At 39.2% G+C, this 60,948-nt stretch overlaps 2 protein-coding genes across 2 annotated transcripts; one reads left to right on the forward strand and one right to left on the reverse strand.

The window, feature by feature from the left end:
- Positions 1–30,684: 30,684 nt before the first annotated feature.
- SLC25A4 (solute carrier family 25 member 4) lies at positions 30,685–33,252 on the forward strand. Its single transcript, XM_082281879.1, has 4 exons — positions 30,685–30,882; positions 31,131–31,617; positions 31,910–32,050; positions 32,422–33,252. The coding sequence occupies exons 1-4, from the start codon at positions 30,772–30,774 to the stop codon at positions 32,577–32,579; spliced, it is 897 nt and encodes a 298-aa protein (XP_082138005.1). The 5' UTR covers positions 30,685–30,771; the 3' UTR covers positions 32,580–33,252.
- A 126-nt stretch (positions 33,253–33,378) lies between these two features.
- CFAP97 (cilia and flagella associated protein 97) lies at positions 33,379–56,826 on the reverse strand (the record flags this gene model as incomplete). Its single annotated transcript, XM_082281880.1, has 5 exons — positions 33,379–37,279; positions 37,968–38,118; positions 46,826–47,088; positions 55,778–55,849; positions 55,938–56,826. 5 exons carry the CDS (start codon positions 56,824–56,826, stop codon positions 37,152–37,154), a joined length of 1,503 nt encoding a protein of 500 aa, XP_082138006.1. The 3' UTR covers positions 33,379–37,151.
- Between the last annotated feature and the right edge of the window lie 4,122 nt (positions 56,827–60,948).

Below are 60,948 nucleotides of genomic sequence, written 5' to 3' on the forward strand. Positions count from 1 at the left end.
AATCTCTGTATGGTTTATCTTTGATGGTGGACAAAAGTTCCCATATTATCCTTGCTGGATATATTCCTTCGGGCTCACAAACTGTCTTCTGCTTCCAGTCAATACAATTCTTTAAGTATCCTGGTTTAAGCCCAGCCAGCAAATAAGTACCATGCAGCTACTCGGTCACACACCCATGCACACCACAGTAGGAGGGGGAGGAGAATCAGAAAAAAAAGTAAAACCTATGAGTTGAGATAAGAAAACTTTAATAACTGAAATAAAATAAAACTAATCTAATAACAATAACAGTATAATTGCAATGATAAGGGAGAGAGCAGAAAGAGAGGGAGAGGAATAAGCCCCACATGCTGACCAATGCCCAGCCTGTCCCTGACCAGCCATCAGAAGCTCCCAGCCAACTTTCCCCCAGTTTATATCCTGAGCATGACATTCCGTGGTATAGAATATCCCTTTGGCCAGTTCAGGTCAGCTGTCCTGGCCATGCTCCCTCACAGCCTCTTGCGCACTTCCTCACCATCAGAGCCTGGGACACTGAGAAGTCCTTGACTTGGGGTAAGCACTGCTTAGCAACAACCAAACACCAGTGTGTTATCAACAGCATTCTCATACTGAATTAAAAACACAGCACTGCACCAGCTACTAGGAAACAAATTAACTCCATCCCAGCTGAAACCAGGACATTATGTTATCCTCCAGCTAGTATCTATGGGACTGGGAATGAACACACGATGCTGAGTCTCCTGTACTTTTGCGATCTGTCTCAGTCCTACCTGGCTGGATAATGCATGAGGGATGAGGGAGACAGATGACTGTGGAAAAGGGGAAACCATCACAAGCCAATGCAGAGCCATTTTCAGCTGGTTTAGACATACTAGAATACTCCTTTCCAACCAAAGTAACATCATATTTGAAGACATAGAATACATTAAATTTGTAGCTTAATGAAGTCATGATTAAAATGTTAATTCAGTAAATGAAACCTCTTCATTGCCATTCTAATAACAGATCATAGATTTTCCTAAATGCTTCTTTTAACTTCAATTTCTGTAGACATTATTTAAAGATGAACAGGTATAAAAAAAATGAACTAGCAAGATTTTTCCTTTCCTAAGAGAAAATGGGTGAGAAAGGTCCAGGAAAGTTACAAACACTCTGAATTTATGTCTGAACTGAGACACCTAGGAGCAGGTCCAGACTCCTGGCCTGGCTGTGTACTAAGGTTACATCATATGTCAATATCTCTGTCAATGCATCTCCTTCCTGCACCTGTGCTGTCAGCAGGAAGACCAGAAAGGAGCCACAACATATTACAGACTCATCCTTGATATGGAGAAGCTGGAACTGTGACTCATGCAAACTCTGTGATTTAGATGTGGCCTTAACTTACCCCAGTGGAGGTTCCTTGATTTCTCCCCAGGCAAACTAGATGCCAAAACTCAATTGAGAAGTAGCCCTCTCTCCATGTGTAGGCAGGCGCACTCACAAGAACAACTCTGCAGGACTGCATGGTGGCTGTCTCTGGTAAGGTCCTCTAAGCCCATTAAGCAACAGAGCTTCAGGACATAAACCAACTCAGCTACTGCAGACACAATCCTACCCTGCTGCCTTCCAGAACAGGCCTCCTCCACCCTGAAGGGGATAGCAGTCCATGCAAGGCCCATGACAGAACAGAAGAAAAGAGCAAGATGGAAGGAACAACAGAGAGAAAACACAACATCCTAAGCATAACCTCCTCCCCACTACACACTGCTCCAGTGGCTTCCTTGCTGAAGGGACTGAGTGTAGCTGGTGGTGGTAGCAAAGAGAGGAGTCTGGAGTGAAGGAGTGAAGTTGATCCTGGGAGAGGTGGGGGAGAGAGTTCTTTTTCCTGTGTATCTCAATGTTAGTCTTTTTTCTTCCTAAATTAGTAAATTTATATATATAGATATAAATTGGCAATAAATTACATTAAATTTTCCCAAGCCAAGCTTGTTTCACCCACAATAGAAACTGGTAAGTGATCTCCCTGTGTTTAGTTCAACCCACAGGCTTTCTCTTTCCTATTCCTCCTACTTTCTCCTGGCATCCCACTGAGTGAGTGGTTGGGTGAGTTTGGCTGCTGGCTGGGGCCAACCCATTACATACAGCCGGGAATCTGGGACAATGCCTGCAAGCAAGATTTGGTTTTATGGGAGGAAAGATGGGGGAGTGGCTGATGAAAGTGAAAATTTTATCTCAGTCGTACATCACATTCCCGGTTACACTCTAGTTTTGCACTAGACTAAACAAAATTACCCCATATTAATATACAAGTAATCCAAGAGAAGCATCTGGCCTCTGGTTCTCAGAATAAGGTAAATAAAGAGCTGTTACCTAAGCTATGCTATAAGGCCTATGGGCTCTCTCCCACTCAGCCTGTGAAAAAATAGTTGATATATACAGTGCTATATAATTATTTGATTGGATCACATTCAAGTACAGAATCATGCCACTGAAGGTCAAAAGATTCCTGTATAAACATTAATTACTTCTATACATCAGGTGTAAGCTTGATAATAGTCTTTGAAATTCCAAGATTTAGTGAATTCTGAAGGTTGACTTCAGCCAAAAAAAAATGGCTGCAGAGAAAACATTTCACCACGGAATGATCAGGTTCTATTCTTTCTATTGTGACAAAAGCCAGGCCGTAACTTTAGTTCCTAAAACCCCCTCCTCCCTTATTCTGTGTTTCTAATCTGACAGATTAATCTCTTTCTCCTGCAATGAAGACAGGGCACAGCTGAGTGCACAGCAAGAGGAAGAAGGTAGGGTCCAGTGTTGTGCATCTCTGTGTGTCTTATTTTTTATTCTTTTGGTTTCTCAAAGGTTGGTGAGCTTTGCTAGATGGCCTTTATCCTCTGTCTCTCCTCTTCACACCCTTACCATAGGACAATCAGAGAATACTCCTGGAGCTAAGACATGTCACAGAAATTCACACACAACTGAATCCATGATAACTGCAACCCAGTCAGAGGGCTATAAAGGAAAGAAATGGAGTGGAGGCCTTGCCATAAAAGCAGGTGAGGAACAAGAGCCCACCAAAATGCATTCAAGGGTTATTTGGGACACGTTTGGAGATTGCCTTGGAGATACCATTCAGAAGGTCACATATATCTCATTAATCCAGTGCCATATCCAACCGCCTTGTGTGCAAACGCATGGACAGATGAATTCAGCCCCAAAGCTTCCTGAAGCAGGAAGAAAAGAACAGGAAAAGAAAGAGTGAAAGATGATTGAATGGAATAGGAAGAAAGACACAATCCCATCAGGTCTGCAGTACTTAGTTGGTTTGCTAGCTGAAGATCAGGAAGGTACCCCACATGGTTTCTGTACAGGGAACTCAAGACTTCTACTTACCCTTCTTGTGTATATGCAAACTAGATATACCCTTGCCTGCTAAATAACTCAAAAGAAATAACTGAGCAGTCTAACTCTTATGTGCACATACAAATGTGTGGGAAAGTGCTGGAATTTACTTCTCTGGATTTCATGGGCAGAATGGCTTTCTCCAGTCACAGATTCCACAAGTCTTTCATTCATCTCAGTAATGACACTGGCTTCTGCTCTCCAACTGGTATGACAGTTTTGGGGATTGAGTTTTAATTTTTGGAAAAGAATAGAATATCTTTATCTAGTCCAGTGCTTTTTTCTTTTAATTAAACTAATTCACAGCTAGACATTGGAGGGTGCACAGAGCTTCTATTGACCACTATCAGCATCTCAGAAGTACTTCAGACTGTATATAGGGCCTATAAATGCATCAAGTTCTCAAAGATATACTGAGTACATTTATTACCATTTTCTGGAAATAATCAGCTTTTATTTAGAAGTCCAACATATTTCCCAGCCTTCATAAAGCACAAAGGTTTGTTATATAACTTTGAAGTCTTTCTTCTAAAATATGTAAATAGCATGTAAAGAGCAACTAAATTACAAACAGCACACACCCACGACACCAGCTAATTTTAAATGTAATCAGCACACTCTGTGCAAGAAATATGTCATAAAGGAGCACAGTTAAGAAATGAGATTCAGTCTGTGAGCCTTTTAGATTAAAAATAATTCTACTCACAAATGAGACATAAAATGCATATGTTGGCATACCAGGAATCAAACCTGAGCATGAACTCGGGGTATCTGACATTTCCATCTTCATCAAGGGGGATTCTGTCAAGTAGCAGCTCAAACTCTTCATCAGTAATCTCCACACCAAACCTGAAACAAACAGGAGTTAGCAGCACTTGCTTGCGGAGTTCACATTTGGGTCAACAGTACCCACAATACCCTGAGCATATGGCTGCCATTAACTCTTTGTTACTGCTTCGGCCCTCAAGATCAAGAGCACCACGTGAATATCAGAGGTTAATCAGGGTTTTGATCGCTTCAGCTTTCTCAAAGAAAGAAATTCTACCCTAGAATCCCGGCATTGGTGGGGCACAGAAATAGAAATACTAGCATATTGAACTGTGTGCAATTGTCTTCTATAAAAAGTTATTCATTACACTAAAACACTGGTATTGCTTTAACTAGTTAACTCTGAAAGGCTTTTCATTTGGACTGTTTAGCATGAAAGAAAATGTAGAGAAAAACTGTCTTTTTGGGAAACAGCTTCTTAGTGCTTTTGGAAAGCATTTCATAATGGCTTTAAAGATATTTTGCATACAAATATTTAAAAGTGGCAGTGTTTATTCATCAGCAAGAAAGTGTCTTCACCTCTTCAGAACAATCAAAACATAATCCTTGAAATACTGGCATAAACAGGAGTGACTTAAGCAATAATAAAGAACAAGGCATTCATTCATCATTTTGTAAAGCTGATAAACTCAGCTGACTTTTGGAGGGATATATTTTCTTTTTGATGCGGCAATTGAAATGTATACAAAATAAAGTATTTATTTGTTGTTTTGGTTTCATCATCATGCTTTCCCATTTTATGTAACTCAAGAAATCTTCAAGTTAGAGTGTAATTTGTCCTTAACTCCTTTTGGGGATTTCTGATTTAGAGGTTTGGCACATGGAGAACAGCTCATTCTGTAGAATCCTTTACTCCGCTTTGTTTCTGAGGAAGTCTGCTGAGGAGGGCACATACAACTGCTTTTGCATTTGCCCTCAGCTGACAGTATCTTATTTTACTAGCTTTCACCTTTATTTATCAACACTCACTTATTGTTTAGACACATGCATTTAGAGAAGCTTGAGTTCAGTCAACACGTATAAACCCACACAGAAATAATGCATGCCTGCAGCATTTTTTACCTGTTGAAGAACATAAAACATAACCTGGCCAGGGAGTGTGAGTGAGAACACTTTTCCAGGAATCCATAATTGTTTTGGAGTTACACACTATTGCACAGGTCATTTGAAGACTAGCTATTTGCACATGTGATCAATGGGCAAAATCTATTTGCTTACATGATCAGTTAAACAAAATCTCTGGATTGTTGCTATCTCCTAATCCTTTCCCCCATCACTTGCATCAAAGGGTATCATCCCAGAAAGGAGTTTAGGTTGTATATAAGGCATAAGCAGTGGGAATCTATGTTGAAAACCACAAAGTTAGGTAAATTGGCCAACTTCTAGCTCTGAAACTAGAACAGATAGACTGTTTAGTCATTATACTACTTCTCTGTGTGTAACCATACTCACAAAGAAAGCTAAAAAGGTTCCACCTAAAGTAACACATGAGATACAAGGAAGAAAAAGAATAGCACTTACTGCAACATTTAAAGAAAATATCTTTTCATATTCATCATTAGTGTCTTCAAATAGGAAGGGGAACCACAAAGCCACAAACAGTTCAAAAAGTAAAACTGAGCTCTTTGAACAGTGTTCTGGATTTAAAGACAAAGGATTGCTGTGATTTAAAAAATGGAAATAAGGAGAGGAACATAGGTTTATAAGATTTGAAGTTTGTCTTAATGTTTATTACCCAATTTGTAAGTAAGACTAAATAATTACTGAAGGGAGTCCCTACTTCTCTGACAATGTCACTTGCCTCAGAACAAGAATTTTTTTAAAGCCTAGAAGTAGACAGAAATTCACACACAGATGATTTAGCACCTTTAGTTGCAAAGAAACAATCTTTCAATTATTAATTAGGTCCAGCTGTCTCCAGGCTCTGGCTTATAATATTTTTTTCTCTCCATAGCAAAAGATAGTTCCTCTTATGTAAGTTCCAATATAAGTCTATGAAAAAAACACAGAAAAGGTGATTTTTTATTTTTTTTAAATCAGAAGAGATTTTTGATGCAAAATGACAGGGAAAAATCTTCACTTCTGGTAATGAAATGGAAAAAAAACCCCAAACAATGAAGTGCCTTAACAGGAAAATGAGTAAGGATTTTCTTGGTGTTGGACAAAATCTGACCATGATATGTTGCTGAGAATATTTCTTATTCTATAAGTTCAGTATAGTTCTGAAAAACTGCTCCTTTAATTTTACTTAAGGAGGCTGATAATTCATTATTAGCTGGTAGCCTGAGCTAGAGAGGCAGGTCTCTAACCTGGAGTGAACCAGGCCACGGAAGCAATCACAACAAGCGCTCCTGGTCAGACTGCTTTCATAAGAAGAATGTCTCAAACTGCTCTCCATATCCAGCTACATTAAGAGACCACAAAATAAGAGAAGGTTTGTCTATGTTTAATGTTCAAGGAAGTTAATGACCTGTAAACTGCCAATATGGATATATTTATACTCACATGGACAAGTTAACTATCTCTTTCCTGTAAATAATTTCCCATTCCCAGCATTAGCCTATAACTGTGATCTAGAATACCCAACCAGAACAGCTGATCTCTGAAACCTCAGACATATACTTGACAGTGTACAAATATATTTTATGAGGAAAATACCACAATCACTTTAAGAGGTAAATAAATAATGTCATTTCTATAAGGAGGGTGAGTCAGAATCATGTTTTCTTCCACACTTCGCTGTTCATCAGCCTTCAAACAGTTATAACTGAAGCATTGCTAGTGACACACAACCCATCCCTGAATGTGGCTGGGGAAAACAGCAGCCTGGAAAGAACCCAGTGATTTCTGGGTGCCACAGTCCCTCTTAAGAAATGTCAAAAGTAATTTCATTGTTGAAGGTCCCTAAGCTTCCCAAATGCATCCAGGAGACAGAAGCTGATCCTGAAGGTGTGATCTGAAAGTGTATACATAAGTGTCTGTATATATTTACTTTTTAGGGTGGTCAATCCTACTGATACAGGAGAGGAATCAATATAAGGTCCTTGAGGGTTTCCTCTCCCTGCCATATATTGTGTCTGCAAGGTCAGAAACTACATAGGCTGGCCTAAGGGAGTGAAGCTGGGGGAAGGGAGGAACAAGGCAGCACCAACTTCGCATACTGACATTTTCCCCATTATTAAAATTCCAAAGACCTATTTTAAATTACTGATCTCAGGATTTCTGGAAACATGCTGTGACTACATTACATCCATCGTGCTCACTGGTGTGGAAACAGAAAAAGCATTGAATGAAGAGAATGTATGGCCTATACCATTTGTTATCCCAAACACTGATATTATACCTCTCATTCTGAACTTCCCATCAAGCTTTACAAACATTTCCACAACGTACAAAAGCAGTAAACAGGAGGATCAAGTGTTCCAGCACACAAATGCAGCCACCTGAAACTAAGCAATGATTTAATCAAACAACAACAGCACACAACAGATGAATCACTGGGTTCTCCAGGGCACATTTTCAAAAGCAGGTGCAATAGGCAGGGCTTGAGAAAAAGATATCTATTAACTGGAGGGCTAAGCCTATTTAGACAGAAGCTGATGCAAAACACAAGGGACTGGTTAACAGTGAGGTTGAGAGAAAATGCTTTGGCAAGAAGCCCAGAACCCTGGCAAAGGGAACACCTGCAAAAAGTCACATGTGGTTTATCGTACCAATACCTACATTTGCACATGCAAACCATGAAATTGTTATTTGCATTTTATCCTATGTTTAATATCAGCAATATCCCCAATTATAAGTTCTTACCTCTCATATCTTACATTGAAGAGACAGAGAGGAAGTTAAGGTACATTTGGAAATTCAGCAACTCTTTCAGTCAGTTACTGAAGTGCTTTTTAATCACCTAAAAAGACATTACTCCTGGGTACTTATGCAACAGCATACATTTAAAAGGTCAGTAGTGGAAAAGAGAAGATGCACAAACACATCCTCTGCAAGAAAGCAATTGAGAAGAAGCACAGAAAGCAGAGGTGAAGAACTTAATAAGGTGTCAAGACTAGCATGCTACAGGAGCAGAGATGGCAAGGCAAATAAGACTGCAGACCATGTCAGTGGGATAAGCAGTCTAAAATTCTGATGGACATTTGAAGCAAGAATGAGGCATTTATACTGATCTGATTGTAAGAAGAAGTAAGTGGGAGGAATTTTCAAACAGGGCATGATATACCCAGAAAGATAAGCTAAGGGGATTATTCCAGCAATGTGACCTCAGATCTGTCCCAGCAACAAGGGCAAGGCAGAGATGCTTGCAGTTGTTGAGAAACAGCAGGCAGTTGTGGGGTGCACAACCCTACAGTTCCCATGTGCAAACACGTGCATAGAAACCATGGTTTTGCTGGCAGGCAGAGCATGAATTAACTACATGCTGCATTTGCTTACAAAAAACATGGCCTCTGTCAGCACCTCTTGTGCATTTTCTAAGGGATCACCAGGTATTTCGCCTGTGAAAGCAACATTAATGAATCAGTGTCACAAAGGAACCAGAAGCAATCTCTCTTTTCTGGCAGTTTTTAAGGAATCAGCAACAACAGTCTGGGCAAATACTTAAATATTTATGAAAAGTGATTTTAACAATGGCCTTCAAAAAATCTGAAATTATATTTTATTGGCAAAAATCACCAGTTCCACTTCCCTCTAGAAAACCTTCCTTTTTCCACCTCTCACAAAACAAACACTGTAAGTATTGGCGCATTCTTATCTGTGGTGTTGGATGTCTATTTGGCACTTCAATCCTCTCATAGGTCTCAAGGAAAACACCAAATGTATTTCACCAGTCTTCACCTCTCAGGCCACTTTGTTGAAGGGGAGACACCTAAAATATAAAAACTAGGCTTGGAAAGCTGAACCACTGCAATCTCTGTGTAAAATACTGCCTGGGAAAACTGACATGCAAGATTTAGAGGCAGGGAAAGGAAAATCAACCAGCTTGTTAGCAAATCTTTGCTTATATGCTGTTGCCCCTCTGGTTTGTAATGCTTCAAATAACCCACCTACTGCAATTCAACTCCAAGTCATCATTAGTTCAATATGTTGCAACAGTATCTTTTTTGCAGGATATTTTTCCAACTAATGCCCAACATTTAACACTAAGCAGGCCCCTCCATTCTTGGCATTTATATTTACATATTGGAACACTGTTTCAGAACATGCTTAATTTAAAAGCCAGACCCTTCAGTCACTTAGGCAAGCAGCAGTAAAACACAAATGTTTTCTGATTTCATCACAATTTCTCCATCAAAGCATCGGCCAGGATGATGCAGGCTTCAGCAGCAAAACAGGGCTTAAGCCAGTGCTCCAGGCAACATGGTTCTCCTACAGCCACAAATTCTTCCAGCTCTTAATTTTATCCTGCCATTCAGACCCTGCTAAAAGGCAAAAATCTGCCAGGGTTATTGGATCGCACCACAGGCTATTCAGAGCCTGATCTCCTCCTAGTTGGCGTGAGCTACTTAAATACGTTCCAAAATTTGGCCCAAATGTCTCTTGTTATTTAAATAGAATCAAAGCAACAAAAATTTGTTCCATGGGAGCACTGTGAAAAGGAAAGGTAGCACCAGGAGTGCCTGTTTCTATTTTGTTTCCTTATAAAAACTAAAGAGGTCTAACATTTCAGTAAGCACACAACAGCACCAGGGTGCTGAGGGGAGGGGACAGATTTTGGCAAGGGGGTTTGCCCAGACCCCATGTTCTAGGCTCTGGATCACTAATAAGCCGAGATCCCTACAGTCTCCCCATCACTGCAACTCTCTTATCCACCCTGTCAGTAACACCTCAAGGAAAAGGCTCTCATGTTGCTAATGTAAAAAACCAAGAAGCAAAGAGCAAATATTCCCCCTGTTATAATCCCCATATATATTGTGAGAAAGTATAAGCAAGTCCATGCAACGCCAAAATTACTAAGAGCGACCAATTCAGCATGTGGTATGAGGACAGTATTTTGTTGAATTGTCCAGTGTGCTCTGTGTCTTTCCCTCCCATATATTGGATTCTTCTACTCCTTATGTACACAAACCAGGTTGCTCAGCATGTCTAGATGACTTTCTGTCACCCCCAACACCTGTGCCTTCACAAATTGATGGATTTTATAGTTACTGACCTCTGCCTGCCATAGAAGGGACAAGGGATGCATTGTCCAGTGTCCCACAATGGTAGGAAATAAAACCAGATCTCATGAACTCTCATCCTATGCCTCTTAAACCACCCCTTAATGCAGCACCTTTCTACCCTTACCAAAGGAATCTCCCAGATCCCAGTTCTGTGTGGCTTTCCCTCAGGCAAAGCTATTTCAGTGATACCATATGTTTTTTGTGTTACTGTAAAACTCATGCTTAGAGGAGGCTTAAGCAAAGTTGTGGTTAAAAGGCTGCAAGCTGTCACCACCTGTCAATACCAGATCTGCCACAGCAGCATCTCCCTTGCCGCTGAGTTAGCAGTAGAAACAACAGGAACTGGGAGAAAATGAAAATGGAAAAAAGTAATTGTGCTAGACTACTAAATACCTTTCCACAGCAAAACAGAAATCTACAACCCCATTGTAAGGACCTGCTACTGCAAACATTTCTTATCAATTATGGGAAGTACAAGACCTTCACATCTCCTTACCACTGCTTCAACAGCAGGTAACAAGTGAAAAAGAGAGAGACCTCATGGGGGTTCTGCCAAAACATCTGATCAAGCATTATCAGAGTTATCTTTCTTTGGGTGCTCAGCTCAGAGATAGTGTCATAAGCAGGGACACCATACAGGACTATTGCTGTGTTCTCCACATACACTTTCAGGGCTGCCTTACACTGTGTCCAAGTCTAGCTTTAATTCCACTGTGGCCTGAGAACAGCTGTTATCCAAGAGTTTCCCAGCAGCCTCCCATCACCTATGTGAGATATATGAAGGAGGATGATGTAAACCCCAGCTTTTCTTCTGGACTGTTGACATTACATGCAATGGAGGGTGTGAACTGCTTTGTCTGATCCTCAGAGCAATGCCAACCTATAAAGCATGGGTGAAAAATCCAGGCTGGGTAACAGGCTACCAGACAAAATAAAGGATTATTTCTCACTGAAAAGGACTTCTTTCAGAAGCAGCTTCCTGATCCAAGAATGGCAGTGTTTGGTACCTGGGAGTGCAAAAGTTGCCATTTCCCAACTCTGAAGAACAGATGGAGATGTTAGAGCAGATTTCTGAAGTGAAATGTAGACACAGCTAAAGGAAGCCATTCTGATACTGCAGGCAACAAAAGAGAATTTTTATTATTAAAAACCAAACCAAACCAAATGAGTAATATTTAAAAGAAGAGCTTCTCACCCACACAGGATGTTTTCTCTGAAAAAGGACTTTGAAAATGTCCCAGAAAACTTGGAGGCATTTTTGCTACAGCAAGCCAGAAATCTTACATTATATGGAATAAATCAGTTGCTACTCCATTCATTTTAACTGAGGCTGGCTGGGCAATTCCACCAGGCACTTCTCAGCAAGAAGCAATGTACCAGCTGCAGCTTTGCCAGCACCGCCGGCTCTCCTCACAGCTGGGATCTGCACACTGCAGCTGCTCCTTCATGCCCACAAGGATGCTAAAAATATAGCACCTCCCACTGGAGCACAAGAGATACCTCATGTCTGATAGCCTGGAAAAACACATTCAACTCCAGCTTAGATGTGATTGGAAGCCAACCAGTTAGGTCACCCTGCTCTGAAATCTGCCCTTGCATGCAGATAAGACAGATAAAAAGGCTAAGTGCAAGCCTAGTAGTGTATGAATAGTGTATGTGCAATGCAGGCAGCCTCAAGAGAGAGATACTCTTGTGTAACAGACTAGGAATGCTGACCCCTTTTTTCCTGTGAAAGCAGATGTAGATCATTCCCAAACTGAACGTGGGCAAAACTTCGCAAAAAAAAGTCCTGTATTTCATTATAGCCAAAGGATCCAAGTCATGATTCAACAGGCTTAAGAAGGGTCATTTGTAACAAAGCTTAGCTAGTGGCAAGTACTACAAGTAAGTAACTTCTGAAAATTTAATTTAAAAATTGCACAATATATCACACCATACACCACTTGAAAATATCTTTCACACAAGCTGAACAGTGTCCTCTCTAAAACAGCCTATCACAAAATATTTGTTTCCCTGAACTTACACTTTTCATTGTCAACCACAATCCTTTTATAATTTAACTAATATAAAATATTTTTCAGTCTTTTTTAAAAATAAAATATAAAAAACTATTCCAGAAAAAGAAAAATTAATCAATTTCAAACACCACAAAATATAAACTTGAAAATGCAGTCATTTTTGTTAAATTATTTATTTAGTTTTGAGGAACTTTGTTAACAGGATCATCTACACTGATAAAGTCAAAGTTAACTTGTCATTATACTTATTAAATGAGTCAACTAATTTAAAAATTAGCTATTTACCCACTAAAAAGATAAAAGTTCAAAATTTTGAGAATTTCCCTGCAAGTTTTCTATATGTGTTAGTAAAGAAGTGCAATGCTACAAAAACCATGACAAAGCACCTGGTTTGGTACATCTTATACCTTTCCCCCTCATTAGCTCACAGACTCAGTGATGTGGACCTGATCTTAGTGTGGTCATTTCAACTCACCAATGTTTAATGCTGCATTTCAGAATAGAGGGGTGTTACACACACCTTCCCCTGATACAGATTTATATCTGGGATAGTATATGTGCGCAGATTCCTCATCTTAATATTCTGAATACTATAATAACTCCAGTCTAAACATAAGTATCCTTATGGTTTCTTAGCACCATTACACAAGTTTCATTCAGTTGAATTTATAAGATGAAGATCTAATCCAAGATGAAATTGATGTGAAATAATGAAAATTAAAGCCCTCAACTTTTCTAAATGCTAACTGGATCTTCCACCTGCAGCAATCTGTCAGTCTAACCTATTTAAAGCCAGATTCCAAGGTCACTTGGGCTAGTCTCCTCTTTTGAATTCATTTCAAGGACTGAGTACTTCAGAACTTGGCACAGCAAATACAGCACGTGCACAAGAGGCAAAAATTTCTCCAACACATTCACTAACATATGGTTTAATTGTGGTTAAAACACAGCTTTTCTTTATTATCTTATTGTGTCAAGCTCAGCGGAATTCAATTAATGTATCTGTTTTACCAGGGAAAATTTAAAAATGCACGTTAGTGCTGTGAAAGGGCCATAACATGAGTTCTCTCCAGAGCTAATGCCGCTCCTCACTCCAGGAAAACTCTCGATAATCTCACTAAGAGGTTTGGAGACTGATAGCAAATTAGGGTCGAACACAGCCTAGTGCTTCCTTTATCCAAAGGGCACCCTGACATCTAGTGGCCAGGACATTCCAAAAATATCACTCTGCTTTTTCAGCAGAGGAACTTCATACGGAAACCCTCCCACATCCCTTTCACATGTTTCAGGTTTAAAAAAAGAAAAGAAAAGAAAAGAAAAGAAAAGAAAAGAAAAGAAAAGAAAAGAAAAGAAAAGAAAAGAAAAGAAAAGAAAAGAAAAGAAAAGAAAAGAAAAGAAAAGAAAAGAAAAGAAAAGAAAAGAAAAGAAAAGAAAAGAAAAGAAAAGAAAAAAGAAAAAGTTGAAAATCATGGTAACACTGCGTATCTTTTCTAATTACCCGTGTTGAGAGCCCCTAAGAAAAAACACATGAAGTTAAACATTGATCTCCTCTATCTTACCTTGGCATACTGTCTTGGGGTGACTTTGTGTTGTATCCCATATCGCTGTTCTATGCCCAGAAATTAATTTTGTGCCTTTCTATGCCTTTAAACTGAGCCTGAGAGGGGGAAGAGAAAAAACCCAGCAAAACTCTTCAAAGCAGTTGTTTTTCAAGGACACAGAGATAGAGACTCCTCTCTGCATTCAGCAGCAGCGGCAGTGGGAGGAAGCAGCTTGCTTTTCAGCCAGCTTTCAGCTACTTTTTCTCCGGAGAGAGACAGAGAGTTGAACTTTTGTTTTCCTGGGACTTCGTTTTTTCCCTTCTTCTTTTTTGGACTGTTTCAACATCTGAACACATTGGGACTTTTCCCACCGAGGTGGAGGCCCTGGAGGAGGGGGCTCCACCCCATTCCAGCTCCGAGGAGGAGGAGAGAGACTACCTAAGGAAGGGCTTTGACATTTTCCCAGGTTTCTCTCAGCAGAGCAAGAGGTTTTATTATTTAGCATTATTATCCTTTTCCTGTGTGTTGTTAAATAAATAGTTTCTATCTCTTTCATTTTCCTAGAAGGAAAATGTATTTTTTCCCGAACCTGCTGGGGGAGGGATGTTTGTAACCTGCCTTCCCTCAGAGGATATATTTCCAAATTTTTCCAGACCAGCACAGCATACATAATGTATATGAGTGATTTTTATATCTAGTTCTATAGCATACATTAAATATTACGTTTCTTTTTCTAGGTAACTGTTAATGAGAGATCCATGCAACAGAGCTTCAGAGAACCAAGCCACTGGATCCTTTTTTGCTTCTGTAGTTTTCTCCAGCTAAATGCTCTAAAGCTGAAGTAGGAGCTACAGACCACATGGTGATAGCAAACATTTAGAAGGAGCAAAGTGGAGGTGGGGGAGATTAATTAGGGGTATATAAGAATGAAGAAGTACAACCACTGTATAACAACCACCCAGCTGGGTCACAAACTGTCACGTCTATTCCAGAAAGGTCACTTCTGTAATTTTTCCCAGCTCCCTGACTACGTAACAGCTTTGACTCACTATTGAGGACATGCTGAAGATTCTGTTTTTGTAAGACTATATGATTACTAGTGCTGACTTGAGAGGAGATGGGGAACATATGATGGGAAGGGAGAAAGAGTTGAGCTGTCACTGAGGCATCAGGATCCTTATGCCATCCATGAAACTATCCTGATCTACTATGACTTAGTGTAAAGAAGCTCTGTTCTACCAGGTCTGGCTGGAATTGAGTTAACTTCATGAAAGCCCATGTGTTGCTGTGTTTTGGTTTTGTGACTAAAACAGTGTTGTCGGTAACACACTAGTCTTTGGCTATTGCTAAACAGTGCTTGCACAGCACAGCATCAAGGCTTTCTCTTTTTCTCCCACTGATCCACTCTGGTGAGTAGGCTGGGGAGGGCAGGCACAAGAATCATAGAATGGTTTGGGTTGGAAGAAGCTTAAAGATCATCCACTTCCAACCTCCCTGGCATGGGCAGGGACACCTTCCACTACACCAGATTGTTTAAAGCCCCATCCAACTTGGCCTTGAACACTGCCAGGGATGGGGAATCCACAACTTCTCTGGGCAACCTCTGCCAGTGCCTCACCACCCTCACAGTAATGAATTTCTTCCCAATATCTAATCTAAACCTGCCTTCTTTCAATTAAAAGCTATTACCCCTTGTCCTTTCAAGAAGACGGGAGGGAACAGTGCCAGAACAGCTGACTCAAACTGGCCAAAGGATTATTCCATACCATATAATACCATGCTCAGCATTAAAAATTGGGTGTGGGGTTGTCTCCCAAGATAGCCATTGTAGCTGATGCTCGGAGACAGCTTGTGGAAGGTGGTGAATGATTAGCTTTGCATCCCTTTGCATTTTTTCTTTCACTTATTAAACATCCTTACTTCAACCCAAGTGTTTTATAACTTTTGCTCTTCCTGTTCTCTCCCCTGTCCTGTCTGGGAATGACTGGGTGAGTGGCTGTGTGTATATTTAGATGCTGGCCAGGGCCAACCCGTCACATCCATCCAAGTAGCTTATCATAGCAGATACCAGACAGACATTTCAGAACAGACAGTCCAATGCCACACTTTTGCTCCATTGATAATGCACTGAAAAGGCACCTCCAAGACAAGCAGGTCTTTAAGTATGCCCAAAGGAAAAGCAAGGTAGAAAGAAGCAATGAAGAATTATAGCTACTGGTGACAACCAAGACAGCTGTTATTTCCTTGCTGAAAGTGGACTGTAGGAGGTACAGCAGAGCCTCCTGTTCCCAGCCTGGAACAAGCAATGCAAAAAAAGGAATCTATTTGCAGAGGTGAGCACAAAAGAAAGCTCTCTGTGAGCACCAGTTTCTGAGCTATTTGACAGGACAGCTTCACATCCCCCACGATCTTGAAGAGACTTCAGTTACATCTGTGGTAGCAGGAAGTGCATCTCTTCCAATCATCATCTGTTACTTTCCACTCAGAGTGACTCCCCTCTGTTCAGGACAACACTTAGAAATGTCCACTAGTGAAATGGGTGAAATTACTAAAGAATCTCAGACACTTAGAGTGTGGAAAAAAACAGAAGATGGGTGCAGCTGGACTTCCTTTCAACTGAAAGAATTAAGAGCATCCTGATGTAAAAGTACCTGTTGCTGTGAAAACACTGACAGCAATAAAACCCTCCATATCTGAAATAAATCCAACTTACAGGGAAGTGCTGAAAAAGAAGAAAATTTGTGCTGAAGCAATATAAACTGGTGACTAATAACCACCATGAAGCTGATGCCTCCACACATTCAGACAGACTGCAATCAAAGCATAATCAGGAACTGTCAAACTCGTTCCTGCAGTGCTGAGATCTCCCTCTTAGAGACAGATGGCAGAAACTGCTCCCTGTACACAGAATGAAGTACAAATAAAACCTGGTAATGCAATATTCCCCTTAAAGATACAGGATATTTGAAGCTACAGCTATGACACCATCCTGAACAAAGGACAAGAATCTCCAATGTGACTGAACCAAGAATAATTAAAAGATCTTCAGATTTTTAGTCTTAAGGTCATCAGTATGTTGGGTACACTGAGGATGGTGAGGTAGCAGAGGACTGTCCAGTTGTGGCTTGAAAACGAAAAATCAACTGAAAAAATCCATTATTTTCCTGCCCCTTAAATAATCCAGTTACTTCACACAGTTTCCCTTATACAGAAACACAAATGCCCTGAATGCATTCAGCTGTAGGGACTACGAAAAAGGCTGCTTAAGGAAACACTCCTAAGAAGTTAAAATTCTATCTCCCCACAGAGAGATTGTTTTGGATAAAGAAAATCATTCTCACCAGAATTCAATTGCTTTCTGAAATTCCTGCTCATTAATCACCTTTCTCTTTAATTTGTCATTTATTCCTGAGAAAAATGTAAAAAAGACAAAACAATACTAAGAAAACATACTTTCATACACATTGAAAACAAATGAGGCCTAGGTTAGTGAAAAGATTGAACTACTTTAACCACATATTCCATCTTCCACTTGGAGAAAGGGTCCAATTCCATTTAAAGAAAGTTGCTCACCCTATATGGTAAGTGAAAAATTGTCTCCCTTCCCCCTCCCGGCATACAGGTTCAGCCCACACTGTTCAGGAATGGCATAGGACTTAATGAAGTTTACAAAAATACTGCCTTATATAAACAACATATCAGAGATCTCAAACAACCTACTGAGCACAGTAATTAATTATTTAGGACTCTTTGCTGGCATATTTAAAAGTAAACATTTACTTCTGAACTGGTCCTCTGTGACCAGTACCCCTCCAGAACACTACTGCACTGAGAAACACAAAAGTCCAGTTGAGAAGCATTAACAAACAACAAAAAAAATAATCTGAGAGCCACATACAGTTTTTGCCAATGCTGTCAAATACCAAGTGCAGGGTGGACACAGCATTCTGCAAATATGAGAGCAGGCATCATTCTGAGGTCCAGTGGCTGGCACTTCTGGTGACCAACAGGCAGAAGGAGGCAGTGAATGGAGAATGCCAGACACCCATCAGCTGACATCCAGATGCCAACATTTCTAAGCTACCATGTATTTTCTTCCACAAGGGATACTTCCACATGGTTATTTAAACCAGTTCCTTAAACCATTTATCCAGCAGCTTCAGGACAGCATTTCTCCGTTGGTCACAGCTTGTGGTTTGTCTGCCTCCGTAAGGGACTGAGAGCACACTGATGGAAGAGGCTCTGCACAGCTACTAAAAGTAACAAAAAGAAAAAAAAAGAAAGAGATCCACCCTAGTATCTGAATACCTGGGAACTATAAAAGCCACCTAATGATGACCTTTGCAAGTCTGGGCAAAAGACACAAAAATTCCTTCCTGAGAAGAACTTAGTGATGCTGCCACTTTCCAAACAATGGAGCCCATATATTCTCAGCAAATCTTTCACTGCAGGATTGGTGCAGGCTGGAATGCACCTGTCCCAATGAAGATATTCACAGAGCCTTTCTCTACATGTCAACTCACTAACTATAAAAACAAGGATACACACACATCTAATCCACGACTTCTTGACACATCTCAGAAGGTGCTCATATGGTAGCATCGAATTGTGGATCTCGCTCTTCTATCACAGGTGATTTTTCTGTGTTTCAAATTTCACAGACTTCTGTGGCTTATGCAACTTCTGCAGTTTACACTCACAAAGGGGTCACAAATTAAACAAGATAAATGTGACTGGACAGATGTTTATCAGAATGTGGCCAAGAGTGAAATAAAATTAGACTGAACCAAGTTTGCCAGCTTTGCTTCAACTGCAGTCACACCAGACACTGGACTGATTCTCCCATCTCCCATTTCCCTGTGAAATCTATGAAAGAAAAGACACAATCAGATTTTACCCGTTCCCACTTTTTTCAACCCATATCCTCGAGTCGGAGACTACAAGTGAAACTGATCTGGTTTTTATCTTCCATTAGAATTTTTTTCAGCTGTAAATGCAATGTGATGGAATCAAATACTAGCCAATGAAACACCTGGGCTCTGTAGAAAGCAATCTGATCACTTCTACTCAACCAGGTCCTCCTGCCAACTTGGCTGAGCTGTGAGTCTTGCTTGCACAAATCAGCATCCCAGCCAGACAACGGTATAGTCTCTCTCTTCTGCTATTGGGAGCCTGGGAAATGAAGCCAAATGATCCAACTGAAGAGTAAACCAAGTAGAAGGGAAGGTTAAACAGACACTTATACTGGTTCTCTGTCTTCCCCCAAACAGGCTCAGAGTTATGGCCTGATTATGCTTTACAATACAAGCAGAAAAGTTCTCACCTTTAAAGTTCAGTTTGAGGTTGCAGGCTTGAATGTTAGAAAAGAGTTTCTCTAACAGAATCCTTCCTCCTGAAGGCAGGGAAAGCCAATAAACAGCCTCACAGCTGCACTGTTACAGCCACTTCCCAAAGTGAAATCACACCTCTAAAAATCCTTAATTAACTCACATATTTTGAAAGAAGCTTTTATTTACTTTATTATTCATTAACTGCCTGCATAAACAAGTCACCACAAGCCTCTGCACACTGTACAACAATTTGTTGAGTTGATGAAAAGATTAATGACTACAGTTGTTTTTATTTATCACTGTACAACATTAGTTGAGTCACAGGGTTCTGATCAATTCTGCATTTATTTATATTTTATAGATTTTTTTATTAGTCAGAAAATTGGAAGTTTCTTTCCTTTGAAAGGGAGCCACAGGCACACTGATAGCTAAGTCAAAATCCCACGCATGTTTGGGACAAAGAAATTGAAGGCAAGTGCTTTAGTATCAAAAAGTGAAACATGCATATCACATTTAAAGATACAAGCATTAAGATGGCAATCAAGGCTTAACATTAAAACCTGTTTTGCGAAGCGAAGCAGTGAGTTTTCAGAACCATACACCACAAGTTCATTTACTTCATTAGGGCCATGAAATCAGCCCAGCTGCTTTGATCCAGAACAGAACCCTAAACACAGCTCTTACAGCTGCTGGGATATTTGCAGATGTGCAAGCATTCAGGGCTACACAGGCTCCAAATCTATCATGGGTGTACTGCATCATGGCCAGGAAATACCCCTTGATGGCAATTCCCTCTAGCTCTGATGAAATATCAGATTACTTCCGTTTTGCTTCCACACTGCCTCACGGATTAGCTATGGAAAAAAGGTCCTAGACACCTCCAGGTGTCATGTACTTAGACAAGATGGCTGTAGCTTTCTACACAACTTTGTATCAAACATGTGTAAGTAGGGAATTTAATAATTCTACATAGTAATCAAAAGTATAGAAAAGTTTTTGACATCTGAATTACTGATCGAAATTCCTTCCTCTGCATCTCCCCTGCACACTGAAACACAAACAAGCATGTCAAAAAGCATGATTTCTGTGTCACAAGTTGCTTTGCAGAGTCACAAGGGCCCTACCAGTGCTAAACCCCAAGAAAACTATTAGCTATGTTCTGTTGCTAGGATCAGAACTGCTAGTGAAGATATTAGGGCACATTTCAACTGGCTGAAGCACTGCCTGAAACGTGAAGCTGAAAGCACGAATTCACCTGCTACTGCTTTCCTAGTTACACTTCGTTATGGATTTGTGGGATTTCATCACTGACTTACTTTATTTCCCGAATCTAAACAGCAGAGGGCAGCACTACAGCCTGGTTCAGCCTGGCGTCAGCTTCTGGAAAAAGACTCCATACGGACTTTTCTGCTGTTTATCAGAAAGGTTATTCCAGGATACTTCTCTTGCACTGGGCATAGGCCCAGCAGCTAGAGACCCTGTCTACTTAGTAGGTATCTCTGCCTTCCTGAGTCACCCGAACTATGAAAGGCCATGTTTCCTGGCTCTGTTCCAGCCTGACCTATTCAGGGGAAAATTAATCCTGCTTCAGAAGGCCAATGCTAAAATAAACCCATGCTTGCTGGAGAGTGGAGAGGTGGCAGGGAAAAGGAGACTATGTAAATGCATGCTTCTCATCCCTTGCTATAATCAACCTCCTCCCATCCACATCACTGCTGCTTGAAACTGAGAACAACCTCCCCTGCTGAGCTGTGCCCAGTAGGAGAAAGTGCACAGCTGCCGGATAGCTTTCCCAAAACTACATCAATGGGGTCTCTTCTCTTGAACTGAGGATGTTTCAGAAGTGGAGGAATAAGGGGAAGAGAAGTGCTCTGCTTATGGTGGTTTGGGCTTTTTTAATCTTATTTCGCTGAGGTGACGGGCAGAACAAGAGGCAAAAGTATAGAATAAGCTGCAGGATACCTGGTACTGCTGTCTCACCATTTTCCACTCTTTTAGCTCTTTCTGTATGTGGATTATTACCAGTGAACAAAAAAGCCTGCAACTTCAAAAACGCCTCACAAAAATGAAGCATGGCATTGAGGAAAAACGTGGAAGCCAGAGAGATATTTTAAATTGCATAAAGATCTATTTTATTTGAACTGTTTCTTCTGACCTGACTCTCTCGTCTAGTTCTGTGTATAAAAAAGGGTGCCAACCTACAACATTGAAAAGCAAATCACAAACAAGCAGCAGACTCACACAGCTTGTGAGTGACTCCCCCCAGTCACTATGATCCTGGAAGTAACTTACAAGATCCAGATAATTTATCCCTGACTGACTATTTCAAGACTGTTTCATGTCTGGAATATTGTTACTAACACCTCAATTTTCCTCATTATATATACTCAGACCATCCCCTGTCTTTTATCCCTTTATAGCCGTCTGGAAAATAGAAAATATCTCAGTCTCAATTTCTTCCCTTACTGTATATTACTACAAAGGAAAAGAAATTAAATGGAGCAATAGGACAATTCCTTTTACAGTGTTGACCTGCAAGCCACTTTTACAGCATATATATTCGTTCATTCATACATACCTACCTATAATATAACTGTACATACATTTATGTCAATTTCAAACAGTACTGCAACATTTAAGAATGTACAGTATCTTCATTTATTTCTTATGATGCCATGAAGATTTTTTGCCTTTCCTTTTATACCCCTGTTATACCTTTTTACAACTTCTGTATTGTTAGTGCTTTTTGCCTACATTCTTGGACTTGGTTGTTCAGCTAGGAGACTAAACATTTTAAAGCTTCGTAGGTAGGGGTTAGTGTGCCCCAGACTCCAAGGTCCCCTCCAGAACACATTCTGTAAACCAAGATAGAACCATCCAGGGGAAGGGGGAGGGGAAGGTTCTTTGGGGAGGGGGGCTCATTCAAGCCTCTCATTGGGGAATTTTTGATAGATATGCTAATTAGTAAGACCTATAATGATATACCAGATCTTTTGGGGGTGGGCATTGTGCTGTGCGTTTCGGTGCATTTGACCTGGACATGTGCACCTCAGGATCCTTAAAATACATACCAAGGTAAAATCCCTTTTTCCCTTCTAACTGTGTTTGACTCTTGATTTAAGACCAGGAAAAGGCATCACTTAAGATTTATAAGAAAGTATTCAACTGAATTCCTATTGAATCAGAAACTGGCAGTCATTCTCTAGGAATGAATGAAATACAGATTGATGTTTTTCATCAAGCTGAGGTAACATACCACAGAATCTAATTGTTTCCTGGCTTCTGCTTCTGTCCCCATAATTTGTTCCCTTTCATATCCTGTGTATCAGCTGGGTTTAGCTGATAAATTCAAAGGAATTTTTGGACCTGGGACTCAAACTGGATTTTTTCCACAGTGAGTTCTGAAGCATTGAAACACCCCATGAAGGGACACGAGGCTCGATGCCATAAAACCCATAAACTCTGACATCTAAAGACTTTCTCACCCAGTTTTCTCACTCTTCAGCAGTGTAGTTATCATCTTCAACATCAGCATCCCACTTGCTGAGATTTTGGCTTTTCAGCAGACCTTTATTTTCTTCATGCACTTTAATAATGTGTGGCATGGAACTGACCTTAATTTGCCATTTTCTTGCAAAATGAAGATTAGTATTTGAATTTATTATAAAAAAATTTCTGGCATTATAATCAATACAATTTGAATTACAACCACAATGTAATTGCAGCCTATTCAACCAGCATGTAGGGTGACAAAAAATTGATGATTCATTCACTAAGTAATACAATTTATTCATTTCTCACTTACTTGAAAATAAGCTTGAAATTCTATTAAAACTGTTGTGCTAATAGCTATTGCAAGTTTGCATAAAAATTACATCTACATTTAATGCCTGAAATTGTTTCTGTTTTATAAAAATATGATTACCTTGTTTTGCTACTGCAGTGCAGTTATCTGACTGCATGAAGCTGTGATTCAGTTAAATACATACTGCTGTCAGAAATAATTTCAGTGTTTCCTACAATATAGGAAAATAAAATTATTGTCAGCAAGAAAACAATGAACTATTATGAACTATTTCACAGAAGAACGACTAGTCTAAAGTAAAATCACAGCATGAGAAACTCTATAAAATATCTGAAAACAGGAAGATGTAACAACTTGAGCGGGAGCTAACAATATTGACACTTTTATTTAAAAGAAAATTATTGTATTATAACCAGATGTATTGTCCAAAATAGCAGATGGAAAAAAAATAAATCACTTAAATAATTTAACAATTCAAATCTGTCTGCCTGAAACAATTGATTTTAAAAACACCTAGAACAGTAAAGTCACACACAGAAACAACTTAGAAAATGCAAACCAGAATATTAACAAAACAAACAGACAAACAAAAAGATCAATTTAAATAATTTTTGATACTCCAAATTACAGCAACACAAAGGATGATAAAAAGATGAATTGAAAAGAACAAAGGCCAACTTGAATTGAATAGACTTGCATTATCCCATTACGATTATATTAAGATAATATTTAGAAGAGTAAGCTTGAGCAAAATAGAAAATAAAACCCTACTTAAAATGCTACATGAGTATATGAGATTTCCTCATATACTCTAACTTGCACCAACATTGTATCAATGATTTTAAATGGTAATTACTGGTTTATGCAGACCTAAGAAGAAAGAATAAGTCCCTACAACTCTAAGAAGAGGCAGGCAATTGAAAACTAGGCAAGAGTCACCAGAGCTATGGAAAGCTGAACACGAGAGTCATCACACAGGGTATTGCACGAACAATGTAAAGAATGTTGCACTACGCAAAGAGGGCTGGGTGTCATACTGGACATTCTTCCAACCCAAAAGGTTTTCTGAAGAAGAGCATGTTGCAAACTTCAGGTCAGAGATGTCTACGTTAATACTTTCGCTTTTTAATAGCTTTGCTTTGCCAAGCTTTGAAAACAAATCAGGCCTGTTTTCTAGGTCATGGAACTTAGGCAGGTGCTTCTGAATTCTGCATTCACACAACCCAGTATTTCTCCAGTTTGGAAACAAACAAACATTAAAAAAAAACCCCACCAGGTAAGCAGGAGAACTTGGTGAACAACTTTATTTCCTGATGGGGACATAAAACACATTTGGAATGTTACTGCTAAGAAGTGTTACTCACTAGCAGCAAGAGAAAATTGCGTCTTGTGGAAAATACAGAGGGCTTCAGCCATAGCTTGGCTTTGCTGTGATCACACACCTGCCCAGGCATTGTTGATACTGTTTGCAACTGTCACACCTTCCAAGAGATCTCGTGAACACCATGAGAAGCATATATCTGGGAATGAACTGGAACATGCAGAAAAGCAAAGTACAATGTTAATTATCTCTTAGCACAACTTCTATCTCAGACAAAAGACAAAAAATCATAGAAAATATAATATTCCAAGGTAGTAAGTAGGAAAATGAAGCTTCAAGTACCTATCAAACATAACAATTAGGACCCTGGAAATGTAGACTTTTCTTGAGAGGCAAACCTTGCCCTGAAGGTTACAGTTTTTGCACAGAACACAACACTCTCCAGATCTCATTTCTTCCATGCAAAGTTAGTTCAAACTAGAAATTTTAAAAAATAATGAATATATAAACATCAGAGATCCTCTCAGTACATATTTTTTTCCTGGAAGCACAAAACCTGAAAATCACAGAATCAATAAGGGAAATAAGTTCCACCACATAATGAAACATGTTTGGAAATGACTAAAGGAATTATTTTCTGCAGAGATCTACACCAAAAGAAAAAGTACAACATTCCTTTCAGCTGCAAAGTAAGCTTTCAAATTTTGCTTTATGCTTGTTCTGAATAAGCTTTAATGGTTATTATTGAAATAAATATAATCTTGTCTCTTAATATTATTGCATATATATACAAATGGCATGTGCAAGAGAGATCTGGCAAAACTTGGAAACCTCTATTCATGCCTTGCTCTACCACACACTGACAAAATGACCTTGAGAAAGCCACCTCACTTTTCTTTGTCTTTTTTTCCAAAATGCCTTCTGAGGATAATGAGTTATGCTTTATATCAAAATATATTTACCACAGAAGAGCTAGTAAATAGTAAATTATTATGGAATCTAACAAGTCATTAATTTGCTTATATACACGGCTTGGAAACTGTCCACAATATCTCTGCTTTATGAGTTTACCAAAATCTGTGATGTGTACTGTTTGTTTGTGTCATGACTGCATTAATAATCAAACAATTAATAGATATTCTGGAGTACTGTAAATGTTTTTGACAGCCTGTAGAATCCATTAATTATTCACTGTAACACACATCTGTGACATAAAAGATTACTTTTGTTCTCAAGGCATGTTGACATCTATGAGGAAAAACCACTGATGTTCTAAATCTTAGCAACACTGTTATTCTGTCTATAGCATACCATGTATTTACTGTACAGTCCTATAGAGAAGTGAAATTAATTTCAGAGTAAAGACTGTGATTGCAATTCTTCAAACAACTACTGTAGCACAAATTAATGCTTGTCTGATTTGAGTACCAGATAGTTTCTGGTTTAGTTCTGTTGCACTAAGGATCTGAATTTGTGTGAAATAAACAAATCTCTGATGAGGAACCAAATCCTGCAGTATTGGTGCTTGATTTGTTTCCCTTCCCCCTGGTTCTTCATGCCCCACTCTTTTCCAGTAATCTTTGCCTTCTCCAGTACCTCAGAGTGGCCACTAATGAAGCCAATGAAGCACTGAAAATTGAAAAAAAAATATTAACCTTAAGTTAGTTGCCTTCACCAGAGCAATTTTTAATGTGGTAGAAGACATTCAGTCAACACATACACTTTCATTATTAGTTCAGTCAACAGGGAATGTCAAAAGTATAACATGCCTGGCCACACACATGCCACACACACACAAGAGGAAACCAGTCACTGCAGACTAGAGAGACTCTGTCTATCTTGGTTAACCTTGCTTGTGGGCTATTTCTCCACATCTCACACATGCTCTCTTGCTGCAACTTATCTCTGCACTCCTCTAGTTTTCCCTCCCCACCTAGCCTGGTTTCATCGTTTCCTTTTTATTCCTTCAGCTGCTGCTTCTTGTTTCTTAAACAATCTACCTGAGGCAATGAGCCCTACCTCTTACTCTGCCTCCTTGGTGCTATTTTCCACACCCACACTTCGGTATCCCCACTCTCAAGACTTTACCATTGCTCAACTGGCCCTTCTTGTATTCCTGTTCTGTCCTTCTGCCTGGTCCACTCCCCTTTCTTCTCTTCACTTGCTGCAGCTGGGAGATACACTTTAAATACTTCCCATAGGCCTATTACATCTCAGTGTCCACACATCCTGGATGCCCTTGCCTGACTCTCTGCAGATTCAGTCTCTTACAAAGACTTCCATTCTCTCCATCCCATCCCACCCCTTACTGAGGCTACCCTCACCATCCCCATCACATTTTGCCTGCTTTTAAGCAGTATCTCAGCTCTTCTCCCATCTGAAGAGGGAAAAGCCCACTTCCTCCTCCTTTATTTTCTTGCACAGATTGATTGTAGACTCTCTGTTTCTTACTCTCCACTCCTATCTCATGAATTATGAAGTATGATTGCCAAACACATACCTCAGTCTGCCTTCAGCTTCAACTTTCTGGCTGATCTGTGATCAGGTTTACTTCATCCACAACCATTTAATTGTGTCCCCTTCCAGTTGTCCAAATTTTCTTCCTACTTTTCCAAATTAAATGAAGACCTGCACTTTTCAAGTGCTCTCTTCCTGAACATCTTCTGCACAAATCCTTGCCAAAGGAAATATTAATATGCTCACTTCCTATAAGTTTATTCCTTGTGTGACAGGTTGGGTATTTTTCCTTCCTACTTCCATGCCCCATGCTTATCCCGTTAAAACAGAACCCCTGATATTAATTTTCATCCACTTCCTCAGTTTTCTTCTGAAATGTCGACCCTCCTCCAACTCCTCATCCTCACATTACAGACATGCTCTAATAAACAAACACACCCTATGCTGACTGTTATTGCTATTTCCACTTCTCAATGTGCTGCTTACACTTACTGTCCAATTTTCCCCCTCTCCAGCTCAAAGTAGGCTCCTAAGACAGGTAACACCAACACCCAGCTAAAATAACCCTCACTAATACCTGTCCAAAACAAAACTCAAAGCTCACATTACTTCATTCTTCTTGATCATCTTTGTGATCACCAAACTCATTATTTCTCTTCAACTCTTACCCTCAATTAGTTCTGTTTTGGCTCTCTTATTCTCCTCTTCCTGATGTAAAATATATACCAATCTTAAAAATGAGAACTTACTACAATCCCACAAGTCATTCCAGAAAAAGCAACATCTTTCTTCTTGGCATCTTTCCAATACACTGTCTACTCACCACTGTCTAGGCTATGAGACAGGAGGGTCTGACTGATTCCTTGTGCTCCCCCTTGTGTATGCCATCAAGCTTGGACTGCTGACTTCTGAGGAAAAGATTTTTTATTTTGTGTCTGGCCTAGCTTCAACGCTAGGGTTCCCACTGTCTTGGACACGTAAGTAAACAAGGGTATGCACTACTTTGGAAAAGTTGATCTCCTGTAGTGTTTGAAGCTGGCTATTCACACACTAGAGCACAATGCAATCAGTCACTAATCTCTCTTGAAAGTGTAGATGTAGGTTATTTTTAGCTCAGAATTTTTAAGAACAAAATCCAGTGTCTTTATGCTATGTCAGCAGTGCAGAGCATCCACAAACTCAGCCTAGAAAGACAAACAATCCATCCAAAGCTGCAAAGATCTAAGGAAGATGAAGCTTGAAAGCTGGCTTTCAATAATTCTGAGAGCTTGCATTTTCAGAACTGTTTTAACCATTTCTCTAGGAAAGTATCAGAATATTGAATACCAAACACCAACTAACTGTATGAAAAGCCAAAGGTTCTTCAGCGGGTTTTTTTAATGACATTTCCAGCTAGTGGAAATAGCTCAAGGTACTGATGGAGTTAGTAGTAAATTCCTTACAGGATATGTTTGAACTTCTACAATAAGTAGCATTATTATACCCCCTCATTATCATACATAGGAAAGATTCAAACCAGGCATTTGGAGCAAAAAATCAAACAAATAAAGAATAACTCTCAAAGTAGCCAGCAGATGTCCTGGTCCAGACCTGCTTTTGCTAAAACTGTTTAGAAGCAGGGTCTCTCCTGGAAATAGGTATCTGGGCTCAGAGAAGGGAGAGCAGAAGCAGAAAAGTGGCCACTCACTTGCTATGCAGTCCTTTCTTTAAATACTGGCAGTTATGGGTAAATAATACTAGTGCTACAGAAATATCCGATCAAACAATCTCTGTGGATGTGATGATGATACCCAACAATAACTTCAAAAACTAACTGGAATTCTTATCATAAAGACTTTATTAAAATGTCATTTTAAAACCCCCAACAATTTAAATGACCTAAAAAAATAATTAAAAAACCCCACCGATTTAAATGAACTAAATCAAAGATGTTGGGGAAGGAGCTGGCAAACAATCCTTTCAGGCTAGACCTCCACTCCAGTCTTACTTCAGGCCCCCCACTGCCTTCCCTCCCCAGGAGCATCTCACCACCACTCTCCCATCTCCCACTCACCGTACACCAGTCAGCAGGGCACTGGCTGACACCTGAGTGCACACCCTGAGGAGACCTTATGGGTCTGGGTAGCCAAGCAGCAGCTGTGAGCATCACTATGCCAGGGGTCCGTGTGAAACCAGCAGTAGAAGTCTGAAGGTGTTAAATGGGTGTTTGCTTTCCTGTGAAAAGAGGAGACACCAGACTTGGCGAATGAAGTATGAGGAAGAAAAAGGAAAGGTCAAAGGTAGCAGGCAGCCACACATGTTAAACAAAACTCCTTTCAACTCACAGTCTAATTCTAGGGATCCCCTATGCTTCCTACTTGTGCCTGCTTTTGGTCCTTGCTTGGGGAAATGTCTCGGGGGGGGGAAGGGGCGCTCTTCCCTTTTCTTAGAAGCTGGGGAAAGGCTCCATCCTCTCAGGAGGCCAAGGTGCAAAGGGTGCTTCTGGAGATTACAGCTGACACCCACTTCTCACATTTGAGGTTCATGAGAAGAGATCTCAACAGACCTAAGAGCAGCAGAGGGCAAGAGAGACAGGGGATCAAATGTACCATCCCGTTAACTCATGCTAACAAACACATTGGTGAGAAGAGATGCACTGCCCTGGCAAGAATGTTTCTTTGTGGGACGGCCAAGCTTTTAGCAACTACATTAAGATGAATTCTATTTTCATTACTGATACCATATTACTGATACCATATTATTCAAAAGAAACCCTTATGAGTTCCTTGTTATAACATTGTCCTGTCTTAATAGGTCTTTAGGGCAAACTCCTTGGTATGCATCTATACTGTGCTGCATTGCCTTTCACACTACTATTCCACACAACCAAGTCACCCAACAATGAATCATAAACTCCTGCTTTCTTATGGGGGTCAGCCAGAAAAAACAGATGAGAAACAGGGAATCTAATGGGGGAGCCATGTAATCTTCATTTGAGACTCAAACATTTTTCTAAGAACCAGATGCTGCATGAAGGCAGAGCTTCACTACAGCCTTTACTCGTTTCACACTTGGTGCGGGCCAAGCAACTTCAGCATGCCTGGGTATGTGCTTCCTAGAGTCTCTTCCCTTCCCTCCCTCCTTCAGAGGGGACTGCCTGTGGGTCTTGCGAGGGTCTGACCCTGCAGGGGTGAAATGAGGGTACAATGCAGGAAGGCATGCTGCCTCCTCCTCGGGAAAGCTGAGTCCCAGAGCATGCTGGGGTATTTAAAGACCTCGATGCCTGCAAGTTCCACACAGCACATACAACATGAAGCAGCTCTCTGGCCTTGACCCAAGGGAGGCCCAGTCCAGTGCTGGTCACTGATGCTTATGACCACAGCACCACCTTCCAGGCCGGCAGCCCTGGGGAGCTGCGCGGTTGGGCATGAAATCCATGTCCCCCCTGCCCCTCTCTGCGTGAATGCACGCACATCAGGGCAAGGCTTAAACACCTTTAGTTGACTTGTCGTACTCTCAGACCGCTCTGGGCAGGCTTTTAGCCCTCAGGCGCTGCCTCCCCCCTGGACGGAACGGTTAACGCGGCCTGAAGAGCTCCTGCCAGCTCCCCATGTTCCCTCCGGTGCCTCCCGGGAGCTATAAATACAGCAGGCACATGCTCTGACACCGCGCTCCCCAGCAGGTACCAGATAACTTTAATTTGCCCTTTAAACGTCCCGGGCCGCGCGTCCCTCGCGGCCGCCGCCCGGGGGAACATGGCGGGGCGGGCCCGGCGGGCCGCAGCCAATGCCCGCCGCCCGGGGGGCGCCTCCTCCTATCGCGAGAGGCCGCGGGCTATAAGCGGGGCGGCGCGGGGCGCAGGGCCATTTGTCCGGCGGGCTGGGGAAGTGCTCGCTCGTTGCCTCTCTCCGGGCGGGGCTGTCGGACCGGCTCACGGCATGGGTGACCAAGCGCTCAGCTTCCTCAAGGACTTTCTGGCCGGCGGGATCGCCGCCGCCGTCTCCAAGACGGCTGTCGCCCCCATCGAGAGAGTGAAGTTGCTGCTGCAGGTGAGGGGGAGACGGGGGGCGGCGGTGCTGCGCCACAGGTGGTGCCGGCGCGGCGGGCGCTACGCGGCGTGACTAAATATGGGAAGGAGCTCGGCCGGCTCCGGTTACGCGGGAGCTGCCCGGGACATTCAGCACCGCCTCGGGGTGGCGGGAGCAGGGCCGACCCCGTCGGTGCCCTTGAATGTGTGGGGTCACCCCTGCGGTGCCCCTCTCTCACCGTCCCGTCCTCCTCCTTCTCCTCCCTGCAGGTCCAGCATGCCAGCAAACAGATCACGGCCGATAAGCAGTACAAGGGCATCGTGGACTGCATAGTCCGCATCCCCAAGGAGCAGGGCATTCTCTCCTTCTGGAGAGGCAACTTGGCCAATGTCATCCGGTACTTCCCCACCCAGGCCCTTAACTTCGCCTTCAAGGACAAGTACAAGCAGATCTTCCTGGGCGGAGTGGACAGGCACAAGCAGTTCTGGCGCTACTTCGCAGGGAACCTTGCGTCCGGGGGTGCCGCGGGAGCCACCTCCCTCTGCTTCGTCTACCCGCTGGATTTCGCCAGGACCCGGCTGGCGGCTGATGTGGGCAAAGGAGCCGCTGAGAGGGAGTTCTCTGGCCTGGGCGACTGCCTTGTCAAGATCTTTAAGTCTGATGGCTTGAGGGGCCTGTACCAAGGATTTAGTGTGTCTGTCCAGGGCATCATCATCTACAGAGCAGCCTATTTTGGCGTATACGACACGGCCAAGGGTAAGAAGTGCATGGAGGAATGACTGCAAGGGAAGATCCATTCAGGAAAGGCACTCGCAGTGCACTGGGCAGTACAAGGACAAGCAAGGTTTGGCTCAGCACCGGCTGAGTGCAGTGCTAGAATGTGCACAGGTGTTTCTGACATGCACTCCTGCCTCCCTCTACTTGCTGCTCTGAGATGCCTTGGGTTTGGATTGACTCCGGGGTTGGTGGGTGATTATTCCTTCCACAGCCAACTTTCCCACAGCCCTTTCCCTCTGTACTGATTCCATTCATTTGTTCTTGATGACAGGTATGTTGCCTGATCCAAAGAATGTGCATATCATAGTGAGCTGGATGATTGCCCAGAGTGTCACTGCAGTGGCAGGGCTGGTTTCTTATCCTTTTGATACTGTGCGACGTAGGATGATGATGCAGTCTGGCCGAAAGGGAGGTAAGAATAAGTGCTCCTGTGGTGTTCTGGCTGCAGAAAGTTTCTCTTCATCAAGATAAAACGGGAGATATTGGTTTTTTGGTGTGGGTGGTTTTTTTTTTTTTTTTTTGTCTTATGGAAAATTAATAACCTTCTCATTGGAGCCCTTAAAAATCCAGTGGGGAACACATTGGTGGTTATTTCTATCATGTTGATCTAAAAGACTGAGAAATTACTTGATTTCCTGTGGAGAAATAATTTTCCTTAATTGATACTAAATTTTAAATCCTCTGCTGTACTTTGCTTATTCCTTGTTGTTTTTAAGGTACAAAAATTGAAACATACTTGCTGTATAACTTCAAGCCTTCTAACCTTTATGTTTGTTTCCACAGCTGATATTATGTATAAGGGCACAATTGATTGCTGGAGGAAGATAGCTAAAGATGAAGGATCCAAAGCATTCTTCAAAGGTGCCTGGTCGAATGTGTTGAGAGGCATGGGCGGAGCTTTTGTATTAGTACTTTACGATGAAATCAAGAAGTATGTCTAAAACTTAATATCATAATGCAGTAGTTCAATTGTTCTCAATCAACTTTTTTAAAAATATGAACTTGTGATGTAGTGGACAACAAAATATTTCCTAGGGAAACAGAATAAAATTTGAGTAACATATCTGGCAGAGATAAGGATGCATTAATTTAGAAATTGTCCACAACATCACAGTTACATTTTGTATGAGAATCCCTCCACCATTTGTATTGGAACCTGTGTATATATTATATTTCAAATTGCAGGTAATAGATTTTGTCTGGAGACAATATTTAAGTGGTCTATACCTAGTTTAAAATCTAATATTGTGAACTGTTAATAGATTGTCATAAATATTTATTATACTAAGTGATGTCTCTAGCTACCCAACACTGTGATGACATAACATGAATTAAAATCATGTTTCCTTTTAAAGCTCTATTTTTTAATATAAGTGAAAAGTATGTCTGAAATTATAACCATACTAAAGCACCAGGCTGAGTTCCTAACTGCAGCCTCTTCCCTGACAAATTATACAGTAATATGCTTGAAGCCATAATCTGATTTTTCAAATATATTTTGTAGAATATGGAAATACAGTGTTTCAAAAATTCCTTGTATTGTCACAAAGGAAAAAGTTGTCTGCTCTGATGTTCAATTGAACTAAAACTGAAATAAATTAATATATTAATGAACTTTTTCCTGTTGTTTTCAGTACACTGAACACATTACAAGCATGTCCTCCAAGGTGATGTGCTAATCAGGACACTGTTAGTGGCTGTCTCTTGAAAGTTTTTTCAGCAGAGCTTTAGGTAGGTGAAGTGGTTATTGATAATTCTACAAATGCAAAACCAAGTGCATTCAGTTTAAGGGTATTGCAGCCAGCTATCTTAGAGATAGGCTTCCACATAGTCTTAGCTGCTTGTATAATTTGTTAATATTACCCTTAACGTTGAAGCACGTCCTCAGTGAATAAAGAAGTCATTATTGCTTATTTTACTTGAAATAGTATTCTAGAACTGAATACTCAAGTTATTAAAATAACTACACTTTCAACCATTATGAACACATTGCACTATTATTTACCAGTGAGATCAGTCCATGCTTAATACACTTTTTGAACTTCAGATGCTGCAGGGTTGTGAATGCATGGAAGGAACAGGCTGGCTGATTAGGCAAAGGAGGGAAAGTGAGTTGTGGCCATTTCAGTTGTTCAGTTAGACTACATATAGACAGGCATTTGGTCTGTACCCACCTAGGAAAAAAAATGTAGAATCAGAGCATAGTTTGGGTTGGAAGAGACTTTAGAGTCCATCTAGATCCAACCCCTGTGCCATGGGCAGGGACACTGTCTGCTAGACCCAGTTCCTAGCCTGGGACACTTCAGGGCTGGGGTGTCCACAACTTACCTGGGCAAAAGGATAAGACTAAGCAAGTAATCAAATAAACTTTTATTTCACCTTCATCTTTTACTACTTCATATGTATGGCTTCCAGTTATCCTTTTCCTATATTTGAAGCATTTGTCTGATGCAGGTAGTCCTAGCTCACTGTCACTTGGCATGATATGCTCTGTTTGTCTGCCACAGATTCAGACCAGCAGCTCTTTTTTCTTCCTGAAGGCAGGTACCAGCCACTAACCAGTGTATGGAAGCAACATCTATCCACTTGAAGAACAGAAGCTTTTGGGAAATATTGGTCCAAAAAATGACAGGCTCTTTTTAAATTAACCAAATATAGATTTTTTTTTTTTTTTTTTTGTCCCAGGACAAAAACTTGGCCTCATTGTTACATCTCCCTTTTTCATGGTTGCTCTCTTAAATACTTGCTTTTCTAGATACCAGGTCTGTCTTCTTTTCCATAGTAAATAACCAGCATTGCAATCTATCAAACTGTTAAGTTTATGAAGAAAATATTTTTACTGGTTTTCAAAGTGCTTTAGTTTTCCTTAAAAACTCTGCCAGTTTCTGCTCCTTCTCTTCTTTTTCTTCTTCCTCTGCACATTCCTAAAGGTTCCTTATGAGAAGCTTGCTAACACAATCCAACTATCCATTTCTAATCTAGCTCACTGATAAGGCTGCAAGTGGCATTTGCATGTGCTAGAGAAGATATAAGTTGGCTACAAAGAGACAGACTGTAATAGGCAGAGGTATAAAACCTTGGGGAAAATGTACATATGAATGAATAAGGTAATTAAGAGGAAGCAAAGAAACTTCAAGTAAGTGTAAATGAAAGAAGTTACATTTCAGAGAAGAAAGTAGAGGGACTAAAGACTATTAAAAAGGAGGGTGAGTGGTATCAATGCAGGAAAATGCCACTGGGCTAAGAGAAAGTACATGAAATAAAGCATACAGAAAACACAGGGAAATGGCTCATTTCTGCTTAAATGCCAATGCACACAGTATGGGAGATTCCAGGCAGTGCTCTCCATAAAGATACCTGTGGTCAGAATTCAAAACTGTCTATGAATTAACCATTCTTCTGAAAGCAGCTCGGCCCTGAGTCTGTGTCACTCAGTGTAACACTTGCTGAATATGTAACCTAAAATGCAGCAATCAGTTCTGAAAGGTTGGAAATTAGAAGGCTTTACAGACGGTCTATAGTTGCTACTTGAACTCCCATTGTCACTGTCAATTAATACTATTTCTTCTGTACCTTTGCAAGAATTGGTCACAGGTAAACTAAAGCCAGTGACAAAACCATTATTCCCTTACATCTAACATTTGAACAACAGAAAACCTGCATTTTTTCTATGTACCAAGCTATTCAACCTTCTTTGCACCTTAATACTAATTATAAAAATCTGAAAGAAGCCACTGCAATGACAATTCATGTTAAATATTTTATTTCTTATGATTTACAAGTGACATACAAAATTGACACTCTTTCATACCAAAGTTAAATAAGATGAAGCAATTAAAAGTTGTGAACTTCTTCACAGAAAAAAACCTATCATATGAACATTCAGAAATACTTAAACTGTTATTTTGATATTCACATTCAAGGACAAAAATCTTTAAATAGAGAATAATTTTAATTAGCACAATAGAAAATAAATACAGCAGCACTATACAAAGAAATCATTAACAGTTCCTAACCATGAATAACAATCGCAATACAAATCTGTTTGCCACAATGCTGCTTAAAGTTAAAAGTTCCAAGTTTTGTCAAACAGCTAAATTTGATCGGCATGTCACCAAGTGAAGAAGCTCTGCCAAACTATCACAAGGACCGAGTAAAAAGTGTGTTACAATGCAGAATACCTGAAAGCCTAAGCCCTCATGCAAGCACTAGCAGAGAATAATACACTTTTCATGTCAAAGACCCAGCATTACCAAATACAGTTTTTTTCTTTATCCATAATACAGAGATTTCCTGTATCTCTCCTGGGAAGAAGCTAGGGAAGCAAGCAAAGTTTCAGCAATATCCACAGATAGTGGCGTCACAATTTATGCTCTTTATAAGGCTACAGGCCTACAAAACAAGCTCACTGAAAGTTTGCCTTTATGTATAGAAATAAACCACACCACCTACTATTGTGATTACCAATGCCATTAAATTTTACTCCTCTTGTAAATGGATGTTGATATTGGAGCTTATCTGACATTACTACAAATATTAGATATGAACATGACACTTAAAAACAGGTCAAGAAAAGTAACAAGACTTTGTTTTCTATTGTCTTTTTTTCCCCCTAAATCCTGGTTAGTAGTCACTCAAAATCAAACGTTCAAGATGTTTCCTGCACCTCAAGTTTACATCTCCCCCCTGAGAACAGACATCTGCAAAAATAGGGCCATGAAGTATTTCACTTGCTTAATATTATTCTCTAGTTTGAGAAGTAACTAGAACTTACTCTTGTTTATCCTGAATCTGAAACTGCTGTTTATTTCAGTCTTTACTGTTCAGATAATATCAGATGCTTCTTTCCTATGCAAAGATCCCAATACAACTTCCAAAATCCTTTTGATCTGGAAGAGACACAGCCTTGCATACAAAACACACTCCAGGTGCTAAACGTTTAACAGTGGCAAAACATCATCTTCTGCAGCCTCAGTATTCTAGCTCACCATGCAGGATACACAACCTGCTTTTCATCTCTTCACATTGCTGTTAAAGATTCTTTCAGTCACAAGAACATGACCCACAAAATTCAGAAGGCTTTCATAAAGCCAGGATGTAAAGCAAGGTCAAACCAGGAATTAAGCCTATGTTTATAAGTTTAATGCATTATTTTAAAGTCCTATTAATATTTTAAAAATTTTATTTACATCTTGCACCTGTAGCGCAGCAATTCTTTCCTTCCATGGTATGGATACAAATTCCACTTATGATCTGAGACTAAAATAATAGTTAAATTTCTATTTAACTTGTCCATTTAAATACTGCCTTCTCTTTCTTAAGTTCTTCCTGTCATGAAAAACAGTGACAGAAGTTTTTTATACCATTTTAAAACCATTTTATAAACAGTAACTCTAAATGCAATGCATTTCAATCACTGAACAATGCAGAAAATATTTTTGCACACAGAATTTACAAAAGCACTAAAAATAGAAGTTTTAGTATCATCTCAGTATGCAAGGCAAAGAACACACTTATAACCAAGCAGCACGAACATTAGTGGGTTTAGGTCTCTGTAATGCCCCACTGGCTGAATCAGGCATGGGCTTTTCGTTCCTCTGGTTCAGTGTACTTTGTACAGTGGATGGTCTTGAAGGTCCTCCTGTTAACACACAAACATACAAAGGGAGAATGCTTATGCTTAGCACAACAGAAAACTTCATGCTGTGTTAGCACTGCAACACTCATTACCATAGCTCTCAACAAAACCCCAAAACAAATCACAGTAAATTGAATACAACCCCAAAATAGTGGATTATGAGTTGTTCATAAATGATCAGGAAAAAAAATTCAAGCTTGTGGTTCTTTACCCTGACACATATGGCTCTATAGAGACACATTGTCTATGTCCAAATCTCTCACACAGAATTTCTGAGAAAAACAAGGCTATTATCAGTAGATCCGAATTTTCTGAATGAGAATTTGAACATTCATTGGTGTTATTTTGGGGTTTTTGGTAAGGTTTGTTTTTCCCCCTTTCTTCTTTCAATAAACGGTACTGGCAAAATGAGAAACACTTTATTACAGGGATTTTTTCTTCTTGGAAAAGATGATTGACAGGATAATTTATTGAAAATTTAGGATGGCAACAAAACAATGCATATAGTAATCACTTTTGGTGTGATTGGAAAAATTATTTTGATGACTTTCGTTTGATAAACGATCAACCTAGAGATGAAGAGAAAAGAACATATTTGCTATTCTTAACAGTAAGTGCTTCACCATTCTAAATTGTAAAAAGATAAATATATGCAAAGAAATGCAATAATCTGCAACTTCAAAGTACTTACTTGGAGGACTAAGCTGGCTGAAAGGAGATCTACTCCTTCTTACAGAAGATGAAGAACTCAGGTAGCTCATCTGGCGGTGATAGTCCCTCAGTTGTTCAGAACGCCTCAGACCAGCTGTTGGTTTCACCGCTTCCAATCTTTTCAGGAACGCCTTAATATTGAAGAAAAATGTCATCAAGAAAGACAAAGAATAAACAAGATGCTGCAAAACAAGCAGTCATAAATTTATTTTTATTTGAACTGCAAAAAACCCAGAAATTTTGAGCAGTGCACAACAGGAACTCCTCCACTGGTCATATGGTCATATATTCAGTTCTTTTCTCAATGTTATTGACACAAATTGTAACTATCCCTTGCACATTATCAGTTCTGCGCTGAGTACATGTTTAGTACCTCACAGTTCTCTGTACTTTATGGGGATTTGAAACAATACATCTATTTGGTGACTATCACCAAAGCTCGTGAAGAATTGGGTTCCACTATTCTAATCCTACCTTTGGTTAGTCCTCCCTTCTAAATTTCCAGAAGAATGAGACGTTTGGGGTTTTTTTTTTAATCTTTGCTTTGCAAACAGACCATTTTATATTGCCCTATATGAAGCCCAGAGAGGATTACTGACCCCAATTCTGCGAAACTAACTTCAAAAGGAAAGCACGAACATCTACAAGAGTTCATTTTATCCATAATCTAATTTTAAGAGATTCTCTTTGAAATTATTGATAAAGACATGATTTCCTCTTGTTGAAATTAGCCCTGGAAATCATGTGGCAAGTTGTATATTGAAATAACTACTTACACAGTATTCTTAAAATACAGTTTCCTAATCTGCATAATTATTTCTACTTGAAACAGAATTTACTGGTTTAAGACATTTCAATAATCTAAAAAAAGAACCTGGTAGGAGGACAAATTGGGAAATACCCAGCTACATGCAATTTCCAATTAACAACTTCACATTTTTAATATATTTCACCTTTAGTGGTTGCCTCGCATAGATCTATATATTTCCTCTACTAACTAATTTCAATTCATTTGATGGCTTACAAACATTAGGCAATGACACAACCATTGCTGGTCTGGGTTCTGACATGCATCCTTATCAACAAGAGACAATGCAAACTGTGCTTACAATAAGTCTCCAAAGCACTAAAGATAACTCTCTTAATAAGATACATTGTCTAGATGCATACTTGTATGGTGGAAGTCAGAAGGTGTATCACCATTAAACTGTGCACCCAATCTGTACTGGTTTGTTTTTTTTTTTTTGGTTGGTTTTTTTTTTTTTTAGTAAGAATAAAAAAATTTACAAGAAGTGACTTAGGAAACACAGTATTCACAGGATGTCAGTTGCCATTGTCTAACTGTAACAGGAATCTCCAAGCTCTTAGTAGTTTATGCATGAGCACTGAAAAGCTGCACAGAGTGCACAAGAGAGAAAGGACAAGTGACTTTGGCTCAGACACAACATGTCACAAGCGCTTGCATCAAGAGCCAGCCAGTTCATCGTCAAGCAGGAATACCTAAGTAAGCAAAAGTCAACGGAAGGACTTCAGCTAGAAATAGCTCTTCACTAAAGCCAGTTACAGAACATGAAATGGTAGACTTGTCCCTAAATGTTATATCCAACATTTTTCTCACAACTTCATCCACATCTCCTCATGCAACTATGTATGTTTAGACTTGCAGAAATCACTTATTTTACCTTCAGTATTAAAAATGGAAGCTCTCAGTACATTGTCCCATCACAAATAGATCAGGTAAATTGTAGAAGTGACTTTCCTATGACAGACAAGCATGTTTCAAATCTGCACTCAATTGTAACAGCCTCACAGAATTTGCATACTTTAACACTGCAGTAATTTCAAGCTTGATTCTGAACATACTGGCTTTTTATACATACATACATACATACATACATATATGACCACTTCATTCTAGTGTAAATAGAATTGTCTGCTTTTGCTTTTATGCCTGTATTTTGAAAAGTATCAAGTCCCCACTGATGAAAAAAAAAAGCTACAGAAGAAGCAGATATAGATTCTGTGGTGCAGCAGTGTCTGAAGGAAAGCTTTGCTAGAGAATGTGAAAAAAAGCTCCTGTGGTTCCCTTGCCCTCTGCTGTGGATTGTCCCAAGGGCATGTAAACTTCCATGCTATATTCAGAAGTGAAATTTGTTCAGAGAATTTTGTTTGGAGAACAGCCTGCTGCATACAGAAATGAACGCATTGACACAGTGAAACGGCAGTCCTGACCGACTAAATCTGTAACCCAGAACTAATCTGACTCTTATGTTTTTATTACCAACCCTACATACTTGAGGTCCTTAACTGAGGAACTACCTGGTACAATAGTATAAACATCTTGAGAAAATGCTGTTTTTCAGTCATATGTAGAAATCTACTAATTCTTTATGTTCTCTTTTTGAGAAATGGACTGAAGACAGCTGACACTTTCCTTGTTCTTCCAAAGCACCAAATCTCTGGAGCCTTAATCCTGCATCACTGAAGTAAATAGAAATTTCATTACTGATCTCAACAATCAAAGAATCAGATCACAGAACATAACTCAGGTGTTTAGAACCAAATATATGTTCCCAGTCAAATTTTAAGGAATAAAAAAAATTAGTAATAGACACTAATGGCAGGAATGTTATTAGTTGCTCTAAGTTGCATTGTAGGTCCTCAGAGCTCTTGATTCAAGCTCAAAATATATATATAGTATCACATCATTGAAGACCTCTCATCCTGGCAAAATACTTCCCTGGCTTATATTTTACCCATCTTCTTTTACTTTAATACTGAATTTACAGTAAAAGTAGAATATTAAAAAAAGAAAAGTCACAGAAGGTGTTCCTGCATTATTACCTTCTAGGAATGGGATAATCCTTTATAAATCTAGGCATCTGGACATAGATTAGTATCTATAAAGATACTAAAATACATATTGTCAATGACAGAAGGAAATGTCAGAAATGCCAACAACTTGAGAACAAAGAAACCCAACACAATTAAAAAAACTGCTGCCATACAATGGGCGAAAAGAAAATCTGCTAATTCAATTTTGAATACATCAGGAGAACAATGAAGGTAAATCTGAAGTGCTCTGTCAGAAAAAGGAAAAAAAAAGCTACTGAAAATGTAGCACTCTTAAACTGAGTTCAGAGAGAAGGTTAAAAATTTTACTTTTTCTTGGTTTACTTTGCTTTTTAAAAGCATGAAGGCTTCAGTTTCACCTCCTGTGAATCCTAACCAGCTGACTAGTGTGCCTTGACAGCTGTTCAAATTTATTTATATTACACCTCCTCTAATGTCACTGATGCTAGAGTAATGTCACTGTCCCTTTGCAAAGTCTGGGGGGAGGGGGAAACAGATAACTGCATTCAAGGACACCTTTCTGTTCTTATCAATACAAGTATTTGTGATTTTCTTTAATTTCCAGTTGCATTAACTAGCTCTAACCTGACAAACTCTAACCATCAGAAAACTCTTAAAGGTCTTCAATTTACAGAAAAGTCTTCTTAACTGAACAGCTATCAAGTTTATGTGTGGCTGACAACACCACAAGGAAAGTAGGCTAAGTGTACAGAAAAAAATATACCACAAAATTAAGCAGTTTGCAAAGCATTCAAAACTTTCCTTGAACATGCCAAGTAGTCAGTCTTTATTATAATTACCATAACAATGCTACTGTAATCTCAAGTCTGGGTCAGGAATTTGAAGACCATAAAAATCTGACCACAAAGAGCCCATAGCCTAAATACTATCATCACAGAATCCCACTGTATTCGTACTGTACTGTAGTGTATTTTAGCCATGTACATCTGTGTGCCAATCCCACATCCTGACAGCTTCCCATTGACAAGGCTGTGGAAACCTTTTTTGGGCACTGCATTTTGTAGTCTCAGGAACTACCAACATTTTGTCTTTAGGCTTGGCATACACCACCTTTGAATTCAGAAAGTGAAAGTATCGTATAAAACTCTGTGTGCTTGGGTTTCTGAGGAGCCATCAATGCAACATGAGTACTTCTGAGTTCCTAAGACCACAAAGGAAACTACATTCTCTTTCACAACTGCATTCTCTACAGCTTTCTCCTTGTCTTGGGGTGACTTTATGATGTTGTATCCCATATTGCTGTTCTATGCCCAGAAATTAATTTTTTGCCTTTTCTGTGCCTTTAAACTGAGCCTGAGAGGGGGGAGAGGAAAAAAGTCCAGAGAACTTTCAAAGCAGTGTTTCAAGGACACACAGATATACACAGAGACACCTCTTGCTTCTAACAGCAGTGGCGGGAGCAGGAGGAAGCACCTGGCTTGTTTTTTTCCAGCCAGCTTTCAGCCAGTTTTTCCATCTCCTTTTCCTCTGGAGAGTTGAAGTTTGTTTTCCTGGGACTCCGACTTTTCCCTTCTCTGCTGGATGGTTTCAACATCAGAATACATTGGGAGGACTTTCCACTGAGGCCTTGGCCCTGGAGGTGGGCCCACCACCCTGTCCCAGCTCCAAGGATGGGGAGAGAGATCTGCGGAAGGACTCTGAAATTTTCCCAGGTTTCTCTCAGCAGATCAAGGGGTTTTATTATTTAGCATTATTATCCTTTTCCTGTGTGTTGTTAAATAAATAGTTTTTATCTCTTTCACTTTCCTTCGAAGAAAATTTATTTTTTCCCAAACCTGGTGGGGGAGGGATGGTTGTAACCTGTCTTCTCTCAGAGGATATATTTCCAAATTTGTCCAAACCAGCACACTCCTCCAGACTGAGATCAGTGAGACTGAACAGACTTGGTATTCTTTCTATAACCATGTAAGTGTGCAGCATCCAAGGCCTGGTGATGCTCTCTAACTCTAGGGCTAGTCCTTGGGGACAGGACAAAGGGAATGCAGAGAAAAAGCAGCATGGAATACTTTTAGGGAGGAAAGGACAATGTGCTCAGGTGCAACCCTGATGAACCAGTGGTGCTCCTTCTACTTCTTTCCATGCTTAGAAGTTATTTTCCTTGTTGCAGCACGACACAGTTGACAGGACAGGAACGGTGCAGCACAGGATTGAAAGTATTCTTTGTACATGGTGTCAGCCAGGTAAGGGGATGGCCAAAACAACTTTCCCTCCCTTGGCCTTTACTCCCCACCCAACTATGACAGCACATCTGCACCATTAAATCAAATGGAGACAAATGAATACACATTCATTTATGGCAGTATAATAAATGCATTTCTAAAGGAGATTTAGGATTTCCAGCAGGACAAAGCCAGCTCCAACTGCAAGAGAAGGGAAAGTCTCCCTGAAGAATCCTTTTGCTGGGATAGGCCACTGACTGCAGCAAGTGATGGCCAGAAGCAATAATGAATCTGCAGCACAGAGGACTCAGGAAACCAAGTAAGTGAAAAGAGAAAGCCCTTGCAGAGAAACACAGTAAGTGGTATTTTTTTTTTTTTTAAATTTGTGTGGAAGGGTCACTATACTGGAACTGGGATCAGAGTTGGATCTATTTGGCCTTGGGGTACATTTTGTGGGAATAAGAGGTGAGGGAATGAAGAACATGGAGTCTTATGTGCAGTGAGCCATAACAGCATGAGGTAGGAAGAATGTGCAGGGATGCATGGAAAGACCAAATATTCACGAAAAAGGAACACCCTTATCCCTCCTGAGCTAAGGTTTGAGAACTGCCCCTACCAGAGCTGCTGAGATCTTCCAGTGTGAACTCAAAAAGTCACTGTTCACTAGAAATTTGACTGAACACAGCAGGTTAGCTCACTGAGGTCATCCAACTCCTAAATCATAGTCACAATTAGTGAAAATGATGAAAAAAACCACCAGAAAACAACACAGAGATATGAATTACTTCTAAGTAATTCTAAGTTCTGATGAAATGACTGAAGAATGATGTGATGGCTGCAAATCTGTATTTCAAGGACCCCAAACACTTACCTGTATATGCCGGTACAGATTTTTGCATTACACAATAAACCATTAAAAGTTCCAACGGCATACAGCCTATGGAATTCAGTATCTTATTTACACTGCCAAAAATGATTACTGTATCAATAGAGATAGACACATATATGCAGACATGGGAACAAAGTAACACATCAGTCACACTTAAGCTCCTTTCCACTGAAGAAGAGGGATTAAAATTATGTTCCAGCACTAAAGTAGAATGTTTTCTGAATCAACAGCATCCTCTATTGGCAAGAGACACACTCTGATCTTGCTAGCTCTGAAAAGCAACCAAAAGTAGGTTCCATTTATGAAAGCACAGTCAAAAGCAGCAAGTACAAAATTCTGGCATTAATTTTAGCAGTCATCTGTTCTGCTAATTGTGCTTTTTCCATAAATTGCTAATCAGTACTTTAAAACTACTGTTCTTCAGAGCAATGCATCTTTTTATTCTGTCATTGCTCTTCCTAACAGAATCTGTGGGAATGACATGTATTTCCTGTACCTCCTTGCACCCTTTCACAAAGCTAGGGAGCACCAAACCACTTAAGATTCCTCTCTAATTTCCTAAAATTTTACTTACTTTCCTGCATCATCTCTGATGCTAAATGCCTGCAAGAGAAATCAAAGTTTCTGATAACAGTAAGTACAGGCATTACTCCAAGAATGTTCTGGTGTAACAGGTGAACATCTTCCCTAGACAAGTTCTTAACCTCAGGACAAGAAATTATAAAAGCTGTGCCAACACCAGCAAAAAAAAAAAAAAAAAATCTCTGCATCAAAATTCTTTAACTCCCCGCAGAGACTACAGTTGTAGATTTCTATTCTTGAATTGTTCACAAAACTCTGCGTCCTTCTCCAACAAGCATTTCACAAAGGTGTATCAAATACCATATTCTGTATGCAGTACCCTCAGGCCTTGTATAAAAAAGACTTCCAAGAAGTAAAAGAAGAAAGATGATAAGAAAGTTCCATGGAATTCCACCAATTCTGCCTCTTCAAATTTATGAAGGTGAGGAAAGCTGCTGACCAGAAGAAAACAGGTTCATAAAGCGCATACTTTTATCAATATAAAGCAAAAATCATCATCAATGAGCAGGGTAGGGCTGCTCTTCCATTTACAGTCTCAGAGAAAAGTATGTCACACCTGTAATCTCAAAAGGTAGTGCTACAAAAATCAAAGTTGAAACTGTGATGCTCTAGGTATACATACACTTCAAACAGAATAAAAATGCAAACAAAATTGCTAAAAAATGATAGCAAAGTTAAACAAAACGGAAGAGTTGCACTGATGAATCACTGATCAAAAATACATCATCCTGAGTTTGGAAAAAAGAATAAACCAAATGCTTTCATAGTCTAAACTAGCACGATGTCCTAACATAAACTCTCACACCAAACATGTCCACCCACATTGCTGACGACAACTAAACTATAAATGAGTAAGTAAATGAACAATACTATCTCTTGGACTACATGCAGCCACCATTAATCTCTAACATGTACTAAAGCAGCAATATGTGAAATGACTCTATGGGTTTAGGTCTGCTGCATTTTTGATCCAAAAGTTGCAAAGGCAAGACAGTCTCACTGCAATATATCATAAGAGAACAGGGTTGTGGCTTTGAGTAAACAGAAATCCATTTTAAAACATCCTATACATTCATTTACTGCAATCATCAGTTGTTATGCAGTACAGCATATTACTGTTACATCCTAAGTCACTGTGGCACAGCACCTCCTCCCCCTTGCCTAAGAATATATTCTTATTAACAAGGTTCATGTGGTAGAGCAAGACCTGTTTTCAACATCTGAAATAAACACCACCAACACCCTCCTACCAACCTAAACACACCAAAGCCTAAAAACATTTCTTCCCCAGCCAATGACAAGTATAGCATATCTATACAAAATCTTGTGCTTAATTCTTTCAGACTGTAAAGTATAATGTGAACTGCAGTCTAGTGGAGCCAGGGAGAAAGTTTCCTAATTTGAAAAGTTTTAACAATCCAAATGTCTGAAAGCTGCAAGAATGCAAACCTAACAGACTTTTCCAAACAGGGCAATCAGACTTTCTCCATGTTGAATCTGTACCTCTTTCTATGTGTATAGAAAAGGAAATTGCAACCTTTATACTTACACAGAAGGTAAAAAGTAATAAATTACTTCCAGTACACATTTTCCAATTATTTGAACTATAATTTTATCTCTTTTTCAAACACACTGATAAATACATAGGAGATACGAAAATGTCATTACATTATGTATTACAATTCAATTACTAAAAGTATCTTATTCAAACCAGTGCTACTTCTATTATTTGAGAACTCTGCCAATATCCCTACAAATGAGTCTGAATTTTTGTTTTCCAATAAAGTAAGCTACTGTAATTGCCATTACACTGTGGCAATCAGAGCACTACAAATATTCAACGAGAGATAGCTATGAGGCAAAACCCAAAACTGACTTTAACTTTGTATCCTCTGTATTTCAAATATAATGGGTTTGATGCTATCATATTGATTGTTTTATTTTATGCAAGCCTGTTTTTGAGAGACCAGTAGTCATGATGCATGAAGCAGAATGAACAGTCAGACTGCTATCCAGTGTTTTGAGTGTGTTAACAGCAAGGGTTGTTCCTCTTAAATTAAACAATACCAAAGTAAAGCAAATGCATATAAACTAAAACCTATTTCCATATGAAAAAAAAAAGCATCATTACTCCCACCACCCTCCCAAAAAACCAAGAAACTCACCCAATATGAACAATTATGTCAACACCATAGTAATGGAAATTCATTGAAGACTTACTGCAGTAAAGGTTCATGTGCTGCCTCATCAACTTTCCAAGTATTTAGCAACAGCTCATCTGACAAGAGATAGTCCTTCTCAATTTGCTGATCCACATCCAAACTCAAAACTTACCAGGTTTTCTCTTTCAATTCTTTGCTGCTCTTTTTGCCTGTTGAGGGCAGTGTGGTACAACCTAGGCTGTGGTACAGATGCCTTCTTCATCGTGCTACTTCTCCTTGGCCTTGCAGACTGTTTGGACAGTTCTTTTAGCAATCTTTGGTTTTCCCGATCAATCTGTCTTACTTCTTCATTTGTGAAAGAGTAATTTTTCCTTATTACTTTGGATGGATGATCGATGGTTAGTTTTTGTTCTTTTTTATCCAACTGTAAGAAAGCTTTAAAACAGCAAGAAGTGCAATAAGCAGATTGGAAAACACAGCTTCAGGAACCCAGGACTAAACATAAATTAGAACCAAGAACTAAACCATTACTAGTATTAGATGTTTGCACATAGAAAAAGATTTAAACTTTGCTCCCACGTTAATCTAAAGTACCAGTCTCAGCTGAGAGGCAGAATAGAAACAACGTTTCACACGGAAAACTGACTCTGCGGAAGCCTGACTCAGAGACACAAAGTGCACTTCCTGAAGTGATTTTGTTGATACTTAACTCCTAAAGCAATCCTACATCATGTTGCTGCAGAAAATGCAAAGGGAATGATGAAAATTTAATTTAATGGATGGAGAGAAATGAGTGAGCACATATAACAGAAATTACTGGGGCATGGAAATTTAAAACAGTAAGCAAACAACAATCAAATCGTGATATAAGGTTTCAAGACAAAGAATGCACACTTAAAAATACACAGCAACTTAACATGCACAATTGCAAGATAACTGGAAACTTCACTCTTAGCCAGAGCCAGCTATATTTATTACAGTTCCACTGGAGCTTTGCTGTTGATTCATTTCTAAGCCTCCACTTTCTAAAGCTCTGCAGCAGGTCTTCTGGCAACTACTTTAAAAGTTTTGCTGTCATGGTGTTACCCCATCAAACCATTGCATTATCTATGGTACAGGAATGGCAGTACCAGGTCAGATTAAACCCATTTTTGGAGCTGAGACACAGACAAAAAAACCTTACTCATGCCATTCCCCACACTCCTCTAATAATCACAGTGCCTTCAGAAGACACCCCTCACTCTTATCCCTGAAGTCCCACACAAGCAAAACAAGCATCCAAAGCAGAAAGAAAAAAAAACAAACCCCAGGCATGCAGTAATATTTCCTCAGCAAACACTTCCACATTAGCAATCTGTTTGCAAGAGATGTCTGAGGCAGCCTGGCAGCCTAACAGTGAAAAAAACCTCAAAGAATGAAGAGCATTTTCTTACTTCAAAACAAAATGAAATCTTTATTGCAGTATCTCAACTGAGTTTATTTCAGAATTGATGCAAGTAAATATTGCTACTGTCTTTGAGAAATTTAAGAACAGTATTCAAAATGCAAAACCCAAACACTTCATGAATTTCAACATCCATCTGAAAATGAGTAAACTTGCACTATCAGCATGCTAGCCAATATAGGCAAGAACTACCCCATGGTAGCTCTGTGAGGTCACCCACATTAGCAAATTCTGCTTTCATTTATCAAGAGAAGATGCAAATCACCTTAAAACCAAGACACAATGCAAAGTAGCACAGATCAAGTGTGCCAAACAACAGATTAATACAATATAAATGTCTTGAAAAACACCTCTACAGTTTAGTAAGTTATTCTCAAGGTAAAACTAGTACAGTCATCAATACCATTGGAGGAGACAAACCTGGAATGAGACTCATCTGGATAAGCCTACAAGGAACAAAAAGAAATGCAAAGAAAATAACTAAAGACAGAGAATTCACATGCCAACATCAAGCTGCAGCATACATCTCAGTAGAAAATATTTCAAAATGTCTTTATGGGAACAAGCAAAAGCAGCACTGCAGAACACAGCTAGAAGAAAGTAAATTGAACAACTATCTGAAGATGATATCATGTTACATAATTGATAGTTGTATTATTACGGAGCTATGAAAGATAATTTTACCTTTTGCCTTATATCCATAGCGTCTCATGGGTTAAAGTGGACTGCACATCATATGCAAAAGTGGAAGTCAGATTGTGACAAAGAACAGTCATTGAACTGAAGTCTTGACCTAGCCTTGTGGCATCAATGCTATTGGTGATGAAGTCTATTACAAGAGACATTTAAATTTCTGAATGACTGTCAGTGCAAATTCCCAACAATTCTTTTGCTTCTGTGGAAGGTGTCAACCAGTCAAAATCAATTTAAAGCAATAGCATTCTAGATAAAGACTTTTTCAATCAGAAATACAGGTTTCATGCTTTCACTGGTCAATGACTTTTAATTCACTATAAGACAGCAGGCTATACTTTGGAAGAGACTGTATACACTTTTGATGTAACTATGAACTACAGCCAGTAAAGATATTAAAAATGCTTCAAGGTAATTACTTCCTACCTATTTTCTGACTTGCTCGCTTTTCTGGTGAACTGCTTTTAGGTGTGATGAAAAAATAAAACCAGAGCAATGACGTGGAACAAAGGCCTTTCCCTTTCACCCCAAAGCTGGTCAGTAAATGCTACTAGAAACAAGGATTCACGGAACCCTGAAGCAATTGCTACACACAGGGCTCAACAAGCACTGCGTTCCTTTGTCACTCAGGTCTCCTGGGGATAGTGGTATGTAACTTCTGCAGCATTAAACATCCCCTATTTTACCAGAAGCTCTCAGGCAATTAGGGTAAATACATATCTATGTACATATCCATGCACTGCTCTTACTGGATACTACTACTTATATATGCAAGGGCAAAATTTTACTAACTTTACTCTCATCTTCCAGCTTCTTCAGTCACATCCCCGCTCAACACACAGACTTTTTTCATTCATCTCTTCTTTCTTCTTTTCCTTAGCCTCTTGTCTTTTTTCTTTGAATATGTATCACTTCTACAGTGCCTCATCCACACCTTTTATCAAGCTCACCACAAAGATAGCCCTTCCCCCTTGTGCCAGGCAAAAGGAGACTCCAGCCCACTTTCTTCAGTATGTTGTTCATTCTTAACCTCATCATTATTTATTTATTCTTAATGTAGAAACTGACTTTACTAGTCCCAACAGCTTTCTGGCAACTTTTGAGGTTGAGAGCTTGCTAACAGTCATAATATTGAATTTATCACAACTCAAGAGAAATATATTAATACAGTGAAAGAATTAAGAACACCACAAAGGTTCTGTTGTGAAGTTACTCAGTGAAGCCTTAGCGGAGAACTGCCAAAACCCAGTAAGTAATCTATTGACAGATGGCTGAGTTACAGAAGACTCATTAATATTGCACCAGAAGTTCAGATCTAATGCAACACATGGAGTAGCAAGTGTTTTTACAAGGGGATGGAATGAAAATATCAATCCAAAACTCTCTAGTTCCTCAAATGATCTTTTTATTATTAGCCTTCTATATGACCCAAGAACCACATTTGAAATTTCACAACTAGCTCTTTGCTGCAATACACCAAAGCATTGGATCAGGTAACACAGTAAAAGTACATGGTTTGCTGTTCTTCAAGCTGCTAAATTACTGGAGTTGTGTTTTACTTAGTTAAGATCTATGTTAAGGAAGAATTTAAGCTGCAAACACCACAACAAAGCAAACCATAACTTAATGGACTCTATCCATAGATAATCTTTTTTAAAACACATAAATGCAACACTGATTTCCATAGGAACTGTGTAACAAGAGAGTCTAAAGTTTTGTAGGAAAAAGAGACAACAGAATGCATACTGCATCATTTTACTGAAAGAGCATCACTGATATTACAGCATGATTGTTCCCAACAAAACAAGCAGAAGAAATCACCACTCCTTAAATGATGCTCAAATAAAACACAGAAGCAATCTAGAAAGCAGTGGGGAAAAACTTCTTCAGGTCTTCCTGAAGCAGAGGTGACATTCTTTCCTTGGTTCAGAAAGACACTTCTGACCCCTGACTTTAAATCAGCAGTAACAGTTACCACTGCTTCCAGTTACCTGGCTGAAAATCTGTCCAACCTGCCTCTGCAAAGCACCATTTATACAGCACCATATTCCTATTCTCCACATACTTGCTATGACAGAAAATCCACAGGTAATCCACAGCAGGAATGTATGTCCAATATGCACTGAATGGATGCCACCACTCACTGGCAACATGCTTTCATGGCAAAGACAGCACATGTCTAAGTGAGGTCCGCACATGCCCACAAAACCAGGGAAAATTCACCATCAATAAGCAAAACCAAAGTAAGATTCCAAATGCTATTAAATACTGGTAGTACAGTTCATGTTATATAACTCAGGTGTTTGAGTTTCATACCTATTTCAGTGATTTATTCAACAATGCATCCACACTACCCTTTAATCACAAAGCCTAAGCATCTGAGTGGTGTACATGACTATTTTTGCAGTGGCCATGACAACATGAGATAACACTACAGGTTATGGTTTAAGGTGCTAAAAGTTTGTAAGTCTTAGAACAATGAAATATGATTTATCTATCATGTTCATACTCTATCAGTGGGTAATAAGTAATTTAACTAAACCCCTAGTTACTTCCATTGTCAGTCAGACCATAAATATAATTTGGGGGAGATGATAAATAAGGAGCAGCATTTGCGTAACGACTTGCACAGTGCGCAGTCTAGTTGTCATTTACTGGTAAGTAGGAAAAGAAAATTCCCTGGTATTCACAGGATTTCTATGAAAGCTGGTTTCCATGGAGAGATACCTGACCTTTTTTTTAAGCCATAAACAAGCTGTTTATTGCTTTTAATTTCTAAGCATTGAAATAACCTTGCAGAATGAGAAAGGCCAAACCTTATATAAAATACAATTTATAATTAGCACGTCAAATGCACTAGGAGAGGACAATACAGCTGTCCTAATGGCATTAAGGCTAAAATTAAAATCATGCATGTTTCAGTGTATCTTCTGCAATCCCAATATAAGTTGCTTACACTTGACTGATACTTTGTTTTATACTGCTACACTACCACATGCATATCACACTTGAAAAACACAAAAGGATTAAATAAACCACAGTTCTTCATCAATATATAGTAGTTTAAGAGTGAAACTATTTCCCTGTGGTATCCCTAAACAAATACTTCCTAGAACATCCATTATTGCAGGCCACAGAGCTCTTTAAAAGTGATTTTGGAGAATTCATGATTTGGTGGGTTTAGGAGAAGGAGAATGTCCTCTTCAGGTAAAAATTTTCCCTATTTAAACATGCTGCTAGTTATCTCTTGATATCATTAGAAAGACAACAGGTATCTTACAGGCACTGGACTTCTTTTCCCCATAGTAACACATTAGCTCATAGATGTTGGGAAAGTCTGGATTCTCCATAATTTCAAAGATTTTCAGTATGTTTTCAAACTCTAAATATAAGAATAAGATAGTAATTGCTTTTCTACCTCAACATAGGTTTCTAGACCTGTGAAAACCAAGCATGTGAATACACATACACATTGAAAATTAGTTCAAACTCTGAACATACACACTAAATGGAATTCTGCAGGAAAGCTATATATGCTTAATTCAACTGTACAGTTTGGGTATGTATATACTGTAAAGTCTACTTTAACTTTAGATACTGCTTAGCTGCTTTTCTACAAATACACTAGTTCAGCACGAATGAGCACACGGATAACATATCCCTAAAGAGAACAAAGTTTCAGTTATCAAAAACTTGTTCTATTTCCTGAGTGACAAATTATATGAGAAAAAAAAAGTTGAAGTGATTGCTACATGTTCAGTTGAAGCTGCTATTTAATTTTCTACAATAGATTTTATTCAGAAACACAGAGCTTTTACTTTCATAATAATGATATTTATATTACAGCGCTTTTCACAGAGGGAGCTCTGACTATTTTAAAAATCTAAGGCATAGAAGAGCCTTATCAGCACAGAGGTCAGTGAGCGCTTCAAGGATAGAACTGGTCTTCAGTCTGTGGCCAATTGCCCTACTTACCCCATCACACCACCTCCTCAAGTTAATAATAGCTAACACCATGGATTTACAGACTAATTCTCACAGACACTTCTGTAAAATAAGCAGGTATCAACCCCATTTTACAGAGAAGAAAACAAAATACTAAATTCTTTAGCACTGTATACACCTTGTGCTATCCCATTGTATTGATACCAAACAATTGGATAAAGAGATATAGAGAAATTTTAGCAGAAAACTCTGTTCTGAACTACTAGGAAGCAAGAGATTTGTCTAAAGACAGAGAGCAAGTCTGTAGCATAATGAATGGGTTGAGACGGATGAGTGCTTAGTCACACTCATATACTTAACCCATCTCTTTATCTGCATAATAATCGTGACATAGGATCAAGGAAAATTAGCATCAGAAGACTTTCCAATTTATTTTATTCCCAGTTTTCTAACATGGTGATTTATGAAATTACCTTCAAAAACAATCTTTTACAATCTATTTCTTTGCATTGCCATACTTAATTCTCTTTTTGTGTTCAGATAACTCAAGAGTACAGCAGAGGAAATAACTGACATTTTTTATTATTATCGGTTTAGAATATTGCTTTCAGTTATTAATTTTCTGAACTATCTTTAAGGTTTATAGCAAAGTGCAAACATCATCGAATCACAAAATAATTACATACAAAGATCTATATAACATCATGAAACAACTGAAAAATTGTATCTCTACCTGAAAATTTATAATCACACCTGCTATCAGCCATACCTATCTAAAAACAATCAAAGTGCTATATACAGCAGGGAGACTATAAGATTTCCAACTAGAATTATGCTATTTGCAACATTTTGGTTTACTAAGAAATGCATAATGGAAAATTTGGCTTTTATCAAGAACAAGCATAGCTTTAGGAGTTGTAAAGGCATGATAAATTTTTGTCCACATACAGTTTTTTAAATGCTTACAAATGAACAGTTTTCAATATGAACACAAATAGGTGAAGGACATATAAAGGAAAAATTTTTTCAGTTACTTTTAAATTTAACTGCAACAGTTTCTAAATGCTTTAAATTAATTCTGCTTTAAGATACACAAACCACCTTGCTGCCTAATAACCAGACTCTTGTGCTAGTCCAAATTTTTTTCTTTGTTTTTGCAATTCTTTTTTTAATACAAGAGATTCCAGTCTTCCCAAATGTATGCACTGGTAATGTGAACAATCATACAAAATTAATTACTGTGTGCCCCGTAGAAACAACACAGTAACAGATCACATGGAAATTCTGCAAGTGTCTGGGGACCTTGGGAAGTTAAACTTGTATAACTGCTGTAAATGCTTAGGTCCAGCTATATTACAAGCATATTTGAAAAAAAACTTAAATAAAATGCTTCATCAGTATAAAGTACTGGGAGAATATTATACTTTAAAACCAAATCATGATTATTTAAGTATTTTTTTCATGCATTCTGGGCTTGCAGTACTCTCACTTGAAGCAATGTTTATGCCTACGCAGTTCTGATGAACATTTAATGGAGACTGGGGGGTGTGGGAAAATTATTTGCAACTTTTTCTCCCTAATGTGTACAAAAAAATTTGTAAGCCATAACTCAGAATAAGATTAGCTCCTATCTTCCCAGACTAGTTACTTTCCACCATTAATAATTCTGCCCTATTTAAACTTCAAAATGCCCAAACTAATTAAGCTGAGTTGTGCTTGCCGATTTAGAGAGGCACTTGGGAGTAATGTACACATTAATCAGGAACATTAGCTGCTAGACTATATGAATTCTACTTCTCATTACTTTATCTTTATTATTGTTATTTAAAATTGGTTTTCAGTTTTGAGAAAAAAGTTCCTCTCCCCAGCAGAGATTCATCTCTGAGAATACCTGCTCTCAGCTATAATACCCATTTGTTTTAGGGATGAGATGAATCCATTGGTAATCACTGGTTACTAAATAGCTTCTTGCTAACAGGGACCAAATAAAGACATAGGACATCATAATTTCAATTGCCTACCAACAACTCTTCTGACATCATGTTTTGACAACTGGTTGGAATTGTTTCTAGTATGAAAGAATGGCTGAAGCACAAGGACTGTCAGAGGTGAGAACCAGCACTACCTTTCTTGATGGCTACTGTTGTTTTTCTTAACCTCAAAGAATTTCCATACAAATAAAATCCTCATTTTTTAGTTATAGGCAAGTTAAACCATGTATACAATACATTTTAAATCCTTATTCACTAGAAACTCAGTCTGGCAAGGTGCAAAGTGAAGAAACACAATACATGCAGTTTTAGTCATACCAGGCTTACTTCAACACAGCAAACCTGGCTTGGAATGTACCAGACTTAAACTGCAAGAGGCTTTCCTCACCTGAGATCATCAGATTTCTTCAGTCAAGCCTTTTTTCTTCCACAGATTTTAGTGCCAAAAACTCTGGGCCATGAAAACAAATGCAAAAGCACCATGTAGACCTTAAAATATGCACGAGATCATCCAGGGCATTCTCACCCCATATAATGAAGGTTTGCAATGAATGCAGGGAAAGAGACTCCAAATTTTCTTAGGCTTCATTATTAGATTTTTTTTAAGTCCATTACCCAGAAGCAACCACTCAAGTTTTAGTAAAGATTATCTGCTATTTTTCTTTTTAAAATACCATTACTCAACCTATGGTATTTTAGAAGGCAGACACCTAGTTCAGAAAAGGATTTCAAATACTTCTGTTTAATTATCGAAAAGGTACTAGAAGTTTAAGTATATGAATACCATTTACCATGCAACAAAATTTTGGACTGTCTTTGTTTTGATAATCCAGCCCTTCTACAGAAAGGTTGATGCTTTAATTTAGATATTAAACTGTGCCATAGTCCAGTAAACCTTAAAATGCCTGTGCAGCTTTATTATTAAATTTGTTAATATATCAAATCTTTTTAGATTCACTCCATCTGTGTATTCATTCTCCTCTATTTGAACACAGTTGTTCTCAACAACATGCAGATGTTGTATTTTGTAAAAAGAAAATTTAAAAATCACCTTTCAGAAGCTGATTCAGGTCCATGGCATCATGCAAGACTTTTCGACTATATCTGCGATCAAACTCAGAATCTAATGAAAAAAATACAGATATAAGATTGAATTTCCCAGCCCCATAGGTTTTGCATATTTTGTGTTATACTTAAATTCTGAAAATTACCATATAATTCTTGGTTCACATTTTCCTGCCTCTTTACTTTTAGCTTCTTATCATTTGATGCTACAAATTCAAAAGACTGGATAGGACTGATGTCTGGAGTTGATAGAGGTGTCACGTCAGTCACTGTGTCTTCAGACTCCTCCAAGTCATCACCAAGCTTTGGTTTTCCTTCCGCTAATTTCATTGCTGACTTGAATTTTTGTTTTGGAGACAGAAGAGCATTTCTACAAGCATTCCTCTTTGGGGACAGATGAGGCGAATCTGATAAACAGCTATCAGAATCTGTATCAGAACAATCTGTATCTGAGCTTGAGGATGAGGAGGAGGATGAGGAAGAGGAGGAAGAAGAAGAGGAGGAGCTGATAGTATATTTTTTGCTAGCCTTTTTCATGTTGTTTGGTTGCTTAGCTGACTTTGGTCTAACCTTCTGTTTTTTGCCATCATCACTACTATCTTCTTCATCTGTATAGTAATCTTCTTCACCTTCTTTAACTATTTTAGGAATTCCAGCAGGAACATTCTCCTGTGTTCCTCTATTTGCCGCAGGTGCTGCTCCAGAGGTACTTGCATTCTCTGCAACTGAAGAAACTGTCAAAGATGAAGTATTTTCAACAGAATCTTTGCTGTTTTCTAGGGACTGATCCTTTTGCAAATCTATCTGCTTTTCTTCACTTTCTTCCTCACAACACTCTTCATCCTTTGAATGAGAAACCAAATCAGTGTCTGTAAGAGCTGCCTTTGTACTTTCTTTCTCTATATATTCACCATTTTCTTCAGCTTTCTTTTTCTCTTCCTCAAAGTCACTGTCAAAGAAGGCATGATCCACTTCACCATCTGATATGTCTTCAAAATGGTCCATAATGAAATATGAAGTGCCACCTACAAGCATCAGAAAACATTTCCAAAGATTTGTGTTAAAAACATGTCCAAATATACTTTTAGTGTAAGAGTTCTGCTCTTCACTCTTTTAGCTCTAGTAATTTATAATTCTGCAATTAATTACATGAAGTTGATAGAAACAATTCCATAGTGAGCTCGGTAAAAAAATGTAGTGCCACCTTATTGCACACAGCTTATATGTTAGACTGGAAAGCTTTACTGTAAGCCAACCCATCACAATTTCAAAACTACTACTTCTAAGCAAATTTGTCAAACACTGTTAGTGGCTAAAAAATCTAAGCTATTACAAACAAGCAATTAAAGTGTCTTATTTTGTCCCTTTAAGCTAGAACCATTTTAAGCTAGAGCCACTTATGAGCTATCATTAGTTGGAATTCTGTATTGAAAACCTTGTTTGTATACAGTGGTCACCATCTTGGCTGACACAGCCATACACACTGCAGACTTTCAGCACTTAAGAAGAGAAGAAATTTCAATTTACATCGAAAGATCCATGACTCTATAGGTTAAATTGTGACAGATGTAGGGTCAGTGTCAGTGTTCATGTTTTAGTTTGGATAAGGAGCCTGCTTTTCATGACAGTCCTCTGTAGCTCGCACTCCACAGTACAGTAAGGAAACTTAATTCTTTCAGATGAACCTAGACTTTAAAAAGTCTGATCCAAGCATGAAACCAGTGCATTTAAACCAGCAGTCACCATTCAGTCCATGGAACCAGATCATGGCTAGCCCTAATAAATAATATTGTGGATATCAGGACCTCAGTGCAAACCATTATGTTCTACAAATCTGCTCCTATTGTGTCATACTTCTTACAGAATTCTATGGTGTTCGATCTTATGCATGTGGCAGGAGGATACAAAAGTTTCCACTCATTTGTAGTATTTATACAGAGTTAAAATAAAAAATTCAAACACCCCACGACCAAACAAAATTAGCCAGTATCAAAGACTACCTGTCCCATCTAGCCAGAGGCACTTTTCTCCTACTCTTTACAACAGATTTTACACAAATTTAGAAAGCTACAATCAATAAATATGTAACATTCTTTAGACCCAAGGAAACCAAACATGAAGAGACTGGAAGCAACTATACAAGGCTGGAAAACCTTGTATAGATGGATGGTCTCCCTTAAACCACATACAGTTTGTTGCCATGGCAAACAAAGGTGGAAAAAAGGAATTTCCAGAAAAGGTTCTAGCTAAAAATTACTTCAAAATACAGAATTTTTAAAGGTCACTCAGATATTTTGCCACTTCTCAAATAATACTGGTTTAGAGTAATTGAAAATATGCTTCTTAAATCACAACATAAAACCAGAAAGTCTGGAACTTCCTATGGTTTTAAGAATCACAAAGCCAAAGAACTGAAAAGAGACTTCGTATGGTTAGATGTTCTATAAAGCTGAAAACACTATTAAGCAACAGAAACAGAGATCAATTTTCAGGATCACAAAGATAACTCTCTAAAGCACCTAGCCCTTCAAAGAGCAACAAAACAAAGGAGTAAAACACTTTTGGGAATGCAGACATCCAGCAAGTTAAAGTCTCCCACAAGAACAGGTGCTAGCCATTGTGAAACCACCCTGCTTCTTACAGATCTTCAACTTCATGTGCCTCTTCATCCTGGCACGGTGGCCTGTAACAGACACCCCTCAGGACAACTGCCTCGTTGGCCATGTCCCTGATTCTCACTCACAGGTACTCAACCTTATCATTGCCATCCTTGAGCTCTACACAGTTGAAACACTCCCTAATGGGCCACCCCACCACCTCTCCCTCCTTGCATATCCCTCCTGAGGAGCTTATAACCATCCATTGCAGGACTCCAGCCATGACTATCATCCCACCACATTTCCGTGATGGTGGCTACATCATGGTTTTCCTGCAGCACCATGGCTTCTGGCTCCTCCTGGTTTTTACCCATACTACATGCATTGGTGCAGATGCACTTCAGCTGGGCTGTTGATTTCACCCTTCATGTCACTTCTTGTGATACTTGGCTTCAGGCAGCTTGCACAGCCTGCAGTGTGCAACTATCATGTGAATTCCTGAAAGTTTTTCTAGAGCAGCTTCCTAAAAGGATAATACATTTTAATAAATAAAAACATGCACAGTAGAAAAATAAAAAACAATCAGAAGAGTAACACATTTTTTACATTTAATTTTCTACCTCATGTAGTCTAAACCAGAAGGGAACAAAACCTATAAACTACAGATCATTAATTATTTATTTAGCAAATACAACTTGAACAAAGCCATTTCTATGAATAAAATTAATATAGGAAGTACAGTGTAAAAATGAAAACCCTTTCTTCTCCATGATGAGAGACTTTTATTACTTAAGGAACTAGCATCTCTCCAGCTCGTAGCTGAAAATATTATGACTGATTGGTAAAAGTAGGCATGTGGTGTATTTCGCTTGTCTCAAACACAAATCTGAAATACTGTTAGCACTGTTGTATACGTAAGAGCGTAAGGGGCTAGGGCAAAAAGGTTTGCAGGTGGACACAGAGAAACTAGTACAGCTTAATATAGCTGAAAACTTTAGTAGAGCTTAAAATATAAAGTTTTGTTGAGTGTAATCGAACCCATGTATTTATAGTTTATGTAATGCTATGCCTGCAAAGGAGAGTGAACTAACAGTATCTCATCGGCTATAATGTGTAATTACACCATGACTTCTCAGATGACTTTTCTGAACACAGTCTCTGAAGCGATGATGGGATTTAACTCAAGACGAAAGGGCAGTGTAGAGGTGGCAAAAGGTGATAAAAGACAGCAAGAAGCTTGTACATTCCTTTCCACCGTTAATGCCAGCCAAAGAGCATCTTCTCACTCTACATGATTCAGGAATAGCTCACCTGCCAGTGGGCTGTTTTCTACGAAGACTGAGGCATAACTGCTTTGCAGACAGCAACCACCAGTACAGAAGAGATCATTTAGCAGTCTGACCCTGCCCAAGGAGCAGCAGTCATTCCATTGCCAAATACATATTCCATTCCTCTAGTACAAGTCCCTAACAACTTTAGCTTTCATCTTAATGGGAAACAGACATGCCATGTCTCTCACTGACACTCAATCATTCACAAACTAAAGATTAATTAATTCTGTCATTTCCATTAAAAACAAACAAGAGGAAATAAACAAAGAGAGAGTATTCTTGGATCCTATTGCACTTCTGCATCTAGAGTGTCTGCAACAGAGCTGGAATTTGCCAAGATGATGCAATACAGAAGAAGCAATTTTGCTGATAATCCATGCCTAAATCAATAAATTGGCTCTGTGTACAGTTTCACACCCATTTATATACAACACAGAGTGTAATTTTACTTCGAGGAGAAATACAGAGTTCTGCTATGTTGCCAGTTTTTAAAATATAGAATCAACAATTGATATTTTGAAATCCCCAAAGAAATTGTCATTACAGTCAAATACTTGGCATTGGCTGCTAATTCTAGTGACCACTGTACTTATTTACCAAAAAAACCACATGCTTTTTGTGGCTTTCTGCCATGATACTCTCTAACACAAACATGATCAACTCCAAAGAGCAGGCTGGCCATTAATTATTTGCCAGATCTTTTTTTACTGTAATATTTCTTCTCCCCATGTAATTCTCTACCTCTCACCCCATTTTTCTTGCAACCGTAACAATCACTCATTACCCCAGCCAAGCACACCCTTTTGTCTTTTTCTCTTCCTTGCTGCAGTTCTTCCTAGTTTAGGAAGAACTAGCTTATACCGCTTTTTTAATCCCCTCAAGCTCGACCCATTTAAGATCAGAAAGCAGTGGCCAAGCAGCCAAGGAGAACATGCAGTCTGGCTCTCAGGGCTTTAGAGGCCCATGCTTTCTTGTCAGGGGGTCAACACACTGAGCATCCGACTACCTACCGAGACCACATCCACGTTCTCCCCAGCTGGACACTGCAAGAACAAAGACCACTCAGCTCCTGCACAAGTCAACCACTGCCTGCTGCTGCACTACCCAAAGAAAAAGCAGCATTTTGACATCCTCCTCCATGTCAAAAAACAGATCAAGACCCTAATCACACTAAGCATATTGAATGTTTTTCCCCTGCCAGCTGCAAACCTGCCAACTACAGCACCACC

The sequence above is a fragment of the Coloeus monedula genome (genome assembly GCF_965178545.1).
Source record: "Coloeus monedula genome assembly, chromosome: 5".
NCBI lineage: Eukaryota > Metazoa > Chordata > Aves > Passeriformes > Corvidae > Coloeus > Coloeus monedula.

What these genes read in the sequence shown, in the direction of transcription:
- SLC25A4 (XM_082281879.1), top strand. Translation starts at nt 30,772, where the DNA reads ATGGGTGACCAAGCGCTCAGCTTCCTCAAGGACTTTCTGGCCGGCGGG. An exon ending in GAGTGAAGTTGCTGCTGCAG is followed by an intron (nt 30,883 to 31,130) that starts GTGAGGGGGAGA and finishes TCCTCCCTGCAG; the next exon opens with GTCCAGCATGCCAGCAAACA. An exon ending in CGTATACGACACGGCCAAGG is followed by an intron (nt 31,618 to 31,909) that starts GTAAGAAGTGCA and finishes TCTTGATGACAG; the next exon opens with GTATGTTGCCTGATCCAAAG.